The sequence below is a fragment of the Gymnoscopelus microlampas genome, assembly GCF_963454915.1.
Source record: "Gymnoscopelus microlampas genome assembly, chromosome: 7".
In the NCBI taxonomy this organism is placed as follows: Eukaryota; Metazoa; Chordata; class Actinopteri; order Myctophiformes; family Myctophidae; genus Gymnoscopelus; species Gymnoscopelus microlampas.
Window position 1 is genome coordinate 14,844,078 of NC_139944.1, and position 71,747 is coordinate 14,915,824.

Sequence of the window (71,747 nt, forward strand, 5' to 3'; positions counted from 1 at the left end):
TGATTCATTCCGGACATTGGGACCAGCAGGTTACAATCCTATATCGTAACCCCTGGTATTGACCACATTGCTTAGCAGAGTTCAGTGATGCAAATGCATGTCAAGTTGATCAACAGATTGTATTATTCTCCAATGCAATAACAGTACTGAAATGAAGGCTATAAGGGCAATAATGGGAGCCCTTTCTTTTTTAAAGTAACTTCAAAGTTACTTTTCACAGTAACGCATTACTTTTTGGTGTAAGTAACTAGTAAAGTAACTGAGTTACTTTTACATGACAAGTAACTAGTAATGGTAACTAGTCACTGGTTTTCAGTAACTAGCACACCACTAGCACAACACTACAACGGTGTCTAACCGAGAGTTATACTTCTCCAGTACAACGGTGTCTAACCGAGAGTTATACTTCTCCAGTACAACGGTGTCTAACCGAGAGTTATACTTCTCCAGTACAACGGTGTCTAACCGAGAGTTATACTTCTCCAGTGCAACGGTGTCTAACCGAGAGTTATACTTCTCCAGTACAACGGTGTCTAACTGAGAGTCCATGCAGATCACAGTTGACAAATATTATATATTATCGGAGCTATTATTAATGTTATCGGTTTTATCGTGATGACGTCATAATTCCTGATATCGAACCGATAATTATCGGGCCGATACTTATCGTGCACTAATAATTTTATCGCAAATTATTGTCTCCGCCAGGCCGAAGGCATGGCGAGAGAGTATGCTTTACCCCCTGTCCGTCCGTGTGTCTGTGTGTGTGTGTGTCCGTGTGTCTGTGAACAGCTAATCTCTGGCACCGTTGGCTTGATCGCAGTGAAACTGTGCACACACACTCCCTGGATGCCAGAGCAGAACCTCTGCCCCAAATTTTTCACATGGGCCTTTTATAGCGCCACCAGGAGGCTGATTTGTGCAAAAGACATTTTTGGACAGTACTCCTACAGATTTTATCCAAACATCACGCAAATCGGTGCACAGTATCTCTATAGTCATGTGATCAACACAGATCTGCCTGATTTTCCATATTCCATCCTGATTGGCTAAGGTTGGCTTCCAAAGTTTGCAGGATTGGTCCATTTTGAACTAAATGCCTCAAATCATGAACGCAGCTTGTGATTTATGTGAAATTTAACACGCATGTTCCCACTAGGCCGAGGAAGAAATGCCATTTGAAAATGTTCAAATCAGCCTCATGGTGGCGCTATAAAAGGCAGATTTGTGTTTTTAACTATCTGCACCGATCTGCGTGAAACTTTGCACACATACTCCCTAGAGGCCAAGGAAAAATATCTGCCCTGCATTTTTCACATTAGCCTTTTATAGCGCCACCAGGAGGCCGACTTATGTAAAACTTTTTTTTTTTTAGATTAAGCCTTCACATTTTTTCCAAATTTCACGCAAATCGGTACACATGATCTCTATAGTCATGTGATCAAGATGCATCTGTTTGATATTTCATATTCCATCGTGATTGGCTAACATTGACATCTAAAGTTTGCAGGAGTGGCCCGCTTTGAACAAAATGCCGCAAATCATGAACACAGCGTCCAATTGTGGTGGAACTTTGCACGCACATTTGCACTACGTTGAAGAACAAACGCCACCCTTTTAACATTGCCCTATTATAGCGCCACCAGGAGGCAGATGTTTCTTTTTTATATTACTTTTAATTTTGTCCAAACATGCAAATCAGTACACATGATCTCTATAGTCAAGTGATCAAGATGGATCTGTCAAATTTTTTATATTCCATCCTGATTGGCGAATTCCGAAAATTGCTGGCCCACAATAACCTACCTGACCTGGCGGAGACCTGTGCTCCGAGGAGCACTTTTTCTGGTTTTTATATTTTTCTCTGTTGTTGGTGACAACTCTAGTACGACGCCACGACGGCACGACGGTGTCATGAATGCGTCCTTTCACAATATTGTGCGTCAGCGACGCAGGACGCAGGCCTATGAGCATCTCTGCTCAGTGCGGCTGCAGAGTTCATGTGCAACATCGCATGGCTGTGGCTTTACAGTTTTCCTTCGCCGTGTCTGTAGGTCACCTCCAGGGACCCCCAAGGGTCTCCAGGGACCCCTAAGGGGGGGGGACGACCGCGGACCTCCTTTTTTTTTTTTTTTTTTTTTTTTCATCCCATGCTTTTGTACCCCCAAAACTATTTTCTTTTTTTTGGGGGGGGGGGGGGGGGGTCCTGCGCTGTCCATCATGACATCTATGTCATTCTTTCTTGTTTTCTCTCTCTCGGATTTTTTTGTGTGAGGGGTTGAAGTTCAGAAGGCGTGTCCTACGCTGAAAAGATGTAAGACACCTCTCCATTGGTCACTCGGAGTCTGAGTGACAGCGCCTCCCTTCCTTATGTAGTTTGTTGAATGCAGGGATGGAGGTGTGTTACGGCCAGCACTGTTTTTTGATTGATTGAAATATTAGCAGTTTGCCAAAAAAAACAAACAAACATGAAAGTACAGTTTAATGCAAGGTCAGCTAAGAGGATTTAAACCCAAGAAAGCCTATGACTTGTTTCCATTAGGGTCCTTCCTACTGAATTCATAGAGACATTTATGACAGACAGTATATACACTACTATGCAAAACATCATAAAAACAAAACATAAATATATGTATATATGTACAGTAAACAGTTTGAGTAAACAGATTTATGGAATACTTTATTAACAGTAGGATACAGAGGTACGATTTTTACAATGATGTTATAAGGATAACACACAAAGGCTTGTTTCCATTGTGGTCCTCTGGGACTGAGGTCAGAGCTCCATCCCAACTCTGGGCGCTACACTATTGAGCATTTTAGGCTATTAGCAATTCAGATGATTCCCTAATGCTAGGTTTCTGTTCTACTTACAGTTTGTGATCTGTATTTAAAATTGTTGTTATTGTTATAGTAGGCCAGTGGTTCCCAAACTTGGGACCGGGACCCTCAGAGGCGGTCCCCAGATTAGCTTAATGGGCAACATAGTTTTCTCTCTCAACAGTAAACAAACCAACCTATACATACCAAGTGTATACAGGGTAACATATTTTTAAGTGACAATTTAATGACTTTTAAGACCTTCTTAAGGCATTGTGCGCAGTGCGCTTGTAGTTTGGCTATTTTCACAATATTTATCTGTGGAACCGAGTAAAACTAAATGTAATTCCTACAATTTCAAGTGCTTGTCAGGGTGGGTGGTCCCCAGTTCAAGTATGATTATTTTGGGGGGTCCCCAGTTCAAATATGATTATTTTAGGGAGTCACAGCCTGAAACGTTTGGGAACCCTTGAAGTTATAAAATAAAGCTATACATTATTTCATGTTATATTCATTATTCTAATTAAGGCAAGGCTGAAGTGACTGGCCTACTGGCCAGGCCCATTCCAGATAGACTGCTTTGGAAACGTTTAGTCTGATTGTGCGCTTACTTTATGATCCATCATCCAAGGCCTGAGGGTTCGAATCCACTGCGGGTCACTTTTTTATGATAGGTTAGTTAGTGTCAGGTTAAGGTAAGGTATAGTTTTCTGTGAGGCTATTGAATTACGCTGGCAGCATCACAAGAGCAGAGGTGAGGGACCCACATACCCATCAAGAGACTACTGACTCACTCACTGAAACTCATACCCTAGGGAAACCTGGTGGTAGACTTGGGTTGGATTTCATTTGCCCCATTGAATTAAAAAGGTAATAGTACAGATTATTTGGGACTGTAGCTTTAAATGCCACATGCATATTTTCAACCTGCCAACAATACCTTAAATCCTAACAAATGCAGTTCTAACTTAGTATGCAGAAGCACTTTTTGTTTTTGCATTCTCAACCAGCATTTCAGTATACACAGACAAGGCCTAAATTGAGCAGAAATGTATTTATCCAACATTGACTTTCCTATAATTAGCATAAACTGCATTTGAAGGTCAAATTAACAGATAGCAATTCACCATGTATTCATACACCATGTATTCATACAACTACATTTTCAGTGAAAAAGATTTTAAAGATGTATTTTTTTAAACAGTTACAATGTCAGTGTTACACTGCCAGTGCCCTTGAAAGGTGCAAACATTTCAAAAGTTAGGGAGGGTAAGTGATTTTCTTTCGTTAAATTAAGTGTTAAATAGCTCTAGCTCTAGATTCTGATCGTACTCATTGCTTTAGAGGGTTCAGTAACATGTCTCTCCGGCTCTCTAACAGAAAATGCATTCTCAGGTTGGGATGCCAATTTTATCCAATCAAGATAGAAACCTCAGTCAAGATACAGAAGTGAAATTGGAAGTGATGACACAAATAAATAAGCAGCCACAATTGGACCTGGAACACTATAAAAATGAAGAGGGTGTTCTTTGCATTTCATTTCTACACCACAGCTGACATTTTTAAACAATGTACCCCCTCCTGCTGTGATGTCATCCAAATGTCATAGTATATGATGTCCTCACATCAGGACAGTGCAATTTAGGTTCATAATCGTCCAAGTTCACTTTTAAGTTTGTATCCTTAACACAAGTAAAAATTGACAATGGACTGGAGTAAAAAAGTGACAATGTACAGTTATTTACAAGTTACACTCTGTCAAAGCTTGCACCATTAATGTCAGAAAGCAAGTTGGTCTTAAAAGACTCGTAATCTTCAAGGTGGGCTGTTGGAAGTGTTACAAGCACTAACAATTGGATAACAAACAGTGTGGCCTGTGGACTAGACAGTTGTGGTCAACTATTTTGATTTTCTTTCTCTCCGACACCAGCAAATGCCTGTGTCCCTGCCCAGTCAGCCATTGCATCACCATGGGCACAGAGGGTCTCTCTTCTTCAGCCGCATCTTCTGGTTGTACATCTTAGAAAGGACAAGAGATCAGAATCAACATCTGAAGTAACAAGTTTCAAAGCTTAAACAACTCATTCACAAGAATCACCAATAAAATACACAACGGACCAAATATGATTATGATCGGAAACTGTATTATTTGTCTGACAGTCCGATATCCAGATAATGAAATTGTGTTGTGCTACTGACAAGATACACTACGATCACTTGAGAACATTGCTTGCCCTGTACCCGGTTAGTTAGTGGCTCCACTTCTTTTTCCTTTATGAAAATAAACAAAATACTACGGAGCTTGCACAAAAACACATTTCACCCATTGTTTTACACCTGTAAACCTGTGATGTGACAATAAAGATCATTGTGACAAAGACTATTCTGATTCTAAAATTGGTTCAAATCTGGGCATATGATGTGCTGTATGAGTGTAGGACAGGGTTTCTCAAAGTGGGTGCCGTGACGCCCAGGTCCAAGTCCAGGGGTGCCGCAAAATACTTTGATAATGTTTGGAATGTATCAATATCACTTCAGTTTAACACTTAGAACCTCTACACTTAATAAAACGGAGTTGAGGTGCACCGTACTTGGTGCGTAATCTCTTCACCAAAATTAGCAATCTACAAGCTCACAACGCGTTGTGAGCTTGTAGATCTGCTATTTTTGGTGAATGTTCCCCTCAGAATAGGAATGCTAGGGTTCAAGTGGTTAAACGTCAAGTATAATGTTATTTGCAATGTGTCCTGTAATGGAAACAGATATTCTCTCAGTTTTCCTTGTGACAAACTGTAATTTAGGGGGGAGGATTTAAATAATACATACCATAATGTGACATAAATGTAAGGTGCTGTAAAGTAACAATGTAATTCAGGGGTGCCGTGGATGAAAAGTTTATTTACACGGGTGACCTGAGCCCAAGAAGTTTGGGAACCACTGGTGTAGGATCTCCTAAGGTATAGGAGATCCTACACCAGTGGTTCCCAAACTTCTTGGACTTAGCTTAGGACCTAAGCCAATATCAAAATGTCTTATGGAAGGTTTTACCTACCCTCAAGTAAAAGATATTGGAAGTTATCCAAGATCTTCGACTCCTCCACATGATTTGCCGAGCCTTGTGGAGACATTTCTGGGACCAGGTGTGACACAATGTAATGCACGTCCACCTAAGAAAACAAAAGAGTATTACAGCCCAACAGTTTGATCCAACAATGAAAATACCACTTGGCACTTGAGGAAATGTTAAGGCATTCAAAATAATACAAGACTAGAAAAAGCGCTCCTCGGAGCACAGGTCTCCACCAGGTAAGGTAGGTTATTGTGGGCCAGCAATGTTGGGAATGCGCCAATAAGGATGGAATATGAAAAATCGGATGGAGCCGTCTTGATCACTTGACTATAGAGATAATGTGTAACGATTTGCATGATGTTTACTGCAACACTCCATTGGCTATCTCTTGATGAGGTCGTAAACCTCAAGGCCTTCATGAAGCTGTTGCAGCATTGGTATGTGTTTAGTGCGCATGTGTAGGACAAGAGCCCTTACAAAAGGAAAAGAATAACAGACATCAAATTTTATGACAGCCATTTTAAAATGTACAATTACAATTTAGGCATTTAGCAGACACTCTTAAGAGTGATTCACAGTAAGTAAGGCAAACACAAGCAGGGGTTGACACTAACGGTTGCCCGACTGCCCGTGGCAAGTTAATAAAACGTTCAGGCAAATGTTGTTTGCCTTCAGGTTGCCCGATGGGCAAGTGCATTCCGTCTTTATTAAATAATATTGGCTATTTATGAAGAACAATGCTACTTTTTTACAATTGGCAGATGCACTCATTCAAAGAGACTGTCGCCACTCTGCAGTTATCGATTGGATTTAACATTGATTTGTTCTTATTGTTCAAGTCACACAAACGCAGGACAACACTGGAAAACAACTTAATATTTTGTCTCTGTTGTCCCGCAATGACCACAAGGTGACCAAATGTATGTGAATGTGAACAAATTATCCTTACCTGGGCCTGTGGCCTGCATGGTTGGTTCTGCATTCTGCCAGGGAGACAAGGAGAAGTTATTGTCATTGAGGCCATAATACATGGCTACAGGCTGTAGGAGCCTGAATGTGTACCGTGTTGTTTTCATATTTTTGATTAGGCTGCTTTGATTTTGATTAAGAAACACTTTTCTTGGGTACTATCATTTCGGTCAATTAGGACATTGGTGTGGTTTCCCCTTTTACTGTACCGTGTACAGTAGCACGTCGGTGTGGTGAGACTAAATAGAATGCTTAAGTCAGGGGTCTTCAACAGGGTCACCGTAACCTAGCATCCCTCCCTACTACTGAAGAGAACTTTAGCCAAAAATAGCAGATCTACAAGCTCACAGCGCCTCGCACTACAAACTTGTAGATCTGCTATTTTTTGGAAAGATGTTTGGTGTAGAGGGGGAAAAAAAGCAGACCAAGTACAGAGTGAAAGGTCTTTACTAAGTAGTTCAGCCCTCAAATACTAAGTATTTGAGGGCTGAAGTGGTTAAATGTCTGAAAATACACATTAACATGAATCCAACATGACAGTGTCTGTCAAACAAGTCTATGAAGCTATCTATGAAATATATGAACAAGTTTAATCTTCATTTTATACACTATGTATTGGGGCCCTGCTTCATCTCTCTCTGAGCTAGGGGGTCCTTGGCCTGAAAAGCGTTGAAGACCCCTGGCTTAAGTTTCATACTCATTTGGGTTCCCAGAACAACAATTATGTCAATATATAAACAGTTACGCAAACGTCAGAATGTACCTATTTGGATGCGTCGTAGTTGAGAGCCTAGCACACTAAGCTGCACTTTTCATTTACTCAATGATAACAGTTGCATCAAACAACGCTAAAATAATTGCAGCACATCACAATAAGAGCATGAACTAACGTTATGGATGATTGACCTGGTAACTGGAGTAGCTACATAATACACATGCAACGACATGCTGCAGGCTGGCAATAGGCGTTGGACGCGCGAGTCACGGAGTGACGGCCACTAGCAGCACAATTATGTATTTTAAATTACTATCTTATATAATTCAATTAAATAAAGTCGCCATAGGCCTAATATGTGAAAAGGTTAAAAGGAGGGAAGTTAAAATACTTACGCACTGAGCCACTGACTATCTGCCAAAGTGTCGCACCACAAAAATCTGCCACAGCTGGAGAAATGTACTGGACAGGAGTAGAATGTTGTTGTTGGCCGGGGGAGGGGGGTGGTTAAGGAAGTTGTCAAGCTGTCACTCAGACTCCGAGTGACCAATGGAGAGGTGTCTTACATCTTTTCAGCGTAGGACACGCCTTCTGAACTTCAACCCCTCACACAAAAAAATCCGAGAGAGAGAAAAAAAAAATCGAGACCAAAGACTTAGGTTTTGAGAGAGAAGACGTTTTGCAATCAGAAAAAAAAAACTTTCATTGGCAAACAAGGAAAAAAAAACATTAAAAACATTTTATTTAGCACAACACATTTTATTACCCAAACATTTTACTAAGTATTTTGTTTTATGTAGTTTAAACAGTTTTTCCTTATTTTTTTAATCTTGAAGTTTTGCTCTCAATTATTTTTTCTTTTCTTTCAGATCTTATATTTTTTTGCTTGCAAATATTTTTTTTGATTGCGTTTTTAATTTGTTTTAATGAAAAAAATGTTTTTGTTCTGTTTATATAATTTCCTTTGCTTACTAATTATAATTTTTTGCTTGCTGTTTTATTTTGTTTTCATTCAAAACTATTCTTTGCTCTGTTTATATTTTTTCTCTCTCGAATGTTTTTCTTTTGTTTGGTTAATAAAGACACAAATGTAACTCCATATCATTCCAACTAACTTCTCTCTGGCTTATAAAGCACTTTCCACATTGTCCTGTTTGGCACGGGGCACTATTGAGACAGTTTGTATGCATGTTCTCTCTCTCCTGGTTCTGTGTGGAAAAAGTTAAAAAAAAAAAAAAAGGAATCTCTCATAGAGAGTGCTTGTATTGGCTATTTGGCTTCAATAGCCCCAGATTGTGGAATATTAGTATAGAGTGATTCAATATAAAATGTTACTATAGCATTGTCTTCTCTATGTTAGCAGTATAGTCTTATAGCTTGACAATAAGGTCTGATGAGTCTACAGTATGATGGTAGTTTCTGAGTGAAGGGGTTAATGTAAGCATCCACACAATTTGTCAAGGTTCCAACATAGAATTGTACCCAGATACTATTGGACGTCCTGGAGTGGGAAATGTGTTCTTATGTAACTTTGTTAATGTATATAGTGTAAGTACTGCAATAGAGGTGCTCGACCAGGATACAAATCTAAATTGTTTTTTGTCACTCGCCTGGAACCCCTCTGTAGCAATCTGTTTTATTTTGATTACAGGTGGTCGACCGCAGACTGCAGAGTTTTGTTTCCTTCTTTTTTTCTTTTCACTGTGCGGGAGGCGGGAGTTCTAATTCCAGCTGCTGTAGGTCTACTAGAGGCTGGGAAATGATGTACAGTAGCCTAGTGGTTCATTTGCGACATCTGGTGGACACATAATGTCTCAACATTAAACAACCAGTGCCACAATTGTGTAACCCTGTCAGAATCTGTTCCTCCATTCAAACTCAGTCCGTCAGGGTTCAAATACCTAGGGATCAACACAACCCCGTACTCTACCATCCCTTTATGCTTCACTCCCATGATCGCCCAACTCAAGGCAGACCTACAAAAGTGGAAGTCATTGCCTCTGTAACTGATTTTAAAATCAATGTTGTAAAAATGAATATTCTGCCTATATTTCTTTTTCTTTTTCAATGTCCCATTCTTTTTGTCTATTTTTGTTTTCTCAAAACAATGGACCAAACTGTTAGTAACTTCTTGTGGGATGGGAAGGCACCCAGGGTGAGAAAATCATTACTCCAACAATTTAAATTCAATGGTGATCTTGCGTTACCAAATTTCCTTTTCTACTACTGGTCATCTCATATTCACAAATTAACCTATTGGCTTCATTCCGCATAGTTACCATGGTGCAGGCTGGAGGCACAGTCATGTTTCTCATCCTCCCTAATGGCCCTACTCACCTCCTCACTACCAGTCAATCCCTCCACCTTTACAGCCAAATCAGTAGTACGATCCACTCTTAAAATCTGGCTTCAATACAGGCGGCACTTTAAGTTTCCATCCTGATGCCCTTAGTGAGCAACCACCAATTCCCCCATCACTGGTTGATACATCTTACACATTTTGGCAGAACAAAGGCATTACGTTTTTCAGAGATCTTTACAAAAATGGTTCCTTTTATAGTTTTTCAGATCTAACTTCAGATTATAACCTACCTACATCACAGCTGTTTCGTTATTTTCAAGTTAGACACAGTGCTACTGATCTTTTTCCTTGTTACCCCTCCCTACCTCCCAAACAGCGCTGGGACGACTTTCTGACTTTTAAACCCCATCAGGAATCACTTGTTTCTAAAATATATGACAAACTTATGACCTTTGATGATCACCCTGTACTGTAGTTAAGGCCCGAACAGCTCGGGAAGAGGAGCTGGGAGCACACCTAACACAATTTAGAGATCAGTGGTGGGATGAAGCAGTACACAAAATACGATCAAGTACAAGCACAAGGCTAGAACTTATACAGTTTAAGGTATTACACAGAGTTCACTTTTCCAAAACTATAGACTATCCAAAATGTTCCCATCCATAGTAGATCAATGTGAAAGATGCCACTCCTCACCATGTAACCTGTGTCATATGTTTTATTTCTCCAACAAACTTAATACATTTTGGAGTGACTATTTCAATATCCTGTCCAAGGTTTTGGGTTTCAAAATACAGACGAACCCCCTAATAGCGATATTTGGGGTCACAAGTGATTGTTGCACTCGGATCAACTCCACACAATCAGATATATTAGCTTTTACATCCCTCTGGGCGAGACGTTGTATTCCAGTTTTATGGAAGTCTTCCAAAGCTCCATCCACCTCCATGTGGCTCAGGGATATAATGTGCTATATTAAGTTGGAAAAGATAAAATATTCTGTAAAGGGCAACTCCGTAATGCTTTCCCATAAATGGGATCCATTTATTACCTACTTCAACTTCCTACCCCTTCCCCTGTTCCTCCCCTGTTTTTCTTTTCTCTTTTCTGTCTTTTCTTTTTGTTCCCTCTCTCTCCTTTTCTTTTTTTCTTTCTTTGTTAAATTTAAGTTATCCCTATTTAAACCTGCCTTATTTAACTCATTTCTGACAACAGTGTAGACATTCCCCAGTCATTTTATTTCTCTTTTTACTGCTGTACGTAGGTCTGTGAGCACCTGTATGACTATACATATATAATCGTTTCTCTTCTTTAGATTTTTTTTAAATATGGGATATCATTATTCATGAATATGCACCTGTACCTTTGTAACCTTGCACTGATTTCCCTAATAAAAATGTATATTAAATAAAGAAAGAAAAAATGAATCTGTTCCCCCTTCACAGGAGCATCATGCGGAGTATAAGTAAATCACAATAGAACCATAGGATACAGGTTTAAAATCAGCAAATCGTGACATGGAAAATCTCAGCTGAATGTTTTCATGATGTCTGGGGTTAATTGATATGAATTCATGTTGGGCATACAGGAGTAGGCTACATGTACTAGACAATGCTAAATCTATGAATGCTTTATGAATCTAATATGACTCCTATGTGAATCCTATTTAAATTATTGCTCTAAAGAACAAAACATTTGTCAGTAACTTATTCATTTATTTATTTGAAGAATGAAGATTGAAGATTGAATATCTTTTTTATTTTTTAGTTTAAGAGGACAAAGTCGATATAATCAGAATACAAACGCATTTTTTGTCTCTTGAAGAGCACCTCATATGAATCTAATGTAAATGTATCAACGAGCGGTCATGATGAAGCCGGATAATGAAAAGTGAAAATTACAATGGAATTAAAATGTAGATCTCTTGTAAATAGAAAGAGGATACATGATAATGATATATAACAATTAAAGCATCATGGCCTGAAAAGATACATTGTCTTGTGCAATTTTTGGCCTTATGTAAATGACATTTACTCCAGCTCCTCGAGAAGAAGGCTCTCATACTCCTGAAGACCTTTGAAGAAAATATCTTTGGCTTTTTTGGTTTTCAGGTATGGATAGAGTTCTCTCATCTTTTCCTGATTGGTGTCTTTAAACGCCACTTTATCGTAGGCCTCTTGGGTGATGGCTTGCTTCTCATGAAGCACTTCCAGGATGGATCCGACATTGGTCACACTCTCAATCAGTTTACGCCGGTGTTGGTCAACAAAGTGCTTCGATGAAGCTAGGAGGAATGAAAATTGAGGTGTGGGTGAGACTCTGTGGGTGAAATACATTTAAACATGTTTCTGAACATTATATATTTTAAAATACGACTTTGCATCCCTCAGTTACTGCAATATTAGCAAGAATTTGTTTAGGCTTATCTTCGTATTTTGAATTTGATATAGGCATTGGTATAGCCTACTAGTTTTTGGTTCCTACTGTTTACGTGTCATAATCATAGGAAAAGACAACAAACAATCTAAAACTGTATGGATGTCAATTGGAGCGTAATGTCTTATAAACTGAATGTTAGATCTATTTCAGTTTGCTTTATGTACATGACCCTGTTTTGAATTAGAACTAACTGGGTCACAGTCAGAATGTGAAGCACTTAAGCCCATGCATGTTTATGATGCTTTGTGAGATTGTATTTAAGATATTTTCCAAATTGTTTTGAAAAGTGTTGAATCCCTACACAGGAAGTGACATCATCGACATACACTTCATACATAGCAGTGTACTCGATTAAAAATATATAAGAAAACATGAAATCCAAAGTACCACCATTGATGAAATGTTTTGTTGCTCATCACTGGTGAACGTAATAAGATCTAATCAAAGTTTAATTGAAATGTATGCTGCATGTGTTTCAATATAGCAAGATAAGCATATAACGTATATTGACATTAAAATGGTTAAATGTGTAACTACAGACTATATAAACATAGTGTGAAGAACAGCTGGCAAGAAACGTTTCATGTATTGAAGTTTGATTGGAGGACTATCATCTCATAATATAATATACATTGACATTAGAGGTAGTGTAAGTGATATTTTTTTGGTTAAAACAACGTTTTTTTTGTGAAAAGTTAGACCTCCATATTTTGAGTGTTTGTTCAGGGGTCTACCCGTCTCTCCAACTCTTTAATAAATAGAACATTCATTTTATAGCTGGTTGCCAATTTCATCAGGAGAGAGTGAATGCATTTATTATTATTTTTGTGTAATAATTATCTTTGCTACCCTAACAATCAGCAGGTGATAAGGGAGGGTGAGGAGCACTACACAGGAACTGAACTGAATCTGCTGGAGGCTGACGGAAATAGATTTGGAGCAAGTCGGAGGTCTCTTGCGCTTGCGCACATAATGATGAGTCAGCTGGTTGATAATAAGCCTGTTTCACTACCTATAAGATTACACCAATATTCAATCAGCTTTTCACAACTGAGTCTATTCCAGCTCTGTATTGGAAGTAGAGTAAATGATCAATAGAGAATGGTCTTTGTGTTCTCACCCTTTGCCTGTGGGCATCTGTCTCCTGGTTTGTCCAGTTGTGGTTGCACTGGGGAGCTGGCAGGGCTGACCATCTCAATAGCTCCTCCACTGAGGTTTTTATACTGACTTGATGACACTGCAGGACAGAATTCAAGTTACTAACTCTGGCAGCCTCTCACGCGGGTGTCTTTGTCTGAGGCTATTTGCTTTGATGATGGGGTAGGGGAAGGAAGGGGTCCTCACTTGTAGATATGGAAACTATGGAAATCCCTATATTATCATTATTAGCATATTAGAATTAATGTTCATAAATGTTTTATCAATATCACCTTTAATCTGTTCAGAAGTTAGGTGATCTTTCACAATGTCTGGCTGTTTTTGTTCTCCGCCAGGCCGAAAGGCATGGCGAGAGAGTATGTTTTACCCCTTGTCCGTCCGTCCGTGTGTCCGTGTGTGTGTCCGTGTGTGTGTCCGTGTGTCCATCTGTCTGTGAACAGCTAATCTCCGGCACCGTTGGCCCGGTCACTGCGAAACTCTGCACACACACTCCCTGGATGCCAATTCAGAACCTCTGCCCCAATTTTTTTACATGGCCCTGTTATAGCGCCACCAGGAGGCCGATTTGTGCAAAACCCATTATTTTTACCGTACTCCTACAGATTTTATCCAAACATCACGCAAATCGGTACACAGTATCTCTATTCATTTGATCAACACGGATCTGTCTGATTTTCCATATTCCATCCTGATTGGCTAAGGTTGGCTTCCAAAGTTTGCAGGATTGGTCCATTTTGAACTAAATGCCTCAAATCATGAACGCAGCTTGCGATTTCCGTGAAATTTCACACGCACATTCCCACTAGGCAGAGGAAGAAATGCCACTTGAACATTTTCAAATCAGCCACATGGTGGCGCTATGAAAGGCCAATTTGCGTTTGTAACTGTAACTGCACCGATCTGCGTGAAACTTTGCAGGCATACTCCCTAGAGGCCAAGGAAAAACATCTGCCCTGCATTTTTCACATTAGCCTTTTATAGCGCCACCAGGAGGCCGACTTTTGTAAAACACATATTTTGAGATTAAGCTTTCATATTTTATCCATATTTCACGCAAATCGGTATACATGATCTCTATAGTCATGTGATCAAGATGGATCTGTTTGATTTTTCATATTCCATCCTGATTGGCTAACATTGACATCTAAAGTTTGCAGGAGTGGCCCGTTTTGAACAAAATGCTGCAAATCATGAACGCAGCGTCCGATTGCGGTGGAACTTTGCACGCACATTTGCACTACATTGAAGAACAAACGCCACCCTTTTAATATTGCCCTATTATAGCGCCACCAGGAGGCCGATTTTTTATATTACTCCTACACATTTTGTCCAAACATCATGCACATCAGTACACATTATCTCTATAGTCAAGTGATCAAGATGGTTCGGTCCGATTTTTTATATTATATCCTGATTGGCAAATTCTGAACACTTTGCTGGCCCACAATAACCTACCTGACCTGGCGGAGACCTGTGCTCCGAGGAGCACTTTTTCTAGTCTGAGATTGTGTTTCTCCTGGAACATCTCACCCTCCTCTTCACCAGCCACTAGCTTCCTCCTCTTATATGCACTCTCCTGATGCTCCTCAGACACTCTTGGTTCCTTTTATGAATTATGATCACAAGGTTACTTAGTTATGCATTTGATCTAAATTTCACATACATGGATGTGATTCAAAAGGATAGACTAGCTCTACCAAAAAACACAAACATCACCAGCATTTGATGGTGTGGCACGGCAGAGCCTTCCTCAGCATAGTCCGTAAATGTTTATGTTGAGGAAGGCTCTGCCAAAATGCAAAATAAAAATGACCTAAAATACATTTTGCTGGTGATCTTTGTGCTTATATGAACATATTCACACGGTAAGAGACTATTCATTGAGATTTGAGTCATGTTTGCATTTTCTTTTAGCTCTACTTCCAAACATTGTTTAGTATTGCCATATAGTACACTGGTTGTCAACCTTTTCTGGATCAGGTTCCCACTTGAAAATCTTGAAAGTGTTCGCGGCCCACCCATCTGACCACTTAGTGGTCATATGGGTGGGCCATGTACATTTTCAGAACATTTATTTATTTTAATGATCAATCAATCGATTATGTTCTGACTTGGATCAATGGCGCTAATGTCAGTTCCTATTTATCAGTATCGCAATGAACTCATCGTTGTTTTAAATTAAAGATTATTTCTTTTTTTACATGATTTGTTTTTATATTACTGTTATATTTTCATTAACATCTTTGTGTTTTGGCCTATTATTTGGGGGCCGATTTGTAATATCCTCACGGCCCACCAGTAGGCCCCGGCACACAGGTTGAGAATTGCTGGTATAGTATATAATACAATAAAATAAACTGTTTCACAGCAGACATTAATGTTCTAATAACAGACGTCTATGTGCAAACTTTGTTCTCACCTCCTCCATCTTTTCATCCCCAGATCCAGTCTGTGTGAAAGTGGAACAGTCTCTCTGCTGGAGAGCTTTCAGCACCGAGGACAAGGCTTCATTAACAGAGAGCTCAGGACGGACAGGGTAACTCTTCTTACACTTCTTACACACGTGGTCTCCTGTGGAGCTCCAGTATGTATTGATGCAATGCTTGCAGTAACTGTGTCCACAGGGAATGGAGACAGGGTCCTTCATTATGGAAGAACACTTACAGCACTGGACTGCATGCCGCACATAGGAGATGAACTCACTGGAGCTGAGGGGGTGTTATAGACAGGGTGAGAGTGAATAATTGATGGAGAGAGAGAGGGGCAATGTTGGGTACTAGAAACCTTCCATCTCCATATTTCAATGTCCATATTTCAATGTTTTTTTTTCAAATAGCGTATCTACAAGCTCACAATGTCGTGACACGTCGCAAGCTTGTAGATTGGCTTTAAATTTTAAGTGAAAGTAAACCAAATAATATCTAGGCTTACATTGGATCCATTTACATTTAGTTTTTTTTCCCCCCAATGTCCTGAAAAGTAAATGATCTGGACATTTCCACCCTACGGCAACAATATTCTAAAGTTAAACTATTCAGTAATAAAGACCATGCTTCCTCACCTCAGATCAGGAGACGAAGTCTGTGTTTTGAAGTTGCTGGGTGGACTCATTGAATTATCACTCTTCATGGACAGACAGCTGGGAGAGGGACTGTCTGTGCTCTCCTTCATGCTGAAAATCATACAGTAAAGCTGCATGTTAACATGTCTGATCTTAACAGCTGAAGTCAAAGTCAGTTCTACTTTGGCTTGCTTTAAAGGAATTGTCTGGCAAGACAGTCTCATGGATTACGTTGTCATAATATAAAAAATACATGCAATATATATAAATATTATATATATTATCTGATACAGAAACAGTCATTAATCCTCGACAAATGAATGAATGAATTATGAATTAACATGTATTAATTTTAAATAATTCACCCTGTGTTTGCACTCCTTCTGCTGGAGCCCTTCAGTTTATCATATATTATCTTCACTTCTTCATACTGCTCAGTGACATCTGAAACATCATTGTTTGAAATGTATTTCACTAGTGACTGCAATATCCAAATGGACTTGTTTTGTCACATGTCAATATACATGACTGGTTGACGACTGGTTGTGAAATCTTGGCGTTACCTGGGACAGAGTTGTCATTTGTCTTGAGTGACTGGTCAATGGATGTCCGCATATCTTCTTGTAATGTTTCCAACAATTTATCCTAGAATAAAGATGAACTGCTCAGTGCCAGAATGAGATGTGTGACAAATTTGAATTTAGCTCAGTGGAATTTCATATACATTTACAATACATACATTATGTTCCATAAGTCGCGATGTGATTGACACGCTGTGGAATTGTATATCTCTACTTTACGACAAGCTACAACGTCAGTATCAACAGGTGTTGTTTTGCCACTCTTGTATTTCTGACACACTACTACTTGTATTGGACGGTCGGACATAACGCTAGTCAACATGCCAGTGGGACAAATTGACACAGTTTTACCATGTCCCACTGTGTGTGTGTGTGTGCGTGAGAGAGAGAGAGAGAGAAAGGGAGAAATGGAAAAAGGGAGAGAGAGAGTATTTTGATTGCTATTTGTGATCAACAACGAGACCCAGAGTTTGAAGCTCACTGTTCATTAATACTTGAACATATAGCATAAGAAATGTCTGAGTAGCTAATGGAATTTGGTCTGTGTACGAGATATATAAGAGTGTTAGACAAACCTTCAGACGCTCCACTAGACGCAGCATGCAATCCTTAGCATTTTCAAACATGGTGGATTTTGATGTGTTAAGATGCGTAAGCATGTCTTGTTTCATCTTTTTCACCATGCCGTCTCCTCTGTGCTTTGCTGCTTCTATAGTATAGCAAACAGAAATGAAACAAAATTCATTTTGATCACATCGGTATTACAGTATACTGACGAGGTGAAGGACTCACAAGGATGATTTCTTAGACAGAGACAGACAAACTTTTCTTAAATCTTTTTACACGCTCAAGCCAAAAGTGCTCTGGTGCAAAGTGATAGGACAAACGTTTCACATGTAAGATCATCGTCAGTGCCATAGGAATATTACAGTATATGCTTCAATCAAAAGGTCATACACATGTAGGAGGCATGCATAGAGGCACATTTTTATTGGAGCATTGTTACTCACCGTCATAACATGGCCGCATGGATTCCTGGATTGAGTTTGTTAGACTGGAGTAGATATTTTTCTTTTCTTCACGGATGACATTGGCAAGTTTTTTCTTTAATTTCTCCTCCTGTTAAAGATAACTTCAAATTTAATGAGCAATGTATAAGCATTATTCTGCATACAGAACAATTATTGTCATAGAAAAAAAAGAAAAAACTTCTTTGTGTCTTTCTTTACTTCAGAGAAAAAGTCCTTCAAAATGAGCTGTAACTAGAAAAAGTGCTCCTCGGAGCACAGGTCTCCGCCAGGTCAGGTACGTTATTGTGGCCTCCTGGTGGCGCTATAATAGGCCAATGTGAAAAGGGTGCCATTTCTTCTTAGGCCTTTCACGGCAATCGGACACTGCATTCATGATTTGAGGCATTTTGTGCCAAAAATGTGTTTTGCTAAATTAGACCTGCTGGTGGCGCTATAACTGGCCAATGTGAAAAGGGTGGCATTTCTTCCTCAGCCTAGTGGGAATGCGCGTGTAAAATTTCACGGAAATCGCAAGCTGCGTTCATGATTTGAGGCATTTTGTTCAAAACGGACCAATCCTGCAAACTTTGGAAGCCAACCTTAGCCAACCAGGATGGAATATGGAAAATCGGACAGATCCGTGTTGACCACATGACTATAGAGATACTGTGTACCGATTTGCATGATGTTTGGATAAAATCTGTAGGAGTAATATCAAAAAATGTGTTTTGCACAAATCGGCCTCCTGGTGGCGCTATAACAGTACCATGTAAAATAAATTGTGGCAGAGGTTCTGAATTGGCATCCAGGGAGTGTGTGTGCACTGTGCACAGTTTCGCAGCAACCAGGCCAGCGGTGCCGGAGATTAGCTGCTCACAGACACACGGACACACAGACACACAGACACACGACGGACGGACGGACAGCATGTAAAACATACTCTCTCGCCCTGCCTTTTGGCTGGCGGAAACAATTATACCTCTGTCTTTAGAAATGTCATTTGCAATGCAACCCCTTTGTGCTCGTCACTGAGGCTGTCTGTGTCAAGTGTGAATTTATCGATGGCCTCTTTGATGGGTCCAGGTCTTCCTTCATTCCTGAAATATATGATCTGCACTGAGTTAAAGAAGCCCTTTTACACATGCCCTCCCTCTCCCCAATAATGCTGGAAGAAATTATTTTATTTTTTACTCACGGGAAGGTCTTGCTGAACTCTTGATCAATGGTTTCTCTCAAGTGTTTAGATAATCTCTCATTGAGATTCACTTGAGTTTTTTTGTAAATGCCATTTTTCTGAACTAAAGACTTAAAAATTGCATGATGTAATTCCTGAAATAATTCAAAAGATTGCATTTACAAGGCAGTCATATTTTGGTACAGATATTATTCACATAATATGGCTCTTTTCAACTACAACAACCAAGTGAACCATGACGTGCTGTATGACGTATTTCACAGGTTCTAGATTCGCTTCAATACATTACGGCTGGGTTTCACATAAGATTCTTAGAACCTAATTTGGCCCCGCTCTTTTTTATTAGTTCTATATATTTAAAGGTAGGGTAAGTTAAAGGTAGGTGATTTTCTTTGGTTAAAATAAGTGTTAAATAGCTCTATATTCTGATAGTACTCATTGCTATAGAGTGTTTGTTCAGTAAAAGGAGTCTCCTTGTCTCTCCAGCTCTTTATAAAACAGAAAATGCATTTTCGTTTTAGTTTCAGTTTCATTTAAAATTGTATCCAATCAGGATAGAGAACTCAATCAGGATATAGATTAAACAAGTGAAATTGGAAGTGATGACACTAAGAAATGAGCAGGCAAAATTGGAACTGGAACACTATAAAAATGAAGCTTAAAAATTCGTACTTTCTCCTGATTGGCTGAGATTTTGACACCTACCGGAAAATGTATTTTCTGTTTATTAAAGAGCTGGAGAGACGGGGAGACTCCTGTTACTGAACAAACACTCTATAGCAATGATTACTATCAGAATATAGTGCTTTAACCTTTTAACAAAATACTTTTTGTTTTAACCCAAAAATATCACTCACCCTACCTTTAAATTATTTTGTTAAAATAAGTGTTAATTTAGCTCTATATTCTAGTATTACTCATTGATATAGAGTGTTTGTTCAGTAACAGGGGTGTCCCTGTTACTCCAGCTCTTTAGTAAACAGAAAATACATTTTCAGGGCAGCATTTTTTTACCAATCAGGAGAGAGAACTCACACAGGATAACAGGATAAAACAAGTGAAATGACACAAAGAAATGAGCAGATGAAATTGGAACTGGATAACTATCAAATTGAAGTTGATAAATGGGTAGTCTCTCCTGATTGGCTGAAATGTATTTTTTGTACAGAATGTATTTTCTGTGTATTAAAGAGCTGGAGAGACAGCGAGACCCCTGTTACTGAACAAACACTCAAAGTTTCAGGTTATGGAAGGATGTGGGTTGAAAAGAGCACTCACTGTGACACCCTCCAAGATGCTCTCACAGGATTCTAGTGACAGTCGAACCCCTTCATCAAGGTATCTTTTAAAAGCCTCTTTACACTTGATCATCATTAATGGATCGACTTCATCAATCCAACCCTGAAGTCTTTTTTTCAGGTCTTTGCACACGTCTGCTTTGAGGGAACCCTAAAATAAAAATGGCACACTCAGAACAATAACCAAGATGTGTAGTACAGTATCTCATCCTCTCTCTAGAGTGTGTGTGTGTGTGTGTGTGTGTGTGTGTGTGTGTGTGTGTGTGTGTGTGTGTGTGTGTGTGTGTGTGTGTGTGTGTGTGTGTGTGTGTGTGTGTGTGTGTGTGTGTGTGCGTGTGTATGAGTGCGTGCTTGTATTACTTGAGGGAGGGCCAAATGTCCCCACGAGTATGGTGGCATTTAAGAAAGAGACAGTGTGAGGACCATTTTCCCGGCCCTCACAAGAAATGGTTTTATGCTCAAAACATATTTGGGGAGTTAGGGTTAGGATTGGGATTGGACATGTGGTTAGAATTATTTACACGTACCGTTTCTGGTTTTTTCGCTGCTTTCATCAGAGAAAGCATTCCATAGGCTCCAGAGACATAATAGTTGGTCTTTGATTGATGGTTATTGAGATCTTTCACAAATTGCTGAAGTAGGGGTATTTCTGGAAAATGATTTGTAAAATATTTTGTATTTTGCAGTCAAATCTACTGTACAGAATGTATGTTTAGCTTAAATTGAGTAATTGAATTAATTTCACTCCATACTACACATATTTGTAAAGTGTAAAGTCCTGTCCTACCAGTGTCATCTTCTTGCAGATACTTTAACTCGTTTAAGTCTTTAGAGGTGACTGTGAACACTTGGAAAAAGTCACTGTCACCACTGAAATGTTTCTGAAAAGGAATTAAATTATAATACAAAATGTAATTTCCCATCGTGTGAACTTAACACTGTGTGTGTGTGTGTGTGTGTGTGTGTGTGTGTGTGTGTGTGTGTGTACTGCGCATACACCCCCCCACACACACACACACACACACACACACACACACACACACACACACACACACACACACACACACACACACACACACACACACACACACACACACCATTTTCACTTTCAAATAATGTTGAAGCACCAGTAAACATATTTAAAACGATGCATGTGTACTGTCAGAAGCAGATATGAGTCTGTGTGGCACCTGGTCCCCAAAATACCAAACACATGCAGGGAAAAACATGCCAATTTCTTTCTAGAAATTGTCATTTCACCCATTCGCTCAATGTTTCTCAACAAAACGCCTGCCGAAAAAGGCTTTAAAACATACAGTACCTCGATGACCCCCTTTTCTTTGCTGAATTTCTTTTGCACTTGTTCCTTGACTCTTTCGTTCTTTTGTAAAACATATTTACGTGTCTCCTCCTCTTTTGACCTGGAAGAAAATGTACAATCCCACTGTATTATGTTATAATTCATTTTCATCTAGAAACTTTAGCACTGAAAACACATTAAAAACATCTCCACCCTGAAAAACTTTCCAGAATCATCAACTTCTCTCTCCAGCCATGGTATCAAAACTTCCCTCACTATCATGAGGGAAATCTGCTGCAGCATCATAAGAAACTGTATCAATGAATCAGCTATCTGTGCTATCAATTAAATATTATGTCATGTCCTGTCATAATATCTTAAAGTGTATCTTACTTCTTGTATTTGTCATCAATATCATCAGATTTGGTGCAGATGAAACAGATGCTTTGACACTCTCCACCATTTCCAATGAGACTGATGGTCTGTTTTAAGATTTCCCATGGTTCCTTCACTGAATCTATTCGACTTGTGTCACTACTCACAATCCACACAGCAGAACAATCTCCTACAAACTAGAAGAAAAGTATTGAATGCTTTTAGAAAGATATACAGATATATGTTAATTGAATACATTATCATCATAATAAGACGTTACAACTTATTGGATACTGTAGAAAAGCACAAGTACATTTTAACTTATAAGGTCTCAAAAGTTGTTGTTTTTAAGCTACTGTAAATAACTTACCTTTTTCCACATTTCATCTCTGCTCTTGTTACAGTCTCCAGTTCCAGGAAGATCTATAAGTGCAACATGCTGAAGAAGTTCGCTGGCATTTGGTATTTTAATGGTAACACACTTCACTAGTGGCCAATACCGTGTTCCTGTGTTCGATGTGTCTCGTCTTGTATACTTTGCAATTTTGCCAGAGAGCTCTGAGGACTGGAACATACATTCAGGTGAATTAACTCTTATTTTGTATTGTCTTAACTTTTAGCAATGAACAAATGCAGAGTAGGCTATCTACCTACAACATAACACTAATTCATAGCTAATTTTCAACAGTGGTATTGAGATTAGACATTAAGGGCCAGTAGGTAGATGTTATAATCAGATATGCAATGATATATTTGCCCGCTGTGGTACCTCCCTCCTGCACATGACCTTTACCCTAACTGCCACTTGTGTGCACATGACTGATGAGCTACAGATGAGCCGTGTTTACACTAGAGCTATGCTAACCACAGGCCTTTTGTACTTTCCATTGAGCCTAAAAATGACAGAGACGGAAGCGAGAACTGAAACTAAACACAGCCTTGCTTACTTACTGTTTTACATAACAGTATCTTCGGTTGGGACTTGCGAAATTCTGGAATCTCTCTAAAATTCTTGTCCGTGTAGTCTTCAACTGTAAAGTTCTGTAAAGCATCTTTTCCATACAGTGCTGAGATCTTTTCCTTAATTTCCTTATCACCTTCCTTATATTTCTCGGAATTACGATTCTTCCAAAAATCCCACAACTCATCGTCCCATTCCTAAACAATTTGATAAAATCTCATTAATAGTACATGATAACATCACTTTTGCATCATTTTGCACACAATAGGTCATGTTCCACTTAGCTTTAGGTACAGCAAGAACATGTTCATTTTACCTTTGCTGGGATGAACTCGATCTCTGCTATGTATTTGGAGTCTATCATATTTGCCTTCACTTGAATCATGACTGAGGTACAAGCGCTGATATCTCCAGAAGGCAAGAGATCTTTCTCCCCAATAATGGCATTTATCAAGGAGCTTTTCCCATCTCCTGTTCTACCAAAGACACCCACCAGCTCCATTTTGTTCTTCTCTAAATCACAAATCTTTCCCCTGTTGTGATAAAACAACAACAACAACAACAGCAACTTTAAAACATGGTTACGTGTGTGTGTGGATATAATAGCAATAGATATTAAAGCTGCCTTGTGGGTGGACAGCGGACAGTGGACGGTGGGCACCACAAACGTAACATGCCCATATGGAGACTATTTTAGTGCGCAGGCAGTTATATAAACCTGGTATAACGGGTACAATGATGATGTCACACTCTGACTGTGATATCACAAGCTTAGCTCACAGAGGTTACCATGTATGGAGATTATTCTGGCATGGGGAGTTTGGCGTGCATTATCGTCGAGAACCGAAGGGAGTATAGGACTGTGAAGTTGAAGGCAGTGTGAATCACGTCCCACAGCCTTTCCTCCGTCATTAATTTGACGTTGTGAGCTTGTACAGTAGTTCTGCTATTTTAAAATATTCGAAGCATAAAATAGGGTTAACGAATTGAACCCCAGCACTCTTATTATTGGGGGAACATTTGCCAAAAATAGCAGATCTACAAGCGCACAATTGTGCCGTGTTGTGATTGATTGATAGATTTTTTTTATTAGGCAAAAAAATGTAAAACAGCACAATTACATTTAAAATACATTGACTAAAAGGTCTGTCCAAAAAAGTCCTTGCAGTCTTGTTTCCATTGAGGTCCTTGGTATTCAATTCATAGTCATATATAGTAAATGCTATTTATATATGTTTACATATTTATATGGTATATAATGATACTGTGTATGCAGACTTGCAGAGACAGATATAGAGAAGAATATAATCCACGTACATTCATACAATTTTAACATACTGTAGGCTACAAGTAGAACAGAACAACATGGGTAATATATGTAATAATAATTGTTAGCATAAGAATAAAGTTGGACACTGGACTGTTGTTTAACAAAAAGTCATTTTAGTTAGAGTAGGCTACTCACTTTAGAAATGTGTTGAGCTCTGTCTCCTGACTGATTTTATCATGAACACTTTTCATGATATCCTTCACCTTAGAAAATTCACGTTCTGTAAGAGTAGAAAAATAACTAAATTCAACCTGAATCAGCAGTACATGGATAGCTACAGAACCATTTTATACAGTATAGTATAGACAGATATGTTACTGAACTTGAAAGACTGATTGCATTATATTGTCTAATGTGCTTGAAATTACTTGTCTACTTGAAATGACTTTCAGCCATTATAACATTTTATTATTGGATGTTGAGGAAAAGCTCTTAAACTTGTAAGAGAGCATCTGTGCAGGTATACCGTTAATGGTTGTATTGCCGTGGTGTTGTTTTTGTTGCATTGCATTCTGCTCTCCTGAAAACGGATGAATTTAAACAATAAGAAATAAATAAATAAAATAAACATCAGACATGGCAATTAATAACATACACAATGATCATTTTAATCTGTAGCAGGAAATCCTTCAATCAATACTGCATTTTTATATTAGGCTATATTAAAATGTTAATGGTGGTCTTTACCTTGCATCGGTTCCATATCAATATTACTGGTAGAGGCCCCAATCTGAAGGTAAATAAAAACACACGTTAACTGAGCATTTCATGAATGCATGGTTCAAGGCCAAAATGTACAGAGATCTGGTATAGCGCCACCATGAGACCGATTTGAAATGTTCGGGGTGGAGTCTTCCAAAAGTTTGACACGTATAGTGAGATTAACTGTTTAGAGACCAAAGGCCCAGCTTCCTGCTTTGAAATTGACTCGAATAAGGAAGAGAGTGCAAGTGACAGTTCATATGAATGGCCTATAGTTTTGCTGTTTTACCCCTGCTGGTGTCAGAAAGAATTTATCTCAATGCAAGCGGATGGATTTTTGACGAACTTTAGACTTTATTTTCTTACCTTAATAAACATTGTCATAAATACTATATGCTTCCAGTCGCTAGTTTAAAGTCTCCTTTCAATCATCATGATATGCGTTTTGGTAAATTATGGTCCCATTTATTTTAAAATTGATGATAAATAGGCTATGCTCTAGGAGGGGCGGGATGATTTGATTGACAAGCTACACAACAAATAGCATTCATTCCCCGCCCCCGCTCTTGATTGACAAGCTACCCAACCAATACTGGTCTGGTTGCATTCTGCAGGATGACGCGATATGACGCGATATTGAAAGATTTATAATTCCTGAACAATCAGCTTCATTTACGGTTTGTAGAAACTAATGGCGTCGCTTTGTCCATTCTTTTTTACAGTCTATGGCACACACACACACACACACACACACACACACACACACACACACACACACACACACACACACACACACACACACACTCACACACACACAATATTTCGGGTGAAAAATACGGACCAGCATGCCAGCTGCTTTATGATTATTTTAATGGTGGAGAGACCTCCTGCTTCCATGTGTACCTGTGATTCATTAACAAATGTATCACTGGTCACCTGACCTTTGTAATGGTTTATGGCATTCCACTCCACTCTCGCTCAAACTCACTCCCATCCCTACCTTCCAATGCTGCAATGCTTTGTTTTGTAGTTCTATTGTTAAATGCAGTTGGTGCAATGTATGTTCAGGAGGAAGACTACGCCTTCAAACAATGAAATTGTCACTAACCTTGCCCCTCACACTACTCCCATGATCTATTTCCATTCCTAGTTCACTCCAGGGGCGCCGATATTTATAAGCTCTAGCGGGTGCCCAACAAGGCGTGCATGTGTGCTTCGCGCGTGCGCGAAAAAAAATTGCGGGTTTTGGTCGGTTAATTGACTTTTTTGGGGGGGTTTTGTAACTTTATTTCGTTTAATTCGGTTGTTCAGTGGCGATCTGAACCAGGCGATCTGATTTTGAAAAATAATGTATTTATTTTTATTTTTTGACCAGCACCAGTGGGTGCTTTAGCCCCCGGGCACCCACGTTATCGGCGCCCTTGGTTCACTCCCTAGTTCACAAGCTTGATCGATCACCATGGTAACCGAGTCAACTCCTCCCTCGACTTATCTGCCCTGGTAACAGATCATAGCTCCAACTTTGCCACTCACAGTGGCACCGATGCCATGGTAACTAATCGCTCTCCACCCTGAACTCCAACCCTTCTACCATATGCGTGGAGTATTTAAACCTGCCAGGTCCGCACGTCACTTGTGCATTGTTCTTCGTACCCCTCCCTCCCTTCCCTTTCTTCAGTGCTCTCTGATCTGTCCTAGTTTTACAGGTTCACCCTTCATCCCTCCCCCCAGGGCTTCGCCCTTCATCCCTCCCCCAGGGCCGCGCCCTCACAGGGCCCCGTCCTTCATCCCTCCTCAGGGCTACGCCCTTCGTCCCACGCACTCATTTGCGCCCCCCTTTATCTAGGCTTCGCCACCCTCCTCACTTAATAATTTGTGCCCCTCGTCATCACTCCCTCATCCTCACCACTTTCATCATCACCTCCCTGTCTACACGTCATCGCCCCCTTCATCTTCACTCCCACATCCTCACCCCTAGCTCCCTTCCTCCCTACCCTCCTTCCCTCCCCTCCCCTCCTTCACTGCATCATCTAATCCATGCATAACCAATCCCTTTTCCTTACCGGTCCATCTCTTTCTTTTCTAAATAAAAAACGTTAAACGATGTTTGGTTGGAAGGCGTGGTCTGTACTAGTGAATTGTGGTTAAATTTACTCAAGTATATCATAGCCTATATTTTTGTATACAAAATGGTCAGGAATATGAAAATTGGAAAATAGATTTCTGTCAACTTAAGGTGCGTTCACACAGGAGGCGAAGATATGTTTACGTTGCTTCGTCATTCACGTGATTTTGGTTGCGTGTTCAATGCGTGTTTGCCTATTCGTGCATGCTGTCAATCACTGTACACATACTATGGAAACAGTACATACTTTTTATAAAGATTTAAACTACCAATTTTCTGTGTAAATTTAACTTAAAGCCTACTTTGTTGTCCGTCAAATAGAAAAAAATAGCAAATCTACCATTTTCTGTCTATTTTTGCAAATGTTTATCTATTATGACAGGTCCCAAATAGGCACACTAGGGTTTATGTGGCTAAAAAACAGGCCTTGCTGAAAAGCAAGGCCACGTTGTGAGCTTGTAGATATGCTATTTTTGCAGAATGTTCACCAGTTTCATTGAATGTCCACCTACTATATGATGCTAGTGTTCATGTGGTTAAAAAACAGGCATTGCAGAAAAGGTCTGATTGTGTATTGCTGTCTGTCATCACCTGTCGTTATTGTGTGGTATTATATGTGTTGTTGTCTAATACGTAGAGTGCCTTGGAAAGGAATTTCCCCTTGGGAACAATAAAGTCTAAACACTTTGTTAAATGGGTAACATCAGTTGAAGTTGCAGTTACACATTAATTGCTAATGATATTATCTGCAAGATTTTACATAGGGGAATGGGGGTGGGGTGTGCATGTGTGGCATGAGCTACAGGTGCCAAACCAAAACCTGTCTGGCAGAAATCCTGTGCCACAACTGGTAGTAGAAGTTGTGGCACAGGATAATGTTCAGAGTGTAAACAATTGATGTGGCAAGGAAATACAGTCTAAACTTTAGACTGTATTTCTTTGCACCATCAACTGTTCCACATTTGCCACTAAACTCAGGAGAAATAACACATATGCAGATGCAACTAGGCCTAAGAGATTGGTGGTAGTGTAACCCTTTAGTTATTACAGGCAGGGTATAGGACTAGTTACTAGGTTCGGAAGAGCAGTAGGCTATCACGGAAGAATAATTTAGACCACAGACCATGAGTAAAGTTTTATAGTAGCCCGACGGCTTGTATTAACAACAAATAAAATATAGAATGGCAGACGCACAAAACAACAACATTCACATAAAACAAACAAAAAACCAACTGTGCTTAGACAGTTAAATGTCATATACTGTATAAGTAACTCCTTTTAAACACCCCTGTGAAACACAGGTTAAACCAGGTAAATACTTTTCTATTTTATTCTATTTATCTTAAATCTATTTTATTCACTATTTTAGTTTCCTTTTTCAGGTTTTAGTTCTAACTAAGGTAAGTAATAAAGTAAATTATTCCTCTTTTAGGTTCACGGTAAGTATTAGTTTTTAACCAATTGTATTATCCTTTTTATCAAATAAAACACCTTGATCAAATCACCTTAATACATTCACAGTATACTCAATATTACTTAATCACTCAATCAACAATCTTAAATCAAATCACTTGATCAATAATCACGTTACAATTTCCATGAACTAAATAATAACCATAAATGTCCATTTACAGGAGTCCCACTGTGTGTGGCAGTAAGTTGTATATGAGATGAATGAATGTGTGGCTCAAGGATTCACAGAGTGTGAGTGAATGACAGTGTGACTGTAAAGTTCACTGAATGTCCATCCAGGTATGGGTAGGTGTGTGCAGTGCAAGTGGCTAGCACTGTGAGTCTCACTGTGTTGCTGCAGTGATGTGAGATGAGTAGTGCTGAGTCCTACCACACTACCAAGTGCTCAATTTCTGTTTAAGGGTTCTGCTTTGAGATCTTGATCCGTTGTATCTTGGGTAGCTCGCCATCAAACTTCTTCCATGGAAGTGATATGCCAATATCACTCGAATCAAACTCCAATAAAACAAAAGACCTGACCTGTTTATACAACAGGGTCATACATTCACAAATTAGGATCACATCCTTAAATGTTTAGAAATAAAAACAAATAAAACATCACTACATCACTTACTACTAACAGTGCATGTACAATTAGCTGGATGCTCAATTAAATCAAAACTGTTATCATGAAAATTAGACAGAAACTGCTGCTGCAGTCACAAACACTACAGGCCTACAGTTCAACTCACCAAGTCAGTGTTCACTGAATTCACAGAAATTCAGGATCAAATGTTTCACCAGGATCAAAAGCACTCTTTTCTCAAAAAGAGATGGGATCAACCAAAAAATATCTTCACAGTAAATAATATCTTCACATTCATCACACTTCACACTCTATTTCTCTGTCTTTCTAGCTGTTTGTTTAACAGGCTTCTCTCTCATGTTCTTTCCAGAACATTCTGTGCTCTGCAGCATGTGATTAGCTGAATCACATCACCTGGGCTGGTGCTGCAGCATGTGATTAGCTGAATCACATCACCTGGGCTGGTGTTGACTTCAACGAGCAGTCTATTAATTGAGAACCCTCATTGGCCAACTGCTTCATTGACTGGATCAGAGCACCTCACAGGGCTCTTAAAGAGACAGTAACAAGTGGATGAATGTGAATCCAGACTGAATACATGAAATAAACCCATATATTACCATACTCTGTGCAGTAATATATTTTTGGACAAATCCTATTTAGTTTTCATCTTTAAAGCTCTTTTGTAGAGGTTTGGATATTCTATTTGGTTTACATCCTAATTCCATTTCTGCTTAGATCCTTGTTTTAGTGACTTGGCTATTTTGACCTGGGTTACACCCTCCCCCCTTTACCCTATGCAAGTCCCTTTGCATAGTACTAACAGGCCGGGGTTGTAGCGTTATGATTTGGGGCAGGTCAATGGAACTGGGTTCTGTGAGTGAGCTGGTGATAGCTGTGCTCAAACTTTGGAACAGGGAATTGACAATAGAGACCAATGGGTTCCCTAGTTCAGGGTAGGTTAATCTCTTGGCATTTTCCCTTTGTCTGGTAGATCTTCTCAGTGTTTGCTCCATTCCACTTTGATCTCTCTCTGTCACTTCTGAATTTATAGGGTCCTCTTCCTCTGGCATGGCCAGATTCGTACCTTCACCGGTTTCCATCATGTCCGGGTCTGTAACTTCATCTGTCTCCACAGGTAAGTTTACAGCTCCTTCGGCTTCTTCAAGTCTTTCCATGCTTGTATCCAGCAGGATTTCAGGTAAGTCATCAGCATCAGCTGCAACTGTTTCATTTCTTCTTTCCACAGGTTCATTGGATCTCCTTTCAGGTAAGTTTTCTTGTATAATTTCTTCTGTTGCAGGTACAGATTCCATTCCAGGTAGGTATTCTCTTCCCTGCAGTGAGAATTCATTATCAGGTAGGTCTTCAACAGCATTCTCTGGAGCATTATCAGATGTTGGCTCGGTATCTGAACCAGTCTGCTCAACAGCGGGATGCGTTGTAGAAGATTGTTCTTCTGTACATTCTGTGATTTCATTTTCCTGAGTGAACCTTGTGGTCTCCAGAATGGGATCTGGAACATAAGGTGCCAAATAGTCATCCTCATCCTCTGAGTTGACTTCTGGTTGTTCAGGTTCAGGATCAGGATGCTGGCGTGTGGCTGGTCGTTTGGGTGTTTTGCACACAACAGGATCCTCTTCTTCAACTGTTGGTAAGAAACCACATGGCAACAAGAGGTCTCTGTGCAATGTTCTTTGGGGACCATCTTTATTTTCTGGCTTGACTGTGTAAACTGGGAGGTCTCCTGCACGGCTTACAACAACATGCACAACGGCTTCCCATTTATCAGCCAACTTGTGTTTCCCTCGTAGTCGCAGGTTTCTTACGAGTACACGGTCACCAATGTCTAGGGTCGATTCAGTGATACGTCTATCGAACCTCACTTTGTTCCTTTCAGCTGTTTTGGCAGCATTTTTTGAAGCTAGTTCATAAGTCTCTTGTAGATGTGTCTTCAAAGCATGGACATATTCTGAGTGAGATTTTCCATGACTTTTATTCAGAGGTATGTTGAATGCGAGGTCAATAGGTAAACGGGGTTGCCGTCCAAACATTAACTCGTATGGCGTAAATCCTGTGGTATCATGCTTTGTACAGTTATAAGCATGTACTAAAGGCTTTACAAAATCTTTCCAGCGTTTCTTCTCTTGATCTTTGAGTGTTCCAAGCATACTTAAGAGGGTACGGTTAAACCGCTCCACAGGGTTTCCCCTTGGATGGTATGGTGTGGTTCTGATCTTATGAATTCCCATGACCTCACAGAGCTCCTTGATCGTCTTGGATTCAAAATCTTGTCCCTGGTCACTGTGCAATTTTTCAGGAATTCCATAGTTAATAATGAAGTGTTCCCAGAGGCACTTGGCTACAGTTCTGGCCTTCTGATTGGGTGTAGGAACAGCCACTGCATATTTTGTGAAGAAGTCGGTAATCACAAGGACATCCTTGGTGTTGCTGCGGTCTGGCTCTATGGAGAGAAAATCCATACAGACCAGCTCGAGTGGTCTGGTAGCCTGGATGTTGACCAAAGGTGCTGCCTTCTGTGGCAATGCTTTGCGGTGCACACAGCGACTACATGTCTTGACTTTCTTCTCTACGTCAGCAGCCATTCTAGGCCAAAAGAACCGGGACCTTGTAAGATCAAGGGTTCGGTCAATGCCGAGATGACCCATGTCGTCATGGAGACTCTTCATAACCATGCTTCGTAATTCCTCTGGCAGGACCAGCTGGTAGTGCACTTCCTCACCAACTTGCCTCTTACGATAGAGAATTCCGTTCTGTAGCTCAAGTTTATTCCATTCACGCATGAGGATAGGGAGTTCAGGGAGTTCCTTCCTCACAGCGGGAGGCAATGTTTCTCCTGATTCAAGCTGGAAGATAACTTCTCGAATAGCAGGATCAGCTCTCTGTTTCTGCTTTATCTCTTCTTCCGGTATGTTTTGAAGGACTGGAAAACCTTCATAATAATCAAAACTTTCTGGGATAGCTGCAGCAGACATGGACAGAGACTCAACTAGTGGGATGTAGGGGCAACTGTCGTCACTGTCCATAGCTGCATGAACTAGGTGTTTGTCAGTTATTGCACTAACCACCTCTTTTGGGACAAGAGTGGACTCATCACACTCAGGTAGGTGATGCAAGGTAAACTGACGAATTCGCTCTTGTTCTTTCTGAGAGACATGGTCATTGGTAAGTTCACCATGGGGACGACGAGAAAGACCATCAGCGTCCTGATTACTCTTCCCCGCTCTATACTGAAGCTGGAAATCGAATGTCGACAGTGCAGATAGCCACCGATAGCTTGTAGCATCCAACTTGGCCGTCGTCAGCAGGTAAGTTAGGGGGTTGCTATCTGTGATCACTGTGAAGGTGTTCCCATACAAGTAGTCACTGAATTTTTCGGTGATACACCATTTGAGAGCCAAGAACTCAAGTTTGTGAGCTGGGTAGCGGGCTTCACTTTTTGATAACCCGCGACTGGCAAAGGCAATGACACGCATTTCACCTTCTTGCTCTTGGTAGAGTGCAGCTCCTAATCCAGTGGTACTTGCGTCCGTGTGTAATCTGTATGGCAGCTTCGGGTCAGCAAACCCTAATATAGGGGCAGTAGTGAGCTTGTCAATGACTGTCTCAAATGCATGTTGACAGCTTGCTGTCCATCTTCCTCCGAAAGGCTCTTTCGGATGGAAGTACTTGTTATTGTTGTCTTTGACTCTGCAGCTCTTCCTCAGTGGTGGGTACCCTGCAGTAAGGTCATTCAGGGGTTTCACGATCTTAGAGTAGTCCTTTATAAATCTTCTATAATATCCCGAAAACCCTAAGAACGAGCGTAATTCTTTGAGATTTCTTGGACTTGGCCAGGTCTTTATGGCTTCAATCTTCTGTGGGTCTGTTTCAACACCATGCTGTGAGACAACATGTCCCAGGTACCTCACTGACGTTTGGAAGAACTTGCATTTTTCCAAGGAAAGTTTCAACCCGTACTCCTTCAGACGACTGAGTACATGGAGTAGACGTTTCTCATGCTCTTCAAGGGATTCTGAGAATACAATCAGATCATCGAGAAACACGAGGACTTCTTTTAAGTTGATGTCTCCCATGCAATTTTCCATCAGCCGTTGAAATGTGCTGGGAGCATTAGTAATACCCTGGGGCATCCTGTTAAACTCCCAGAACCCCAATGGACATACAAAGGCTGTCTTGTGTTTGTCTTTCGCGTCTACCTCTATCTGGTAGTACCCTGACTTAAGGTCCAATACAGAGAACCACTTTGAACCGGTGAGGGCAGAAAAGGTCTCCTCCAGATTGGGCAGAGCGTAGGCGTCCTTGATTGTTTTCAAATTCAATTTCCTGTAATCAATACAGAGCCTAACATCTCCATTTTTCTTTCTTACAACCACGATGGGTGAGGAAAAGGAGGACTCTGATTCACGGATTACTCCTGATTCGAGCAGCTCTTGCAGATGTCTTCGCACAGCATCAAGATCGTGTGGATGTATCGGACGAGGTCTTTGTTTGAAAGGTGCTTCGTCACTTAACTTGATCTGATGTTTTACTTTGCTTGTGTTACCAAAGTCCAAATCATGTTGTGCGAATACTTCTGGCATGGTACACATTTTTTGGGAGATTCTCTCTTTCCATTCAGCTGGGACTGGAGAATCAGAGAAGTCAAAACGTAGCTTTAAGCTTTCAGGTGACGTAGAAAGGTTCTCTGATGATACTGGATCAGTGGAGTTCTGCTGGTTGGAGACAACTTGTTGCAAGGCATGAAGTTCAGCTATGACACTCTTTGCAGGTATTTCAATGTCATGTTGGGTTTCATTGCGTAGCACAACAGGTAATGTCTGTGATGGTTTTTGAGGTAGGGTGAGTAAACAGCTCGTTACTAGCACTCCTCCTGGCAAGGAAGATATTGAAGGTGGCTCCAGTACAACCCACCGGTCTGGAGTTTGACTGTTGATGCGGACTGACCCTTCAAGGACAAGGCTCTGGCCAGCAGGAATAACTGCAGACATCTTACCAGGTATCCTCACCACTCCCATGTTACTGTTCACTTTCTGCTGGTGTCTATGTTCAATAATCTTCAGAACAGCCCTATAGCCATAGGGAAATGATTGAAATTCAACATCACTGGTCTCTTTGTATTTCTCATATACCAAATCCAAGGCATTTGTGCCTATCAACAGTGTGAACTGTGCATTAGCACGCATGTCTGGGACAATCAGTGCAAGAGTGGACACTTCGAGTTCAGAGCCAAGGAAGTCTTTTGGAAAGGTTATGTCTGCTTCTATGTAGCCTAAATAGGGCACAGTTTGACCATTTGCAGCCTCTACCTCTAGCAGGTTGTTCAAAGAATGGATTTTCAAGTTAGAGAGATTCTGTTCATAGAATGACTGCGAAATTGTGGTCACTTGTGATCCTGTATCGAGAAGACAATTGCAAGTCTTTCCTTCAATGCTCACTTGAGCAGTGCTCTTGGCTCCAATTAACCCCTTAGGTATCTGTACAGTATTGGACTTGGTATGTTTTTTCTTGATTCTGTGTTCAGCATCAGTTGTGGGACTGATTTCAGTGACATCAGCACTTATTTGTCCCGCAATAAGGGCTGCATCTAGTTTGAAGAATCCGTGTGGGCTGAACTGTTTTGACTTTCCCATGCAAGCTGTTTTTCTTTTAGTTGCTTCCTCTTTGATGCAACCAAGGAGGGGTTCGGTTCATCGTCACATTTTGTTTTGATATGGCCGTCCTCGCCACACTGAAAACAATACCAAGGCCTTGGTTTGTTAGTTTTCTTATTGCTCGTATCAGTGTGGTCGGACTTCACTTTCTCGGCTTTGGAAGATTCAGGCGTTTTTTTAGTAACAGCAGGCTTGGAAGCTGCTTTCTGGGATTTCTGAGGTGTCGGCGCCAGTAGTGCAAGTTGAGCCTGCAGATCGGCTATTTGTTTTTTCAATTTTTGTGTTTCGGACTTGGGCTCAGAGGTACCACCTCTTTGAGTTGTGCCTTCTTCTTCACCACATGTAAACCATGTGTTCTGAACGTGGGAATCTGCTCGTTTCTTGGTACCAAGATGCTGTTTCATACGGCAGAATTTTGAAGCTTGTTTGTTCTCCTCTGTACGAATGAGAAGGAGTAATTCTGCAAATGAGGGCGGTGGTTTTCTTTTCTCCAACTGCAGATCGGATATCAATGCATTTGCCCAACACCCTCTACAGAACTGCTTCAAAAGATGTTCGTCCAGTTCACCTGCAGTAACACCACCTCTCCGGAAGGCAGCATTCAAAATGTCTTTCAATCGGTGCAGGTAAGTGGATGGTTTCTCATCTGGGTCTTGCCATGTGATTAGGAACTTGGTAAAGAGGTCCTGACCGTCCTCAACAGTACCAAAGGCTGAATCCAACAGCTCCAAGTACGCTGAGGGCAAAGCGTCAGGTTTCAGTTGTCTTACAACATCAAGAGCAGGGGATGACAGACTTTCAAGGATTTTTCTCGCTCTGTGCAGGTCTGACAGATGTGGATCGTTAAGGATAAGTTCAACAGTAGTACGCCAACTATCATAATCAGCTTCATTGGCAGGACGTGGGCAGCGTCCTGAGAAGACTCGGAGCCTTGCGGACATGTGTGCGTTGGATGCTGCACCTTCACTTCTCACAATGTGTTCTACTACTAATCTCTGCAGTTCAGGTGGGTTGAGATCACCTGGTGTCATAGTTGGTGGTTGACGTGCATCAGGGAATGACCATGATGATGACTGGGCAGATTGTGGAGGAGTCTGAACAGATTGTGATTGGATAGTACGCATGGGGCTGGCTCTTGATTCTGCTACGTGTTGATGTTGGTCATGAGACATTTTGGGGTCAATTATGTCACTTGGGGTCCCTGAATCACTTGCGGTGACTGACTCACTGATGCGAGAGAGTTCCCTTTTAAGGACAGATTCAAAGTCTTTGCCAGTCAGTTTGGCTATATCCTTCAGTTCTTTGAGGTAGGTGTCAGTCGCTGTTCTACTGACTGTGGGCGTGTAGACACTGGATAGGGCCTTGACTTGGAAAATTACTCCTTCAGTTTTACATTGAAGACTAAGGGGCAATAGGGGCGTAAGTGAGTCCATAGCTGAACCGCTTGAATACTCAACTATGGTTTGACCATCAAAGTCTGACTGGGGATCATCTATTTTGATTTCTCTTTCAAATTCGCCATGTTGCCGTAGAAAGTCAAATACTTCTTTGTCTGCAACAGTATTAGTCAACCGACTGACTATTACCGCGTTAGGGATTTTCACATTTGAAGTTTGTATTATCTCCATTCTCAATTACTTGAAGTTTATACAACCTAGCTATATTAATGGTCTGTGGTTTCTAACTATTTATTTGGCAATTACTACTCCTGGCTAGCTCGCCAAGAATTATGTAACCCTTTAGTTATTACAGGCAGGGTATAGGACTAGTTACTAGGTTCGGAAGAGCAGTAGGCTATCACGGAAGAATAATTTAGACCACAGACCATGAGTAAAGTTTTATAGTAGCCCGACGGCTTGTATTAACAACAAATAAAATATAGAATGGCAGACGCACAAAACAACAACATTCACATAAAACAAACAAAAAACCAACTGTGCTTAGACAGTTAAATGTCATATACTGTATAAGTACCTCCTTTTAAACACCCCTGTGAAACACAGGTTAAACCAGGTAAATACTTTTCTATTTTATTCTATTTATCTTAAATCTATTTTATTCACTATTTTAGTTTCCTTTTTCAGGTTTTAGTTCTAACTAAGGTAAGTAATAAAGTAAATTATTCCTCTTTTAGGTTCACGGTAAGTATTAGTTTTTAACCAATTGTATTATCCTTTTTATCAAATAAAACACCTTGATCAAATCACCTTAATACATTCACAGTATACTCAATATTACTTAATCACTCAATCAACAATCTTAAATCAAATCACTTGATCAATAATCACGTTACAATTTCCATGAACTAAATAATAACCATAAATGTCCATTTACAGGAGTCCCACTGTGTGTGGCAGTAAGTTGTATATGAGATGAATGAATGTGTGGCTCAAGGATTCACAGAGTGTGAGTGAATGACAGTGTGACTGTAAAGTTCACTGAATGTCCATCCAGGTATGGGTAGGTGTGTGCAGTGCAAGTGGCTAGCACTGTGAGTCTCACTGTGTTGCTGCAGTGATGTGAGATGAGTAGTGCTGAGTCCTACCACACTACCAAGTGCTCAATTTCTGTTTAAGGGTTCTGCTTTGAGATCTTGATCCGTTGTATCTTGGGTAGCTCGCCATCAAACTTCTTCCATGGAAGTGATATGCCAATATCACTCGAATCAAACTCCAATAAAACAAAAGACCTGACCTGTTTATACAACAGGGTCATACATTCACAAATTAGGATCACATCCTTAAATGTTTAGAAATAAAAACAAATAAAACATCACTACATCACTTACTACTAACAGTGCATGTACAATTAGCTGGATGCTCAATTAAATCAAAACTGTTATCATGAAAATTAGACAGAAACTGCTGCTGCAGTCACAAACACTACAGGCCTACAGTTCAACTCACCAAGTCAGTGTTCACTGAATTCACAGAAATTCAGGATCAAATGTTTCACCAGGATCAAAAGCACTCTTTTCTCAAAAAGAGATGGGATCAACCAAAAAATATCTTCACAGTAAATAATATCTTCACATTCATCACACTTCACACTCTATTTCTCTGTCTTTCTAGCTGTTTGTTTAACAGGCTTCTCTCTCATGTTCTTTCCAGAACATTCTGTGCTCTGCAGCATGTGATTAGCTGAATCACATCACCTGGGCTGGTGCTGCAGCATGTGATTAGCTGAATCACATCACCTGGGCTGGTGTTGACTTCAACGAGCAGTCTATTAATTGAGAACCCTCATTGGCCAACTGCTTCATTGACTGGATCAGAGCACCTCACAGGGCTCTTAAAGAGACAGTAACAAGTGGATGAATGTGAATCCAGACTGAATACATGAAATAAACCCATATATTACCATACTCTGTGCAGTAATATATTTTTGGACAAATCCTATTTAGTTTTCATCTTTAAAGCTCTTTTGTAGAGGTTTGGATATTCTATTTGGTTTACATCCTAATTCCATTTCTGCTTAGATCCTTGTTTTAGTGACTTGGCTATTTTGACCTGGGTTACAGTAGCATAATTATGCTGAAGCAATTGAGGAGTTTCGTTCCAGAGGCCAGATTTTGTTGTGTTTTAGCAGTTTGTGTTTAGTTGTTAGTTGTGTTTATCTCTAAAATGAAGAATGAGCATAAATTAAACATGGTTTATTTCTTAAATAAAATATATTGATCATTTACAGTTAAGCTGTCAAAGACGCAAACCCATTGCGTTTTTTCTCCCCCATAAAAGCTACTGTACCTGTTGGTGGGGTTTCTTTAGTTCGCCATCATCAATGTGATGACGAGTTTTGAGGTGTCCTATCATAGCTGAAGTGCTGCCTGTCTTCGGCCGAGGAACTTTTGTGTTACAAATCTGACAACTTGTTTGTGTTTTGTCAGGCTTGCCATCATCCCCTTTCACAAATTCAAAATATTTCCACACTGGTGATCTGAGTTTGAATGGAGGATCTGCAATCTTAGGTTTACTGGCCATCTTGAAGTTTTAAAAAGGGTGAAACTGCAAAACAAACACATAAAGGATAGCAGTCATAATCTTAAAGGACCATTTTCAACCTATCTTCATTTAATTGGTCCTCACTAATGCTCAATATAATATGGTAACATTTGTGTCTACTTGTGTCTCAGAGGAGGGCTGTAGACCGTTCAGAAACCTGCCTGCCTGTAACATTATCGATAGGCAGGTTTGGACATTTTCACATTTTCAAACAAGAACTTTTTATGTTGTTTTTTATTAATGCAAAAAAACAATGGCTTCTATAGCTTGCTAACTTTTCAGCATTTACTCAAGTTACTTAGTTTACTTAAGTACAATTTTGAGGTATTTTTTACTTTACTGGAGTATTTCCAATTTGCAGTACTTTTACTTCTACTATACTACATCTCAGAGGCAAATATTATACTTTTACTCCACTACATTAATTGAAAACTTTAGTTAGTAACTTTGTAGATTTTGATTATTATTACAAAAGATACATTACCCACTTCAGGCCTACACATTTCGGCCATTTGAAAATAGCAGATCTACAAGCTCACAATGCGTCGCACTAAACAAAACTTGTGAAATGGGACATTCTACGTAATGAGTACTTTCTACTTTGGTACTTTAAGTACATTTTGATACCAATACTGTTATACTTTCACCTAACTTTTTAAGTAAATTCTAAATTTCTGACTTTTACTTGTAACAGAGTATTTATACGTTGCAGTATTGATACTTTTACTTGTGTAAAGAATTACTAATACTTTTTCCACCACTGTCCACAGCCCACTAATGAGTTGCGTATAGTGTATATGTAAATTGTACCATCTTATAATGAGCATTAGTGAGGACCAATTATATGAAGATAATTTTGAAAATGGGTGATGTGCTCCTTTAAACATAATTGTCTTGCAATTCAAAAGAACACAGTACAATAAAAGATACAAACTGTGATCACCTGTTACTTTGCATACAATTCATGAATGAAATGGAGAAAACTCAATAAATTCTATACTTAAGATTATACATTCCACAAATGTCAACATACCTCTAGATATGTCAACAAAACTAAAATATAAAATACGTACCTGTACACACAATGCTCTTGAAAAGGACAAGATATTTGCCGGTAACATCGAAGACTTCTGACGTGAGTGCCTGTACATTCACCGGTCCTACTGAACTTCCTGGAATGAATCACAAAATAATATTTAACAGCTTTGCATAAAACTCTGTATGAAGTGAGCAGTCAGGGAGTGGCGTCCGTGCTAGCAGCGCTGTCACTGTACAGCCCACAATCCTCCATAATCCTGTTTACAGGAATTGATTTGTGTCCGTTTTGACAGAATCGCAACTGAATTGTGAACGTTTGAAAAGAAGAAGCCTGCTGCCAGATGAATTGCTGAATCGATTATATTTTCCACCCATGTGTACCTGTGATTCATTTACAAATGTATCACTGGTCACCTGACCTTTGTAATGGTTTATGGCATATTCCACTCCCCTCTCGCTCAAACTCACTCCCCTCCCTATCTTCCAATGTTGCAATCCTTTGTTACTCAAGCATACCATAGACTATACTTTTGTAAAAAAAATAGTCAGGAACAACCTATCTTCATTTAATTGGTCCTCACTAATGCTCAATATAATATGGTAACATTTGTGTCTACTTGTGTCTCAGAGGAGGGCTGTAGACCGTTCAGAAACCTGCCTGCCTGTAACATTATCGATAGGCAGGTTTGGACATTTTCACATTTTCAAACAATAACTTTTTATTTTGTTTTTTATTAATGCAAAAAACAATGGCTTCTATAGCTTGCTAACTTTCCAGCATTTACTCAAGTTACTTAGTTTACTTAAGTACAATTTTGAGGTATTTTTTACTTTACTGGAGTATTTCCAATTTGCAGTACTTTTACTTCTACTATACTACATCTTAGAGGCAAATATTATACTTTTACTCCACTACAACCAGTAAGACTCCCTAATCGGGAGATAAGCGACCGTAGGTCACATGTAGGATTGTTTGTGGGGGGCAAGCCCCCGAGTTACGGCATTTTATGTGAGCTGCAGTGGCAGGGGGTCCTCCACTGGGGGCGCCACCACTTTTGCATCCGTTCTGGAGCACCAGGAGTGGGTGGTCCCCGGGAATGCCCCGTGAGCAGCCCCGTTGGGGTGGTCATTTGGTAATTTGTCCACATGTGCTCATTTTCTACACTTGGGGGTCCCCGAGGCCGCTGGGGGTCCCTGGAGCTCCGGGGGTCCTTGGAGGGTGTAGTTTGGCAGGTAAGGAGTGTGTGTGCAAAATCTGGCATGGATCGGGGCAACGGGTGCGGAGATATGAGCAGGGCAAAAGTGTGACGGACGTGTGTGACGGAGTGACGTGACGGACGGACACCTGGAGCAGGTTTCTATAGTAAGTGCGACCTACGGTCGCAATTATTTGAAAACTTTAGTTACTAGTAACTTTGTAGATTTTGATTATTATTACAAAAGATACATTACCCACTTCAGGCCTACACATTTCGGCCATTTGAAAATAGCAGATCTACAAGCTCACAATGCGTCGCACTAAACAAAACTTGTGCAATGGGACATTCTACGTAATGAGTACTTTCTACTTTGGTACTTTAAGTACATGTTGATACCAATAATGTTGTACTTTTACCTAACTTTTTACGTAAATTCTGAATTTCTGACTTTTACTTGTAACAAAGTATTTATACGTTGCAGTATTGATACTTTTACTTGTGTAAAGAATTACTAATACTTTTTCCACCACTGTCCACAGCCCACTAATGAGTTGCATATAGTGTATATGTAAATTGTACCATCTTATAATGAGCATTAGTGAGGACCAATTATATGAAGATAATGTTGAAAATGGGTGATGTGCTCCTTTAAACATAATTGTCTTGCAATTCAAAACAACACAGTACAATAAAAGATACAAACTGTGATCACCTGTTACTGCATACAATTCATGAATGAAATGGAGAAAACTCAATAAATTCTATACTTAAGATTATACATTCCACAAATGTCAACATACCTCTAGATATGTCAACAAAACTAAAATATAAAATACGTACCTGTACACACAATGCTCTTGAAAAGGACAAGATATTTGCCGGTAACATCGAAGACTTCTGACGTGAGTGCCTGTACATTCACCGGTCCTACTGAACTTCCTGGAATGAATCACAAAATAATATTTAACAGCTTTGCATAAAACTCTGTATGAAGTGAGCAGTCAGGGAGTGGTGTCAGTGCTAGCAGCGCTGTCACTGTACAGCCCATCATCTTCCATAATCCTGTTTACAGGAATTGATTTGTGTCCGCTTTGACAGAATCGCAACTGAATTGTGACCGTTTGAAAAGAGGAAGCCTGCTGCCAGGTGTGAATGGTGATTTGCATCTCTATTGTTAACCTGAAGCCTAGCTTCCTGACAGGTAGGATACAGACAGATAGCGACACTGATCAAAGGAATTGATCAACTGGTGGGGGATTCTCATTGACCCTCACCCACATGAACCGTCTGTATTGTAATGTGAACCTAGAGTATAAGAGTGACTGTAAATGACTTGTGAGAGAGTACTGACCACGCCGTGAGGCTGGGGGTGGACAGGGGCTCTGCCCCTGGAAGCTTTCTATGCTGTTGTTGCTGAATAAATGAATGGTGAACATGGATTCGGACGTCTCTCTTCTTCTCTTCTACACTTCTTTTAAACAGCTAGGCCTGGTAACCCGCAGTATAGTTAAGCCTTAATTGACCACATTTATTTGGCGAACCAGCGGTGTTGGGTGTTGCGTTCCTTTCCGAAGGCACTTTAGAGAAGAACCTGTGGTTGTTTTGAGGTAGCCGTGGTGCGGGCCTGGCTGCGAGTCTTCTACGAAGGCCGCCACGGAAGCAAGCCATGGAGACGTCAGTGCAACCTGGTTTTCTATGAGGCAGTGGCGACGCTGTGATGACTGACTGCATTACCTCCGACCAGATCTCAGATGGCTACACAACTAATCTTCTCATGGTCGCTAGCAGAGCGCTTGGCTGTGGAGACGGCGGAGTGGAGAACTTGCTGTGTCGAAGTTCTCCGTGGGGGGAGGTGTTGTGTGAACAGCGGCTATCTTTTTGGCTGGAAGACAAGGTACCACCTGGAACTGCGCTCAGCTTTTCTGCTGAGGTGCGTTGACATTGAGATAGAGGCGAAAACAGCAGCATTATCGGATGGAACACTGAACAATACAGGTCGAGAGGTTGTATTTTTTGGTGATAAAGTGTTTTAATTACGGAGCGTTTTGGCTGCCGTTGAAGTGTTAAGGGTTAAATGTGGAGTTTTTTATTTTTCGTTGAGTATGCGACTGAGATTGATGATGATTGATGCGCTGATGTACCTTTAACTATTTGGATGGTGAAAATAGCTGTTACTTTTGTAGTAGGGTGGACTCTTGTCTGGTTTGCTGTTTAACATTTTATTCCAGAGTTTAAGGAACAGAGAGGCCCTACACTGATTGGAAGGGGAATGCATTTTGATGCGACGTGAGCATCCTATGTATTTTCAGTGAATACGACTTTCTGGGTTGTTTTATATTTTAAGCTTGTTATATTTTTAAATGATCCCAGTCTTTGCCTTCTGTAGTCAGTCGAGCGCCATGTGACCCATGGCATACGCGACAGATGTTAGTCGATCCGTTACTAAATACTGATATACTTGTAATGATTTGTGGAACAGTTTGTCTATTTTTATTTTGAATGTAAATCACCCTATGACTTTACTGTGTAATCTTGATGCCTGTGTCTAAGTTGTTATGTTTGATGTGTTGTTTGTGTTTAATCTTACTGAATGTCTTTTGTTCTGCTTGAGTTTCAGCCATTGAATTGGTCATGGGAGGTCGGGCTAAGTGTAAGTGTCTTTCATACTGTTTTAATCAATATACGTGGTTGCGAAAGACGTTAAAGTCTTTCGTGGGGGGAATAGTGTGGTATATTGGCCCGTATTGCTTATATTGTATGAACATTATGCAAGTCTGGTAACACAGTTTACTCCCTCAAATACACAACAATTCCCTGAAAATAGCAAAATGTGTGTTTAATCCTTTGTTGGAGAAACCTTTCATTTTTTAAGACAATGGATTCATATGTGGTGTGGTCATCAAAAACAGATCCGTTCAGAAGGATACATTTGCTACAAAAGCAAAGGAGGGCAGAACTGGACAAGTAAAGCTTGTTGAAAAAGAAGTGTTTCAAAGTGTTCAAAAATAACTATGTAACTATAATAACGCTCCACAAACATAATCAGTTGAAACCCTTGATCCACAGCCTGGGGTCCATTTGCTCACCTCTGATTAAAGTGAGGAGCCCTTGCATGAAAGTAGTTGTCTCCGCCAGGCCGAAAGGCATGGCGAGAGAGTGTGTGTTTTGCCCCCTGTCCGTCCGTCCGTCCGTGTGTCCGTGTGTCCTTCTGTCTGCGAGCAGCTAATCTCCGCTACTGTTGGCCCGGTCGGTGTGAAACTGCACACACACACTCCCTGGATGCCACAGCAGAACCACTTCCTCCCTTTTTTCAGATCAGCCTGTCATAGTGCCACCACGAGGCCGGCTTTTACAAAACATTTTTTTTGATATTACTCCTACAGATTTTCTCCAAAAAACATGCAAATTGGTACACAGTATCTCTATAGCCATGTGATCAACACGAATATGTCCAATTTACCATATTCCATCCTGATTGGCTAAGATTTGCTTCCAAAGTTTGCAGGATTGGTTCATTTTTAACAAAATGCCTCAAATCATGAACGCAGCATGCAATTTCCGTGAAAATTTCCACGTAGATTCCCACTTGGCCCAGGAAGAAATGCCATTTGAAAACTTTCAAATCAGGCCAATTCACGCTTTTAGCTATAACTGCACCGATCTGCGTGAAACTTTGCACACACACACTCCTTAGAGGCCAAGGAAAAACCTTTGCCCTGCATTTTTCACATATGCCTTTTAGAGCGCCACCAGGAGGCTGAGTTTTGTAATACACATTTTTTGCTCTTACTCCTTCAGATTCTGTCCAAAAATCATGCAAATCGGTACACAGTATCTCTAGAGTCATGTGATCAAGATGGATGTGTCCGATATTTCATATTAAATCCTACTGCTAACATTGGCTTCCAATGTTTGCAGGATAGGTCAGTTTTGAACAAAATTCCTCAAATCATGAACGCAGTATGCGATTTCCGTGAAACTTTGCACACACATTCCCACTAGGCCGCGGAACAAATACCCTTTTCACATTGGCCAGTTATAGCGCCACCAGCAGGTCTAATTTAGCAAACCACAGTTTTGGAACAAAATACCTCAAATCATGAATGCAGTGTCCGATTGCTGTGCAAGGCCTAAGAAGCAATGGCACCCTTTTCACATTGGCCTATTATAGCGCCACCAGGAGGCCATAATAACCTACCTTACCTGGCGGAGACTTGTGCTCTGAGGAGCACCTTTTCTAGTTGTGACACTGCATTCCTTTTAATCCTGTCATGCCATCTATCATTATCTAATCACTCATCATGTACATACAGGTGTATGATGTTTTTGACTCTGACCTTTCTTTTTCCATTGTTCAACATATCTTACATCACAACTATGCAAGGTCCAATGGTGCGTTCACACGGGCAGATTAAAAGATCAACAAAGCAGATTAAAATATCAACAAAGCTACAAAAATAAATACACTGCATCTTTGTCACCAGAGCTACAGCGATACACTTCAGATGTAGCTTTGTATCTTCATGTCGCTGGTTTCCATTGAAAATGAATGGTAGCATGTATCTTTTAATCTGCCTGTGTCAACTTGGACTTTCTCATCATGATAGAAGATTTCTCATCAAGATATCTCCGTAATGGAAAGAAACCACCAAACTATTGAAGCTACGATTGGTAAGGTAGAACTGGTAGAACTTGATCTCTTCTGACCTCAAGTAACGCTGTCCTCTGAAAAGTCAGCAATCTCTACAATAACCATATGACACACACTCACTCACCTCTGAACCTAAATGGCCCTTTGCTCATGTAATGTGCGATGGAAGCACTGTACTGATAAGACCAATTATTGAAATCCCAAATACGGAATAGACTTCCATCATGCCACATTTAATGCCACCTCTGGCATTGACAGATAACATGAAAGCACTCGGCATCGATCACGAGATGGCCATGGACCGTTCCATGTGGAAGAAAGCCATAGCGAGAATCCAGTCCAACCCATCGGAGCCTGGAAAGCGGACTTTAAACAGATGATGATGATAATGATCTGGCAGTCTTAAGGTTTTCTTCAGAATAGGTAACCTCTTTAACCCTGGCATCCCCATTCTGGGCATGTCATTATAGGCCAAGTAAATAGATAAATAATTAGAAACATTTCTTAAATGTTTTGAAAATACCAGATCTACAATCTCTCAACATGTCATGTGTTGTGAGCTTGTAGATTGGCTTTTAAAACAATGCCTTATATTTCTTTGTGGCTCAGTGGTTAATGCAGCTACTATATATTCATTGTAAAATGTGTAGCACATTGGCATAGACAATATGTCACATTAGGAGTTCATTATGTATTTCTGGTAAAACATTATATTGATCACTTATTTTTTATGTCTGTGGCAAAAATAAAATATCGATGAAAATGTCCATCACAAGCTGGCATGGTGATGACCCCTGGTTTTAGTTCCTCAACATTGCAGCTGTAATACTATACAATAAAAACAAAAACATAAGAATAGCAGCAATGGTAACAAAAATATAGAGATGTTCTTACAAAATAAAATAAATTGTTGGTCATATCAAATGAGGTGTTTGAAGGTGCTATGTATGATTCCTACACACAGAACTTCTAAGTATTATCCATATGTGTATGTGCACACTGTGCAGCATGTGTGTATATAGACAGATCCACCGACGCGCTGCCTGTAGGCTGCGGTGTCGCTTTGCAGAGATGCCACACCGCAGCTATGGCAGCCTACAGGCAGCGCGTCGGTGGATTCGTCTATATTTAGGCTTAATATCAGTGGTGAACAGTAACAAAGTACATTTACTTCAGTAGGCCTATCTGTACTTTACTTGAGTATTTGTATTTTAGGATACTTATGACTTTACACTCCACCACATTTAAAAGACAAATATTGTACTTTTGTCTCCACTACATTTCTAGGAAGGGAAAAAGGTACATTATAAAGTGACCACTAAGACGATTGTGAGTTTGTAGATAAATGCTATTTTCCATTACTGTATGGACACGATGATGCAAGAAATAGATGGATGGAAGTGATGCGTGGTTGGGGTAAGCCTCAGACACAAAGGTCAAGCGGGTCAACCCTGGCTGGATCGGGTCGCGTTCGAGGTGGGTTGGGTCGCTAATTAACATATATTTCTTTGGGTCGGTTCAGGTCGGATTGGCGGCGGATCGGGTGGGGTCAGGTTAAAAAGAAAACATCCTGACCAGCACGTCACTAGATTATGTTTTTCAAAATTAGTTAACATGGGACGATTAAACTGCGGAATTCATGAATCAATATTTGTAATCTATTTTAATCAACTTCTCTTGCCAGATATGGTTCTTCTAGCAGAAAACTTTACTTGTGTGACACATTGGCTCTGTTAGTCTGTGTGCAAGGAGGACCTCTGGAAAATCACAGTTAAGAGGGCATTTCAACACGCTCCTGTGAAGAGGGGTTCATATCATATTCTGACAGGGCTACACAACTTGGCACAACACTGCACCTTGCATTATTTTACTGTTGATAGTGTTGAGACATTCCACCATGTCCACTAGATGGCGCCCAATGATAACCACATCTCCAGTCAATCTTCGGAGTTCAGATGTTAAATGTGAGAGTTACGCAGTGAAAGACTGACAACATGTCTTCACTGCACACACATGTTGGATATCACAACAATTCTGTTTAATGGAGTATTACAGAAACCGCCACACTGGCTATGAAAATAAACTCAAAAATAAACTCACCATGCTCATAACAGAACTAGGATTCAGGTTGAAAATCAGCAAATCATGACATAAAATCTCAGCGGAATGTTTTCATGATGTCTGTGTGGTTATTTAATGGATATGAAGTGGTTATTTAATGGATATGAATGTGTTGCTCTTGATCTAGCTATTGAATGTGGAATTCAAAAGAAAAAGCAGAGTGAAGATTTTTCAGAAAAGGTTCATTCTTCCTTTGTGGTTATTTAATGGATATGAAGTGGTTATTTAATGGATATGAATGTGTTGCTCTTGATCTAGCTATTGAATGTGGAATTCAAAAGAAAAAGCAGAGTGAAGATTTTTCAGAAAAGGTTCATTCTTCCTTTCCAGATGAGACATATCGTGACCTCTCTCTCTCTCTCTCTCTCTCTCTCTCTCTCTCTCTCTCTCAGCTGAAATGCTCTCTCTCTCTCTCTCTCTCTCAGCTGAAATGCTGGAGTATTTCTTCAAAATGCAGTTGCTTGACAATAACTCACCGGTGTCTGTGGCGAGGTCCCAAAATGGCGGGACCTTCTGAACTAGGAGCCTATGAACTCCTTTAACAGCATTTGAAGAGAAGCTACAGCTAATGTAGCCTACTCAACATTACTAGGCTAAGGAACTACAATGCACATTAACCAGATACAAAAGGCTAGGTCCTTTCACCGGTAACCGGTCAGGTGGGCACAAAAACCAACTGGGCACACCGGACAACTGGGCACACAGCCGTCTGGGCACACAGGTCAACTGGGCACACAGTCAACTGGGCACACAAGACAGCTGGGCACACAGTCAACTGGGCACACTGTCAACTGGGCACACAAGACAACTGGGCACACAGTCAAGTGGGCACACAAGACAGCTGGGCACTCTGCTTTGATGTGCCCCCCCTTTCTATGAAATCCAGAGATTAGTGAACCCCTGCTGTGAATTGTCTGCTCCTGAGTTCCTGAGCAGATGCTCCTGAGTTCCCCCCCTCAGACAGCCGCATAATCACCCCCCTAGGGTTAGGATGAGAGTTAGGTATAGGCCTAGGATGTGAGAGTTTCCACTGATTCAACCTAGTGGTCCCCCCCCACTGCTTACACCTAATGGCCCTCCTCCACTGAGTTCACCCGCATAATCACCCTCCACCCAGGTTAGGGTTAGGGTTTAGGGTTAGGGTTAGAATGTAAGAGTCTCCACCGATTCAACCTACACACACACACACACACACACACACACACACACACACACACACACACACACACACACACACACACACACACACACACACACACACACACACACACACACATGGGAGAGGCAATACACAGCTCACAACAAATGGATGAGGATGTTGTCAGAACTGCGAGGACACACTGCAATACACTATCTCAGTAACAGACATTACACAATGTCTCCCACCGTCTCTCTCACAGTGGGGGGGCGGGGGGTACTTAAATATCAAAGGAACACAAAAATCCTTGGTAGTCATACGGTGTGCCCAGATGTCCATGTGCCCAGATGTCCGTGTGCCCAGTCATCTCGTGTGCCCATATGTCCATGTGCCCATTCATCTCGTGTGCCCAGATGTCCGTATGCCCACTTATCCGGTGTGCCCAGTTGTCTAGAAACTCGTGTGCCCAGATGTCCAGTGTGCCCACCTGACCGGTATTCCTTTCACCACATGGAGAGCAAGGATTAAAATACAAAAAGGACAGTGGGTTAGTGAGTGCTGAGTCCTAAAGGGATCGTGCAGCCACATTGGCCTTTGGTAGCCTACTCCCCAAGCACTCATCTTCTCTGGCCACGCCTGTGGATGAAGGAGATTCAATGCCAGTTATGTCCTTTTATAATACATCATTTAGAATGAACTGGTTTTTCTGCCATTTAAAACACCAGTATGTGAAGAGACTTACACGGGAGGGAGAGATTTGACTCTCTCCCATTGCTGGCCACTAGCATGCAGTGTTTAGGGCCCGGTCTCGAACCTCAGCTCACACTTCGCCTTGAATGCTGCTGCTTGCATCCTGCTCCTCAGCTCCCCAAGTCTCAGTCCCATCCTCTCGTTCTGTGCTGCTGTCCACACCTGCAACCGGGCTGACTAGGCTGACTATAAGCCGACTCCGACGGGATCCACAACAGGTGGACAAGGCACCCACCACATATTGCCGAACAACACTCTCGGCCAGACGGATGGAATAGCCATCTCACAGCCTGGCCCAGCATCGGTGGTGGCGTCCCTGTCCAGTGTCCACCCTTACTTCCTCTTGTGGGAGCTGTCCTTCCTGCACCAGGTCACAGTGCTTCTGTTCGGTCTCTCTCAACACACCTTGAATCACCCCGTTTTATCTATCCTCTGGTGCCAGCTGATTGGTTTGTCCAGTTCCATTTCCTGTTCTATTGGCCAACCAAACTGTCAGTCCATCCTACCCATTAGTCACAGGTTAATTTCATTACCACTAATTGCAATGTCAAATTGGGAGAAGTCAGTTACAACAGTAGACTACAGAATAAAAGCATACAACGCCACACAAGAAATATAAATATATATAAGCGCTACAAAACCACACAAGTCAAAATAAATAAATGTTGTAGCTTATCACTGCAAACAGGTTGTAGATTGGCACTGCAAACAATATTGTAGATAGGTACTGCAAACAATATGGAAACAGTTCGTCTCACTTTGTGACTGGCTTACATGTCCACTTCACTAATAGCTTCTGTTCACTGCACTGCCAGAGCATAGTTGTTGTCATGTCACATGTTGTTCATTAAACTTACTGGACTTAAGCGTGTGCGGGGCGCACGCACGCGCGCGCGCGCACGCACACACACACACACACACACACACACACACACACACACACACACACACACACACACACACACACACACACACACACACACACACACACACACACACACACACACACACACCAACATGTTAAAAACATTAATGCTTATAGGCTGAAGGAGGCATGAGATTTGCCTGTTCAATGTTTGTATATAGCGCCAATAGGAGTAGCCTAAGATTTATTTCAACTTTGGCATGACCCTCTAGTCTCTACCATACCAAAGTTTCATAAAAAGTGACTTTGCGGTTAGCCGTGGATACATAATAATAAAACGAACAGATAGGGTGCATACCCGGTTACACACTTCGTGTTTGGCCGCCTAAATAGGCTACAAGCCTCATTTGTTAAATACACACTTTTATTGAACTGGGATGGGGGTTGGGATTTTAGACATTAGTGTAGAAAGTGTGTAGAAAGTTTTGTGCAGATTGGGCATAATGGTTCAAAATGAGGCTACCACTCACTCCCAACGAGACCTGCATTGAACCTATGATTCTAACTTTCTCTATGGACTTGAAAGACAACAAAGGACATGATTTTCTGGGAATTACATTTAATGATAAAACAACTTTAAAATCAAGACAATATGGGTACAAATCAAATATGGTGTACTTCTCTCTACTATTTCTAAAACATGAAACTATACATTTAAAAGTCCATCCGTTTTGTATCTTTGTTACAAGTTGAACTCTGTGGACCAAATCATTTCATTACAAAATCCAAATGTCACATCTTAACCAGGGGATAGTTTAAAGTTTTACGAAACATCCACAACTACAGCCTGAACAGTGAAACACACTAGATAATGCAATAGGTCAAATGTAAATGGTCTGCACATTACAAAAAAGTAAATGGTATAGAAAACCTTTGGTGGTAGATACTGTACATGAAGAAGACTTTGCTTCGCAGCAAGCCTGAGTCACCCTGTCGGTGTTATGTTCCAATAATGCCCAGCTCATTGTTGAATTTGTATTCCTTGATTTTTATTTTTTATTTTATAATCCTTTTTACTCATAGCAGATTTGTCCTTTGTCGTTATCTGTCCACAACATTGTCTGTTCATTGATGCTTGGACATTCATATCCATACCTGTTAAGTTAACAGATCACATATCATGCTAATCTTATGTCTACTTCCTGTATGTTACTACCAGTTTACTCAAACTTTTTTTTTTTGTCTCTAAGCTTAAATGTATCCCATACCGTTGCAGTCGAGCAGAAACCTTGTATCTCCACATTTCAACTTTTAGTTGTTTCCTAAATTAATGCCCTTCATCATACTACTGTCAAGGTCACACAAAAGAAGCAAAATAGCACAAGCTCACAACACGTCATGAGTGAGCTTATAGAGGTCTTTCTACCTCAATAGAGATCTATCCAACTAATTCCTGGAGTGTTTTTCTCCCAGTAACTCTATCATGAGTGTGGGCTCATGCTGGAAAAGAGCTTTGAACAAAGCCTCTTCTAAGGCAGTGGTGGTCACACTATCCAAGATCCTCCTCATGCTTGCATGGGCCGTGTTCTCAGCTTGGACCTTGGTGGCCATTTCTGCAGGGAATCCCGCACTTCGCAGATCATCTACGATGGACTCCACGTTCTTGACTTTACTGACTAAACTCCCCCGATACTTCGTAAAGAAAGGCTGTTTGTCTTTATGAAAATCAAAGGATAACATACTGTATTAAATGTCTTAATATTGGTTAGTTTACACACACACACACACACACACACACACACACACACACACACACACACACACACACACACACACACACACACACACACACACACACACATACATACATACATATATTTTTAGTAACAGGGTAAAGGTAATTTCTAAAAGGAAGTAACTGTGCAGAGAATGGGTCTGTACCTGGAACAGAAAGGCTGCTGTTTGTTCTCTTTGGTACAGATGGTCCTGTAGATGACAGAAGTGAAAGCCTTTATTGCAGTGTTTACACATTATTAATAGTAGAAAAAAGCCCCCTTCGGGGGTTTGGCTCCTTTCCGTGAAACAGGTTTCCAAACCTTTTTTGAATTGATCCTTGCCTGTGTAGCAGGATGGGAGTTGGCTCCCACTCTACCCATGGCCCAGCCTCCGCCCACTCATCAGTGGGCTGATTGGCAACAGTATAAAAGCAACACACCTCCAAACACAGTTAGCTGTCTGTCCCCTCCACACTGGTCTATGATCCGTCCAGGCTGGCCTGTTGGGCTCGCCTGTGTTCACATCGCGCATCAGCGCAGGTATGTCTCTCCATCTTGCTGTTTATGCTATTGTTTTATGCTGCGTAGGGCATGGTCTTGAACTTGACCATGACCGTTTGTGTCTTTGTAGCCCTGGTGTGTCTACCCAGCTGGTTGGTGTTTTGCGCCGGGCATGCGTGCTGCTTCAAGCTGCACAACTGGTATGTTGGTGGTCCTTCTCCGCAGTATAACAAGTTAATTCGATGTCAGGCAGGCACTATAATAATCATGGCCTTTATTATTACTACAGTTTATTCTACCGGTGTCCGCCGCTGCAAGCGGGCCATTGTGGCTTCCGCCTTTGCTGCATAGCGGCACGTTGCTGTCTGTCTCTCTGCTCCTGTCTTAATGAACATTAGTATTATAAATTGGTAGAATGACAGGGCCATTTATCGTTTCAGGCACCGTGATACCTGCTGCTGCTTTGCGGGTTTTGAATTACCCACGCTTTACGAACCCTCTCACACTGACGCTCCACTCTCAGGTTCCCCTCCAGCTGAGCGTATGCCCTTATATGGGTTAACGTGGGCCTACTCTTTTCGGAAGCATCGGTCCACATTCTCCGGCTCTCAGCCAGCCTCCTTGTTTATTTTGCTTATTTAGTGTTATTGTTTATTCTGTTATTTTGTTATTGCTTATTTAGTGTTATTGTTTGGTTTACTCTGATGAGACTATATAGGCCTACAGACGGCATCCTATTATAATTTATAATAATTAATATACAAGTTGAATCTATTTCCCTGCACGGCCTAAGCTTTATTTCCTGTCTTTCAGGCCTGTGGCTGGGGACCCCTTGGTGCGAGGGAGCAGGTGACGGCTGCCCAGTTGGGTTGTGGTAATTCCCCCCCCCCCCCCCTTTGCTGTGCTTTTAGTGTGAAGTCATTTTAGTTTTGTATTGCTGTGCTATATTGGGGTGCCCCTCCTCTGGGTCAGCTGGCCTGTTCATCCTCCCCCTTAACCCCCAGCACTGGCCCTATAGGCGAATAGGTTTTATTATTAAGTGCATTATCATATTGTTTTAGCTAATGAATGTCATGCTCTTTGTTATTGTCTTAATACAATAAAGCTTTTTGTACTTTGTATAAACACTGTTTCTGCCTTTGAATTAATTGTACCAATGAACCTGTGTGAGGAGCAATATATGTTCAGGCGGTTGATTTATATTATACATATTTCCTGGGGTGCAAATCCCCAGGTGGCGTAGTTGGCTATATTATATATTAATGCATACCGCCCTGCTACACCTGCATCGTCCTGCATTTGGGTCTTACTCTGCTCTCATACCCTGACAAAAATGTTACATACTACAGCTAGCTCCAGCTAGTCAATTAGCTGCTTTGTTAATTTCAAGTCCTGCATAAAGAGCTGGCTGAATAGCAACTGGACCCAAATTGAACCATTAAATAGTTGAGTTGTAGCAGGTTCCATGCATATACCCATGTTGGTTCTGTTATTCTTGTGTTGTACATTGGAAATGAATGCATTTATTGTTTTAATAATCATCTTTGATACCATAACAATGCATTTGGTCGATAAAGATCATTATGGCAATTCAATTTGTGTCAGTCTCGAGCACATTAATAACTGTACCTTTAACTCTCAGCTTTTGTCGCTGCCACACTGCTTTGTCCTCTGGTCCCCTCACCTCCAATGAGATGTCTGCTGTATTGAGATCCATGAACACCTCAAATGATTGATGGTAATTTGGTCCATACTTCAGATGATATGGCGACGATTCCTGAAGACACATATAACTGTTTTACTATTACATTGTATTGCCGTAGTAGTGCTATCAGTGGTAGTAGTTGTACAGTAAGTATGGAAAATGATATGGCCGTGTGTGCTGCCGCTTGCCAGGCATGCAGTGTTTATTGTTTTAGATAACATTGAATATGAAAGATGATACACCAAAATAGTTTAAATGCAGATGTGCCCATGCCCTAAGCACCCTGCAGTGCAGTAGTTATCTGTATAATTACCCAAATGATTTAAGCATGTACATGTTCTCGTGTTTGTTGTTGAAAACGACATCAAGCCATAGGCTGTTTTTAGCACCATAGTAGCTGTTGGTCGGTGTCGGCTCGCGGGCGCAATTAGCAACTTTTTTCCCCACACCTTCCAACCGACTGATCTCCCAACTTCATTCGACTGTCAGTCTGTAGTTTCAGCCACGGTCGGAGACACCCACACTCAACTATACCATCAGCATCCCTCCCTGATACCTCTTCTTCTGCTTAACAAAAATAGTATATTAAAGATCCAGTGCAATGACATTTTCTGTCATTTTATTTTGAGGTTTCAGTCTGAAACGGCCTTGCAACCAATCAGAAGGTTCCATCCCTTCAGGCTATGGCACGGTAGAACTTCACTCACATGGTGCACAGTGCTATTGTTTGTAAAAAAAAAAAGGCTGCTGCAATGTCTGAAGGAAGCCAAACCAAAATAAGTTTTACTCTTATGTACACAAGATGTAACAATAAAGTACAACCTTGAACCTAAACCTTGTAACCTTGTAAGGGAGAGAGAGATGGCCACTGTGCAGAATGTTTGTCACCAAGTTGCTTATTTCTAACCTAAAATGTTTTCAGATACAAATTTGAGTGTGCTGATTAAGTTGAATAAGTAATACACCGTCTGGACGTCATCTTGAATGAGATTCAAAAGGGAGTTCTGTAATCAAAATCAGCTGTGTTTGGAGGAACGTGCAGCTATGGGAATCACACAAGTGAACAAAATCAAGATTAATTTATATTCATGAAAGTTGGTCTATGTTATCACACAGTATGTTTTTGTTCACAGGAAGTAATTAAGATTGGCTTTTTAGGGACTTTTGACATAAAAATACACAAATGGGGTTAAAAAATAATCTATTGTTAGGTATGCCCATATGATGACCACGGATATGCTCTAAAATTGTGAAAAACATATTTTTAATTTAACTGGATCTTTAAACTATGTCTAAGTAAATTATGTCCTAATATAATTATATCCTATTTGCTATATTCACAGTGAAGTTGTATTTTCTTTATTAATAGCAAGTTGTGGTCCAGCTGTCCAGGTGACACAAATCAAGCAGTCATAGTAGAGATATCAAACGGGGAAGGAGAAACAGAGACCTTGGTGTTAGTCTCTGGAAGTTGGTCTATAAAATATCAATACATTTTAGGTGAAAAATGTGCCTTCCAAATGCTCAGTCTTGACTACTTCCATAAATACACCTACAGTACTAGTTTAAAACTTTGCTTTTAATATCCGGTAAGTTTCATAGCTATATTGTCTTCATAAAAGGTGGTTAGTGTGAACATAGCCTTAGCGTGTCGTAGGCCTACCTGTGGATGTACTTCATGTGGAGTACTGTGCAGACTGTACACTTGCTTTGGGGTGAGCACACAGTCTGAGGTAGTGTCGATGTATGTATCCTCTTTATGTTGTACTTTCACCTACCATGACACAAACACAACTTGACTAATACATTTTTCAGGCTACCCTCAATACCAGGGTATTTTTTTATATTGCTCTTTTGTCCTTATAGCTTACTACAAACGTTGGTCTTAAATTGGTTGTCACATGTGACCACACCTACAGACTAGCCTCTGGTTGTCTATTCAAAATCAGAAACAATTTATTGTTGAATTACAAAAAATCTACAGAGATACAAATTCTCTGTCATAATACGTAACGGATACATATTTTACCTCTTCAATAGTCACATTGCCCGGCAGCAGAAATACTTTCATCTCAAGTCTGTCACTTGGTGGTCGAAGGAACAGCAGAACTTGACCAAAGGATGGTTCGGGGGTAGGGTCAGGTTTAAAAAAGTTGAAAATCCTCAATAGCCCAAAGAGAGACAGGTGGGTCACATTTACAACCACGTGAGTCTTGGTCACTTCCACCGGTTTTACGAAATTCACCCCCTCATCTGTGATGTGGGCCACAGAAAGGTCATCACCTGTGAAAGTGTTTTACATTTTGCAGATATTTAACATGAAACCTATTTTTCTAATTGTGAGGTGGAAGTGAAAACCAGACACAACACTCCTCGATGTGAGCCGAGTGCTGGCCTATTGAGTTTTACTTAGAAATGACAGAATTGCAGACCATTTCAAGCATTTATAATTCTTCCCCCTCATAGAACACACTTTAAGTTGAACATTTTAAGTATTTGTTTATCTTAACTACTATATATTCAAAAATACCAGATATACAAGCTTATAGTACCTCACTTTGTGCCTGCTATGAGCTCGCAACAAATTTTGCAAATCTTGAATATGTATTTCTTTAAGCGAACAGTTTTAACTCAAATCTTTGCTTCTGGGTGTCCCTGGAACAAAATATTTTTTAGATGGGGGGGGTCCGCACCCAAATACAATTTTGGGCGTCCTTGACGTTGTGCTCAAGTTGTTTTGAGCGCAACTGATATAGAAACATAAGTCTTTCCGAATTTTTAGAATCGGCCTCACGTCTTAAAGGAGTAGTTCACCCCAAACAATACTTAGTTTCTATCACATTACACACCTCATGAAGCCTTGAATTCATAGAGATTGGTTTGTTTTTGTCGCATTCCTAAGCCAATAATTTGATGACCGGCGGAAAGATGCTAATGTATCCGGTTTGAGACTCAAGAGTCTCCTTTAAGTCTCCTACTGGAGAGACCGCCGGTCATCAAATTATTGGCTTAGGAATGCGACAAAAACAAAAAAATATCCATGAATTCAATGCTTCATGGCCAAGGGTGGGTAATAGATAGAAAATATGATTTTTTTGGGGGGGGGGGGGGGTGAACTACTCCTTTAATGGGTTAAACACGAATGATATATGATATTTATTTATTTACGATTTGCATACTTGGCAAGTAGAAGGCATTGGTAAGTGTTCTGTCTGGTTTTCACATGTCTTCCCCCTCACTAAGGATCAGGTGAATATTAGATATCGGCAATATTCCCCTTTAAACAGTATAGATTCCTTTTTACACTAAACAAAACCTCAAAAGAAGCCTATGATTCTCTCTTTGACAACATGCCTAAACCATCAAATACAACATCCCATACAGGATTTCAACATATTATTGTATGTTATACTGTGTCGCTTTGAACAAGAATCTAGAAAACGATTGGATAATGAGAAGAACAGCGCCTCACCGGGTGTAATTTCACAGTGTGGCAGGTGTAGCTGGCAGATGGACTCCTGAGGACACTCAATGCTAAACAGCGGCCCTGCAGGAGTCTTTCCAGTCAGCCATCTTTCAGCCCACTGAACAGTCCTGAAGAGGACTTCTCCTTCCCCTGTTGTTTTAAACTTCAACCGTGTCAGACTGCAGTAGAACAGCCCTGCACAGCGGAACTTGAAGCTGTGACACAAAACAACTATCTTTATTGATCCAATCTGCTGACTTCATTAAAGGTCTCCTTTTGCCACATGTTGCATCAAGTTACGCTACAATCACAGTGGTTGGTTCAATAGAAACGTTAATGGAAAAGGAAGACTCTGGTCTGGTGAGTGATCACAGCTCGGCTCAAAGACATAGATTCTACATTGGTACCAGTGGCTTCTTAAGAAGTGTTACCTGTATTCTATAGTTGTCTGTTCTGTGTGCATACTCGGAGTAAAACAAGTCTGAAAGACAGAAATCAGCCAGGAAACAAACAATCAGTATCTTTCCTGATGCTTAGCCTGTGCATGTGATGATCCTTTAGACTAGAGAAGTTAGTGTTACTCAAACTGTCCCTGTTTGAATGATTGACCTTATCAGAAGATAGTCTATCTTTCTCCCTCTGTACATCTCTCGCTCTCTCTCTCTCTCTCTCTCATACTCTCACTCTGTCCATCTCACTTTGCAGGACCACTCACTCACTTAAAATTACTGGGCCCATTGGATAATGGTGGTTGAGTCCAATTGACTAATGTTGAGGACATAAGTATTGGGAAAAAGAATATTACTTTTCTGTGTACTCACCTCCTCTCTCCTCTGTCTTCCAGCCGTGACCTGGAAACCTGGCGTGTACAACGACAATAGCTGATCGGCCAGAGATGGTTCACAAGCCTCAAGGCCTAATTGGTTGGTGAGTGAGCCGTCCAAGTTGGCAAGCTGTGTTGGACGGAATAGATGTGAACCAAAACGAACACCACACTGTGCATTTCAGGCAGGTGTTGAGCTCAACTTGTTTGGGAATCACTAACAAGCAGCATGGCGTTTTCAGAATATTGCACATTACTGCGCTGCAGTGTGTAAGTTACACTTACCGGGATGTGCTTTGCTAAGGTCACATGCCCTGACTCCACTTGCGTTCGGGAGATGCTGTCAAAGGGACACATGTCTGGAGGGTAAAGACCAGAGAAAGAGTGTTGATTAATTTCGAGGAGGTGGGATGAAGTTTGAACAGGGGCTGACATTTGAGGGGCGGCCATAGCTGAGTGGTTAGGGAGCCAGAGGCCCTGGTTGCCCCAGGTTCGATTCCAGGCCAGGCCAGCATATGTGTCAATGAAATTTGTCCCTGAGCAAGACTCTTAACCCCTAATTGCTCACAGATTCTCATTGGAAACAAGACCGCAAGGACTTTCATGAACGACCTGTTAAAAGGAAAATAGATTTGGAGCAAGTCTGAGGTCTTTTGTGCACATACTGTAATGATTAGTCAGCTGGTTGATAATAAGCCTGTTTCACTACCTATAAAATTAAATTACACCAACATTCAATCAGCTCTTCACAACTGAGTCTATTCCAGCTCTGTTTTATTGGAAGTAGAGTAAATGATCAATAGAGAATGGTCTTTGTGTTCTCACCTTCTGCCTGTGGGCGTCTGTCTCCTGGTTTGTCCTGTTGTGGTTGCACTGGGGAGCTGGCAGGGCTGACCATCTCAATGGCTCCCCCACTGAGGTTTTTATACTGACTTGATGACACTGCAGGACAGATAGAAATTCAAGTTACTAACTCTGGCATCCTCTCACGCAGGTGTCTTTGTCTGAGGCTATTTGCTTTGATGATGGGGTAGGGGAAGGAAGGGGTCCTCACTTGTAGATATGGAAACTATTGAAAGCCCTAGGAGGGAAGGGGGGCTGAGGATGTATTATTATTATTATTATTATCATTAATGTTCATACAAAAATGATCAAATCACCTTTAATCTGTTCAGAAAACAGGCGATCTTTCACAACGTCTGGCTGTTTTCTGAGATCGTGTTTCTCCTGTTGGGGTTCTGCTTGTGTGTAGACTTGTGTGTTCCGGGCAGACTGCTCCAGCTCGCTGCTATGTTGGAACATCTCACCCTCCTCTTCACCAGCCAGCTTCCTCCTCTTACATGCACTCCCCTGATGCTCTTCATACTCGCTACTTGGTTCCTTTTATGAATTGTGAACACAAGGTACTTAGTTATGCATTTAATCTAAATTTTACATGGATTTGATCAAAAAGATAGACTCGCTCTACCAAAAAACACAAACATCACCAGCATTTGATGGTGCGGCACGGCAGAGCCTTCCTCAGCATAACCTGTAAATGTTTATGTTGAGGAAGGCTCTGCCAAAATGCAAAATAAAACTGCTGGGGATCCTTGTGCTTATATGAACATATTCTGAGAGGTGTACACGGTAAGAGACTATTCATTGAGATTTGAGTCATGCTTGCATTTTCTTATAGCTCTACTTCCAAACCATTGTCAACCTTTTCTGGATCAGGTTCCCTCTTGAAAATCTTGAAACTGTTCTCAGCCCACCCATCTGACCACTTACTGGTCAGATGGGTGGGCATCGGAATATGTTATTTTAATGAACAATCAATCTATTGTGTTCTGACTTGGATCAATAAGTTCCTATTTATCGGTATCACAATGAACACCCATTTTTCAACATTTGAAAGAATTTGCAACTTCTCCCAAAAAAAATATATATTGTTATATTTTCAATAACATCTTTGTGTTTTGGCTTATTATTTGGGGGCCCATTCTTAATATCCTCACTCATGGCCCACCAGTAGGCCCCCGGCCCACAGGTTGAGAATTGCTGGTATAGTATATAATAGTATATAAAAATTAAAATAAACTGTTTCACAGCAGACATTAATGTCCTAATACTGTAACTAGACGTCTATGTGCAAACTCTCACCTCTTTGATCAACGCCACTCTACCAGAGCTGCACTCCTGCTTTGAGAGTCTTGTGTCTTCATTGATCTGGGTCAGGGTGTGTTTCTGCAGTGCTGGTACGGTGTTGTGTTTTCTGAGGTGATTCTTACAGTAGGAGGCGCTACACGTCAGACAGGTCTTGACGGCTCGGTGGGGCTCTTCAGACTCTCTACTTGGTTCCTTTTATAAATTATGATCACAAGGTTACTTAGTTATGCATTTAATCTAAATTTTACATACATGGATTTGATCAAAAGGATAGACTAGCTCTACCAAAAAACACAAACATCACCAGCAATTGATGGTGCGGCACGGCAGAGCCTTCCTCAGCATAATCTGTAAATGTTTATGTGGAGGAAGGCTCTGCCAAAATGCAAAATAAAAATTACGCTAAATACATTTTGCTGGGGATCTTTGCTTATATGAACATATTCTGAGCGGTGCACGTGGTAAGAGACTATTCATTGAGATTTGAGTCATGCTTGCATTCTCTTATAGCTCTACTTCCAAACCATTGTTTAGTATTATTGTATTGCCATATAGTACACTGGTTGTCAACCTTTTATGGATCAGGTTCCCACCAATCTGGGAACCCATCGCCAAATAAAAAGGAAAAACCGCGCCCTCTGCTGTTTTTCACTTGGCTCTGGGATGAGCTGAACGGAGCACCCGTGTGCAAGGAAACCTTTTTTTTTTGGTCTGCCCTCAACGCTCCACTTCCGGTGGTGCGCTTATGTTTTCATTCCCACTAACAATATTTCTACACGGAACACTAACACCACTTCTCCCAGAGAACATGGATTGTTGTGGTTATAAGCCCCGAAAGAGCAAGATAAAATGTGAATATCTTTCCGTGGTTTTGTCTGCTCCGAGGACGATATTGTTAAATGAGTTTCGTTTCGTATTCAGAGGGATGCGAGCGCACAGACAGTAAATCCCGGCCACTACATTTGATTGGGTAAAGCGCGGCCTGCTTCCTGATCTGAAGGCACGCCCACTTGTAAGCTAACGCGCACGCGTTCTGAACGGGGCCGACAGATTCAGTAGCGCATCTCTGGGATTAGGTTCCCACTTGAAACTGTTCCCGGCCCACCCATCAGATGGGTTGGCCACGTGAATTTTCGGAACATGTTTATTTGAATGAACAATCAATCGATTGTGTTCTGGCTTGGATCAATAAGTTCCTATTTATCGGTATCACAATGAACACCCATTTTACAAGATTGTAAAGAATTTGCAACTTTTTTTTATATATTACTGTCATATTTTCACATCTTTGTGTTTTGGACAATTATTTGGGGTCCCATTTTTAATATCCTCACAGCCCACCAGTAGGCCCCCGGCCCACAGGTTGAGAGTTGCTGGTAGTAGTAGTAGTATATAATAGTATATAAAATTTTAAATAAACTGTTTCACAGCAGACATTAATGTCCTAATACTGTAACTAGACGTCTATGTGCAAACTCTCACCTCTTTGATCAACGTCATTCTACCAGAGCTGCACTCCTGCTTTGAGAGTGTTGTGTCTTCATTGACCCGGGTCAGGGTGTGTTTCTGCAGTGCTGGTACGGTGTTGTGTTTTCTGAGGTGATTCTTACAGTAGGAGGCGCTACACGTCAGACAGGTCTTGACGGCTCGGTGGGGCTTGAGGCTGGAGCAAACATCACAAGCTGCTTCAAGCTGCTTCGGCTTCTTCTTCTTCTTCCAAGCTACATCCCCAGATCCAGTCTGTGTGGAGCAGTCTCTCTGCTGGAGAACTTTCAGCACCGAGGACAAGGCTTCATTAACAGAGAGCTCAGGACGGACAGGGTAACTCTTCTCACACTTCTTACACACGTAGTCTCCTGTGGGGCTTGGCTCTGACCAGGATGTATTAATGCAACGCTCGCAGTAACTGTGTCCACAGGGAATGGAGACAGGGTCCGTCATTATGGAAGAACACTTACAGCACCGGATGTGCTGCAGTATATGAGATGAGGAGATGGACTTTCTGGAGCTGAGGGGGGTGTTATAGACAGGGTGAGAGTGAATAATAGATGGAGAGAGAAAGAGACAATGTTGAGTAGAAACCTTTTATCTCCATATTTCAATGTATTTTTGTAAATGAATGCCCTACTTCGTCAAAGAAAAGTGACAAAACTTTGCGAAAATAGCATATCTACAAGCTTACAACGTCGTGACAGGTTGTGATCTTGTAGCTCAGCTTTAAATTTTAAGTGAAACCAAACTAAATAATAACTAGGCCTACATTGGATCCATTAGATATCAAGTTATTTTTTTCCCAATTGTCTGAAAAGTAAATGATCTGGCCATTTCCACCCTACGGCATACAGCAACAATATTCTAAAGCTAAACTATTCAGTGATAAAGACCAAGCTTCCTCACCTCAGATCAGGAGACCAAGTCTGTGCTTTGAAGTTGATGGGTGGATTCATTGACTTGTCAGTCTTCATAGACAGACAGCTGGTAGAGGGACTGTGTGTGCTCTCCTTAATGCTGAAACAGTAAAGCTGCTTGTTAACATGTCTGATCTTAACAGCTCAAGTCAAAGTCAGTTCTACTTTGGCTTGCTTTAAAGGAATTGTCTGGCAAGACAGTCTCATGGATGGATTAAGTCGTAATATAAAAACATATGAAATATATAAAAATATTTTATATCTTATCTGATACAGAAACACGCATTAATCCTCGACAAATTCATTAATTTAAATAATTCACCCCGTATTTGCACTCCTTCTGATGGAGCCCTTCAGTTTATCATATATTATCTTCACTTCTTCATAGTGCTCAGTGACATCTGAAACATCATTGTTTAAAATGTATTTTACTAGTGACTGCAATATCCAAATGTACTTGTTTTGTAATATCAATTTCAAATTTCAATATACATGACTGGTTGTGAAATCTTAGCGTTACCTGGGACAGAGTTGTCGTTTGTCTTGAGTGACTGGTCAATGGATGTCAGCATATCTTTTTGTAATGTTTCCAACAATTTATCCTAGAATGAAGATGAACTGCTCAGTGCCAGAATAAGATGTGTGATGAATTTGAATTTAGCTCAGTGGACTTTTATATACATGTACAATACACACATTTAAAAAAAAAAAAAATATATATATATATATATATATATATATATATATATATATACACACACACACAATGCTTCTGTTGAATGGAAAACAGATTTATATGAGCCGTTTGGTGTTCCACAAGTCGCAATGTGATTGACACACTGTCGACTTGTAGATCTCTTCTTTCATTTACAGCAAGCTACAACGTCAGTATCAACAGGTGTTGTTTAGCCACTCTGGCATTTCTGACACACTACTGCTACTTGTATTGGATGGTCGGACATACGCTATAGTCAACATGCCAGTGGGACAAATTGACACAGTTTTACCATGTCCGTGTGTGTGTGTGTGTGTGTGTGTGTGTGTGTGTGTGTGTGTGTGTGTGTGTGTGTGTGTGTGTGTGTGTGTGTGTGTGTGAGTGCATGCGAGACCCAGAGTTTCTGTTCATTAATATTTGAGCTTATAGCTCAAATATTAGAAGACATAAGAAATGTCTGAGTAGCTAATGGAATTTGGTCTATGTCCGAGATATATAGAGTGTTCGACAAACCTTCAGACTCTCCACTAGATACAGCATGTGTTCCTTAGCCTTTACAAACATGGTGGATTTTGATGTGTTAAGATGCGCATGCATCTCTTGCCTCATGTTTTCCAGCGTGCCTTTTCCACTGAGCTTTGCTGCTTCTATAGCAAACAGAAATAGAACAGAATAGAATTTTCTTACATGCTCAACCCAAAAGTACTCTTGTGCAAAGTGATAGGACAAACATTTCGGTCACAAGACCATCGTCTGTCTCATAGGAATATTACAGTATGCTTCAATCAAAAGGTCATACACATGTATAGGAGGCATGTATAAGAGACACATTTTAATGTGCCATTGTTACTCACTGTCATAACATGGCTGCATGGATTGCTGGATTGAGTTTGTTAGACTGGAGTAGATATTTTTCTTTTTTTCACGGATGACATTGGCAAGTTTTTTCTTTAATTTCTCCTCCTGTTAAAAGGAACTTAAAAATTAACTGAACATGCAGAGAAGATAAATATACAAATAAACAATAAGCATTAAATAATCTGCCTATAGAACAATTATTGTCATGGTAAAAAAATAACATGGTATAAAAATAACTGTAATTATACCTCTGTCTTTATAAATGTCATTTGCAATGCAACACCTTTGTGCTTGTCACTGAAGCTGTCTGTGTCAAGTGTGAATTTATTGATGGCCTCTTTGATGGGTCCAGGTCTTCCTTCATTCCTGAAATATATGATCTGCATTGAGTTAAAGAAGTCCTTTTTCACATGCCCTCCCTCTCCCCAATAATGCTGGAAGAAAATATTTTATGCCTACTGATAGTAGGTACTCACGGGAAGGTCTTGCTGAACTCTTGATCAATGGTTTCTCTCAAGTGTTTAGATAATCTCTCATTGAGATTCACTTCAGTCTTTCTTTTGTTTTTTATTTTTTTGTAAATGCCATTTTTCTGAACTAAAGACTTCAACATTGAATGATGTGCAGTTTTTCCTTTCTGAAATAATTGAGAAGATTGCATTTAAAAGACAGTCATATTTTGGTACAGATATTATTCACATAATATGGCTCTTTTCGACTACAACAACCAAGTGAACCATGACGTGCTGTATGACGTATTTCACAGGTTCTGGATTTGCTTCCTTACATTACGGCTGGGTTTCACATAAGATTCTTAGAACCTAATTTGGACCATGCTCTTTTTTTATTAGTTCTATTTTAAAGGTAGGGTAAGTGAAATTATTTTGGTAAAATAAGTGTTAATTCGCTCTATATTCTAATTATTACTCTATTACTCATAGAGTGTTTGTTCAGTAACAGGGGTGTCCCTATCACTCCAGCTCTTTAGTAAACAGGAAAAAAGAAAGATTCAGGGCAGGATACCAATTTTATCCAATCAGGAGAGAGAACTCACACAGGATAACAGGATAAACAAGTGAAATGACACAAAGAAATGAGCAGACACAATTGGAACTGGAACACTGTAACATTTAAGCTGATAAATGGGTAATCTCTCCTGATTAAAGAGCTGGAGAGACAGGGAAACATGAAAGGTTTCAGGTTATGGAAAGATCTGGGTTGAAAAGAGAGAAAACACTGTACTCACCGTGACACCCTTCAAGATGCTCTCACATGATTCTAGTGACAGTCGAACCCCTTCATCAAGGCATCTTTTAAAAGCCTCTTTACACTTCATCATGGTTTGATCGACATCATCAATCCAATCCTGAAGTCTTGTTTCCAGGTCTTTGCACACGTCTGCTTTGAGGGAACCCTAAAATAAAAATGTGCCACTCAGAACAATAAGCAAAATGTGTAGTACATTATCTCCTTCTCTGTGTGTGTGTGTGTGTGTGTGTGTGTGTGTGTGTGTGTGTGTGTGTGTGTGTGTGTGTGTGTGTGTGTGTGTGTGTGTGTGTGTGTGTGTGTGTGTGTGTGTGTGTGTGTGTGTGTGTGTGTGTGTGTGCGCGCCCCTCACAAGAAATGGTTTCATGCTCAAAACATATTTGGGGGGTTAGGATTGGGATTGGACATGGGGGTAGAATTATTTACATTTTCATACCGTTTCTGGTGTATTTGCTGCTTTCATCAGAGAAAGTATTCCATAGGCTCCAGAGACATAATAGTTGGTCTTTGATTGATGGTTATTGAGATCTTTCACAAATTGCTGAAGTTGGGGTATTTCTGGAAAATGATTTGTAAAATGTTTTGTATTTTGCAGTCAAATCTACTGTACAAAATGTATGTTTTATTTTCACTCCATACTACACATATTTGTAAAGTGTAAAGTCCTCTCCTACCAGTGTCATCTTTTTGCAGATACCGTATCTCGTTTAAGTCTTTAGAGGTGACTGTGAACACTTGGAAAAAGCCACTGTCATCACTGAAATGTTTCTGAAAAGGAATTCAATAATAAAAAATAGAATTTCATTCACATTGTGAGAAATTAACACTGTGTGTGTGTGTGTGTGTGTGTGTGTGTGTGTGCGTGTGCGTGTGCTCACGTGTGCACGTGTGTGTGCCCGTGTGGCACCTGGTCCCCAAAATACCAAACACATGCAAGGAAAAACATGCCGATTCCTTTACAGAAATTGTCATTTCACCCATTCACTCTATGTTTCTCGACAAAACGCCTGCCGAAAAAGGCTTTAAAACATACCTTGATGACCCCCTTTTCTTTATTGAATTTCTTTCGCACTTGTTCCTTGACTCTTATGTTTTTTTCCAAAACATATTTACGTGTCTCCTCATTTGACCTGGAAGAAAATGTACAATCCTACTGTATTATATTATAATTCATTTTCATCTAGAACCTTTAGCACTGAAAACACATTAAAAACATCTCCACCCTGAAAAACTGTCCAGAATCATCAACTTCCCTCACCAGCGATGGGATCAAAACTTCTATCATGAGGGAAATCTGCTGCAGCATCATAAGAAACTTTAACAATGAATCAACTATCTATTCTGTGCTATCAACTAAATATATTTGTCATGTCCTGTCATAACATCTTAAAGTGTATCTTACTTCTTGTATTTGTCATCAATAACATCAGATTTGGTGCAGATGAAACTGATGCTTCGACACTCTCCACCATTTCCAATGAGACTGATGGTCTGGGTTAAGATCTCCCATGGTTCCTTCACTGAATCTACTCGACTTGTGTCACTACTCACAATCCACACAGCAGAACAATCTCCTACAAACTAGAAGAAAAGTATTGAATGCTTTTACAAAGATATACAGTAGATATAGCTTAATTGAATACATTATCATCATAATATGATGTTATGGCTTCTTAAATACTGTAGAAAAGAACAAGTACATGTTAACTTATAAGGTCTCAAAAGTTTTTTTTTAGCTACTGTAAATAACTTACCCTCTTCCACATTTCATCTCTGCTCTTGTTACAGTCTCCAGTTCCAGGAAGATCTATAAGTGCAACATGCTCAAGAAGTTCGCTGGCATTTGGTATTTTAATGGTAACACACTTCACTAGTGGCCAATACCGTGTTCCTGTGTTCGATCCGGTCTCTTCCTCACTGTCTCGTCTTGTATACTTTGCAATTTTGCCAGAGAGCTCTGAGGACTGGAACATACATTCAGGGGAATTAACTGTACTTGTGTGTATGTGACTGGTGAGCTATGTGCCGTGGTGAAACTAACCACAGGCCTTTTGTACTTTCCATTGAGCCTAAAAGCGAGAACCGAAACTAAACACATGCTTGGTTAGGTTACCAAGAACACATGTACTGTATCTTATCTGACGACATACTGTATGCCTGTTTAGAGAGAATTCATGTATGTACCACCCAATGTGACACTCTTTTTGTGAACACATGCATCTGTAACCTATGTGTGACTTCCAAGAATAAATCACAGTAGACTGAAACTTAAACACTGTTTGTTGTCTGTTGTCTGGACTCTCACTCGTCTGTTCTCTGGTGGAACTCTATATTGCTGCTAACCAACTTCAACCTGGGTCTTTTTCTCTCTCACACACATCATTCTTCAGTCTGAGTGACACATAGTGAAGCTCATCCTGAAAAATATAGCATTAAAAACGTCTTAACTTACTGTTTTACATTTCAGTATCTTCTTTTGGGACTGGCGAAATTCTGGAATCTCTCTAAAAGTCTTGTCCATGTAGTCTTTAACAACTGTAAAGTTCTGTAAAGCATCTTCTCCATACAGTGCTGCGATCTTTTCCTTAATATCATCATCGTCAGAATCACCTTCCTCATTTTTCTCAGAATCAGGATTCTTCAAAAAATCCCACAACTCATCTTCCCATTCCTGAACAATTTAATAAAATCTCATTAATAGTACATGATAACATCACTTTTGCATAATTTTGCACACAATATGTCATGTTCCACTTAGCTTTACGTATAGCAAGAACATGTTATTTTTACCTTTGCTGGGATGAACTCGATCTCTGCTATGTATTTGGAGTCTATCATATTTGCCTTCACTTGAATCATGACTGAGGTACAAGCGCTGATATCTCCAGAAGGCAAGAGATCTTTCTCCCCAATAATGGCATTTATCAAGGAGCTTTTCCCATCTCCTGTTCTACCAAAGACACCCACCAGCTCCGTTTTGCTCCTCTCTAAATCACAAATCTTTCCCCTGATTTGATAAAATAACAACAACAACAGCAACTGTAAAACATGGTTACGTGTGTGGGTATAATAGCAATAGATCCTTATATAGAAAATTGTACAGTGGACAGTTGTCATCACAATTAAACATAACATGCCGATATATGGAGAAGTGGGCATCACAAATACATCACGAACACAGTGGACAGTGGACGGTGGCATCACAAACGTAACATGCCCATATATGGAGACTTTTCTGGTGCGCGGGCAGTTATATAAACCTGGGTACAGTGATGATGTCATTAATTTGACCTTGTGAGCTTGTACACTAGATTTGCTATTTTAAAATATCCGAAGCATAAAATAGGGTTAACGACTTGAACCCCCGCATCCCTATTCTTGGGGAACATTTGCCAAAAATAGCAGATCTACAAGTGCAAAATGTGTCACGTTGTGATGCTGTGTATGCAGAGACATTCAGAAGAATATAATCCAAGTACATTCATACAATTTTAACATAGGCTACTAGATAAGTAAAATAGAAAAGAACAACATGGGTAATACGTAATAAAAATAATTGTTATCATAATAATATAATAACAAAAACTCATTTTAGTTGGAGGCTACTCACTTTAGAAATGTGTTGAGCTCGGTCGCATGACTGATTTTATCCTGAACATATTTCATGGTATCCTTCACCTTGGCAAATTCAGCTTCTGTAAGTACAACAATGAACAAAATTCAACCTGAATCAGCAGTAAATGGATAGCTACAGAGCCATTTTATACAGTATAGACAGACATGTTACTGAACTTGAAATACTGCATATATTGTCTAATATACTTGAAATTACTTTCAGCCATTATAACATTTTATTATTGAATGTTGAGGAAAAGCTGTTAAACTTGAGAGCATCTGTGCAGGTTTACCGTCAATTGTTGCATTGCCGTGGTGTTGTTTATAACTTAGTTGCATTGTATTCTGTTCACCTGAAAATGGATGCATTTAAACATGCAGTGTATAGCAATTCTCAAAAACCCATCAAACATGACAATTAATAACATAAACAATCATAATTTTAATCTGTAGCAGGAATATCATTTAATCAATACTGCATTTTTTTTTTATTAAAATGTTAATGGAGTCTTTACCTTGCTTCGGTTCCATATCAATATTACTGGTCTGGTAGAGGCCCCAATCTGAAGGTAAATACACATGTTAACTAAACATTTCATAAATTTCGGATGAAAGATACAGACCAGTATGCAAGGTGCTGTATTATTATTTTAATTGTGGAGAGACCTCCTGCTTCCATGTGTACCTGTGATTAATTAACAAATGTATCACTGGTCACCATGACCTTTGTAATAGTTTATGGCAATGTTGCAATCCTTTTTCTATTTTTTTTTTTTTTACAGTTTTGCTAATTGTGGTTTAATTTACTGAGTAACACATATTTTTGTATAATAAATGGTCAGGAATAATATGAAAATTTGAAAATAGATTTTTGTCAACTTAACTCATTCACAGGGGTGCACATAACTGGTGCGCAGGTGCGCATGCGCACCCAAAATAAAAAATGCGCACCACATCAGGCAACGCGAGGCGCTTTTGCGCACCAACAGCTGGGACAGGAATTTCCAAGCTTTTATTTTTTAGCAAAACTAAAAAATAAAAGCCTGGAGATCGAGGCTAGGAATTTACTTCCTGAAGCCACACTCACACAATCACTCTAATTTAGGGCGCGTTCGAAAATACAGCGCTGAGCGCACTGGCCAATACAAACTAATAGGCGAGTGTGCTCCGGTGCGTAATTTCCGAACGCACCCATAGCACCCGTCGGCCCCATGTACAGCCATTAGGCGGAGGGGTAGAGATATGACTCGCGTCGCCTCGCATCGCCCCGCATTGCCTCGCTGGGTGCACGCAGCCAGCAGCGGCTGTTAGAGGCACTCGTCACCGATGATGAACGCACCGTAATGGTGCAAAATATGCCGTGAACGTCCCAATCTGGCGGATAAAATCAGCGCAGCAGCACCTTGTGGGCTTTATCTAACAGCGTGAGAAAAAAAACGGCGAAAATCGGCGGAGTTTAGAAGCAGATCGTCCTTTTTTTCTCGCCCCCCCCGTTGACAAAACTGTCCGGTGGGCACCGTGCTGAACCGCCCCCCCCCCCCCCCCCCCCCCCCCCCGTTGACAAAACGGGACGGGCTGAA

At 40.5% G+C, this 71,747-nt stretch overlaps 4 protein-coding genes across 9 annotated transcripts in view; all 4 read right to left on the reverse strand.

Annotated features, from left to right (window-relative positions):
- Positions 1-2,697: 2,697 nt before the first annotated feature.
- On the reverse strand, positions 2,698-8,062 carry LOC311048355 (uncharacterized protein). The gene is made up of 4 exons (XM_084061602.1): positions 7,970-8,062; positions 6,840-6,873; positions 5,873-5,987; positions 2,698-4,839 (listed from the first exon to the last, which is right to left on the reverse strand). The coding sequence occupies exons 2-4, from the start codon at positions 6,870-6,872 to the stop codon at positions 4,667-4,669; spliced, it is 321 nt and encodes a 106-aa protein (XP_083917728.1). The 5' UTR covers position 6,873; positions 7,970-8,062; the 3' UTR covers positions 2,698-4,666.
- A 3,591-nt stretch (positions 8,063-11,653) lies between these two features.
- LOC311049237 (nuclear GTPase SLIP-GC-like) lies at positions 11,654-40,505 on the reverse strand. Of its 6 annotated transcripts, none has more exons than XM_084062737.1 (24): positions 40,199-40,505; positions 38,871-39,128; positions 25,272-25,314; positions 25,051-25,104; positions 24,720-24,804; positions 23,571-23,787; positions 23,245-23,451; positions 22,664-22,858; positions 22,312-22,490; positions 21,940-22,039; positions 21,406-21,499; positions 21,146-21,267; positions 20,599-20,769; positions 19,321-19,454; positions 19,105-19,222; positions 18,126-18,234; positions 17,691-17,824; positions 17,098-17,179; positions 16,900-16,978; positions 16,535-16,645; positions 15,893-16,181; positions 14,929-15,076; positions 13,436-13,552; positions 11,654-12,160 (listed from the first exon to the last, which is right to left on the reverse strand). In XM_084062737.1, the coding sequence occupies exons 2-24, from the start codon at positions 39,102-39,104 to the stop codon at positions 11,907-11,909; spliced, it is 3,276 nt and encodes a 1,091-aa protein (XP_083918863.1). In that variant the 5' UTR covers positions 39,105-39,128; positions 40,199-40,505; the 3' UTR covers positions 11,654-11,906. The 6 variants fall into 6 exon arrangements, with proteins under 6 accessions (XP_083918863.1, XP_083918864.1, XP_083918867.1 ...); XM_084062739.1 differs by having other exon boundaries at positions 12,044-12,195; XM_084062738.1 differs by lacking the exon at positions 13,436-13,552.
- A 10,732-nt stretch (positions 40,506-51,237) lies between these two features.
- On the reverse strand, positions 51,238-67,315 carry LOC311049236 (uncharacterized protein). The gene is made up of 23 exons (XM_084062736.1): positions 67,227-67,315; positions 66,989-67,110; positions 66,533-66,700; positions 65,763-65,923; positions 65,535-65,652; positions 65,283-65,391; positions 64,942-65,075; positions 64,234-64,315; positions 64,036-64,114; positions 63,703-63,813; positions 62,788-63,313; positions 61,300-61,497; positions 60,318-60,537; positions 59,983-60,099; positions 59,443-59,516; positions 59,156-59,287; positions 58,766-58,815; positions 58,341-58,549; positions 56,898-57,151; positions 56,532-56,642; positions 54,793-54,940; positions 52,829-52,873; positions 51,238-52,602 (listed from the first exon to the last, which is right to left on the reverse strand). The coding sequence occupies exons 2-23, from the start codon at positions 67,013-67,015 to the stop codon at positions 52,334-52,336; spliced, it is 3,342 nt and encodes a 1,113-aa protein (XP_083918862.1). The 5' UTR covers positions 67,016-67,110; positions 67,227-67,315; the 3' UTR covers positions 51,238-52,333.
- A 335-nt stretch (positions 67,316-67,650) lies between these two features.
- Positions 67,651-71,747, reverse strand: part of LOC311049248 (nuclear GTPase SLIP-GC-like) — a 6,378-nt gene continuing 2,281 nt past the window's right edge. Inside the window, exons 2-9 of the mRNA XM_084062758.1 lie at positions 70,683-70,730; positions 70,461-70,520; positions 70,163-70,247; positions 69,343-69,559; positions 69,005-69,223; positions 68,307-68,516; positions 67,955-68,133; positions 67,651-67,849 (exon numbers count right to left, since the gene is read on the reverse strand). Coding sequence (XP_083918884.1) covers positions 67,834-67,849; positions 67,955-68,133; positions 68,307-68,516; positions 69,005-69,223; positions 69,343-69,559; positions 70,163-70,247; positions 70,461-70,520; positions 70,683-70,698 — 1,002 coding nt within the window. The 5' untranslated portion in view covers positions 70,699-70,730 and the 3' untranslated portion in view covers positions 67,651-67,833. The remainder of the gene's footprint in view (positions 67,850-67,954; positions 68,134-68,306; positions 68,517-69,004; positions 69,224-69,342; positions 69,560-70,162; positions 70,248-70,460; positions 70,521-70,682; positions 70,731-71,747) is intronic.

Coding starts and splice junctions, on each gene's coding strand:
- LOC311048355 (XM_084061602.1), bottom strand. CDS start 6,872: ATGCAGAACCAACCATGCAGGCCACAGGCCCAG. Junction 5,988..6,839: donor CATGCAGGCCACAGGCCCAG/GTAAGGATAATT, acceptor TTGTTTTCTTAG/GTGGACGTGCATTACATTGT. Junction 4,840..5,872: donor CCAATATCTTTTACTTGAGG/GTAGGTAAAACC, acceptor GTCCTTTCTAAG/ATGTACAACCAGAAGATGCG.
- LOC311049237 (XM_084062737.1), bottom strand. CDS start 39,104: ATGGCCAGTAAACCTAAGATTGCAGATCCTCCATTCAAACTCAGATCA. Junction 23,788..24,719: donor GAGCTCAACACATTTCTAAA/GTGAGTAGCCTA, acceptor TTATCACAACAG/GGGAAAGATTTGTGATTTAG. Junction 13,553..14,928: donor ACAGGTCTCCGCCAGGTCAG/GTAGGTTATTGT, acceptor TCTGTCCTGCAG/TGTCATCAAGTCAGTATAAA.
- LOC311049236 (XM_084062736.1), bottom strand. CDS start 67,015: ATGAAAGCAGCAAATACACCAGAAACG. Junction 54,941..56,531: donor CACATGAAGTACATCCACAG/GTAGGCCTACGA, acceptor ATGTGTCTTCAG/GAATCGTCGCCATATCATCT. Junction 52,874..54,792: donor ACAAAAGCTGAGAGTTAAAG/GTACAGTTATTA, acceptor TGTCATCTACAG/GACCATCTGTACCAAAGAGA.